The 72,089-nt window shown below is 37.7% G+C and overlaps 5 protein-coding genes and 1 pseudogene across 6 annotated transcripts in view; 1 reads left to right on the forward strand and 5 right to left on the reverse strand.

Moving 5' to 3' along the window:
- Window positions 1-4,559: 4,559 nt before the first annotated feature.
- On the reverse strand, window positions 4,560-17,301 carry LOC148957543 (uncharacterized). 2 transcript variants are annotated; one of them, XM_089114867.1, is made up of 2 exons: window positions 16,628-17,301; window positions 4,560-9,296 (listed from the first exon to the last, which is right to left on the reverse strand). In XM_089114867.1, exons 1-2 carry the CDS (start codon window positions 16,754-16,756, stop codon window positions 9,000-9,002), a joined length of 426 nt encoding a protein of 141 aa, XP_088970993.1. In that variant the 5' UTR covers window positions 16,757-17,301; the 3' UTR covers window positions 4,560-8,999. The 2 variants fall into 2 exon arrangements, with proteins under 2 accessions (XP_088970993.1, XP_088970994.1); XM_089114868.1 differs by lacking the exon at window positions 4,560-9,296 and adding an exon at window positions 9,328-9,464 and having other exon boundaries at window positions 16,628-16,756.
- Window positions 17,302-20,298: 2,997 nt separating this feature from the next.
- Window positions 20,299-32,205, reverse strand: LOC148957544 (uncharacterized; annotated as a pseudogene).
- A 2,483-nt stretch (window positions 32,206-34,688) lies between these two features.
- LOC148957545 (uncharacterized) lies at window positions 34,689-37,541 on the reverse strand. The gene has a single exon (XM_089115024.1). The coding sequence runs from the start codon at window positions 37,539-37,541 to the stop codon at window positions 34,689-34,691; it is 2,853 nt and encodes a 950-aa protein (XP_088971150.1).
- Window positions 37,542-41,638: 4,097 nt separating this feature from the next.
- LOC135684574 (uncharacterized) lies at window positions 41,639-44,034 on the reverse strand. Its single transcript, XM_065200197.2, has one exon. It carries the CDS (start codon window positions 43,714-43,716, stop codon window positions 42,673-42,675), a length of 1,044 nt encoding a protein of 347 aa, XP_065056269.1. The 5' UTR covers window positions 43,717-44,034; the 3' UTR covers window positions 41,639-42,672.
- A 2,237-nt stretch (window positions 44,035-46,271) lies between these two features.
- Window positions 46,272-55,306, forward strand: LOC148957546 (protein CFDP2-like). The gene is given in 1 exon segment (XM_089115161.1): window positions 46,272-55,306. A coding segment is annotated over 1 exon segment (1,287 nt). The 5' UTR covers window positions 46,272-47,349; the 3' UTR covers window positions 48,637-55,306.
- A 5,737-nt stretch (window positions 55,307-61,043) lies between these two features.
- The window catches only part of LOC135684266 (putative ATP-dependent RNA helicase Pl10), a 23,571-nt gene continuing 12,525 nt past the window's right edge, over window positions 61,044-72,089 (reverse strand). Inside the window, exons 9-17 of the mRNA XM_065199737.2 lie at window positions 71,695-71,774; window positions 70,875-70,973; window positions 69,861-70,021; window positions 69,582-69,726; window positions 68,739-68,883; window positions 68,030-68,211; window positions 67,591-67,708; window positions 66,860-67,019; window positions 61,044-62,624 (exon numbers count right to left, since the gene is read on the reverse strand). Coding sequence (XP_065055809.1) covers window positions 62,372-62,624; window positions 66,860-67,019; window positions 67,591-67,708; window positions 68,030-68,211; window positions 68,739-68,883; window positions 69,582-69,726; window positions 69,861-70,021; window positions 70,875-70,973; window positions 71,695-71,774 — 1,343 coding nt within the window. The 3' untranslated portion in view covers window positions 61,044-62,371. The remainder of the gene's footprint in view (window positions 62,625-66,859; window positions 67,020-67,590; window positions 67,709-68,029; window positions 68,212-68,738; window positions 68,884-69,581; window positions 69,727-69,860; window positions 70,022-70,874; window positions 70,974-71,694; window positions 71,775-72,089) is intronic.

A 72,089-nucleotide genomic window follows, 5' to 3' on the forward strand; every position in this document is an offset into this window, starting at 1 on the left:
TTTCGGAAAAAAGATTCGTGCCCTTTTTATTCGTTTTGGCCCCCCCCCCTGTTGAAACATGCGTCCGGCGGCCCTATGGTAGCGCCTTGCCCAAAATGTATTATTTGCTGGGTCAAAGATTTTCCGATGTTTTTCTCGCCATATAGGAGGGCAATATTAGCCTCTCCTAAAAAGAATGTAACGAAAAATGAGATACACCGATCAAGAAGCAAAATATGTTTTTGGATTTTTTTCTTTTTGAGCAAATCTTTATAGGGACAAATACATAGCAGTTCTCTCAACTGCACCATACATTTATTATAGTAAAATAATCTAATTTTATGCATATTTTTAAGCTTTCCTAGATGCTTTCTAACATGTTTTTGAGAATTCTGTAGACTTGCAGAAGCAGATGGGCTAGGCTGAAGCAACAAGTAGTTACGAATTTTTTTCCTTCTTTTCGTGACAGAGTAGGAAGTTTGAAGCAGCTAAAATAGTAGCATGACATCCGTTCTGATTACACTTGTACTTGTATTAGCCATCAGACAAAAAAAGAAATGGAAAGGATAATAGTAATTATACCATTTTGCCTACGCTCAATACTACTTCTTGAACGTCTAAAAAGCCTTGCCAACGTGAATGCTATGGCTAATGAAACTGCTGGGCGATTGCACTTGAAATAACTTGTTAGATTGAAGATACTGAAATGAAAAAAGTATTTAGAGAGAAACTTTATCTGGACATTTTCATAAGTAGGCAAGACATTGTTAAGTAAAAGTTTAATTACGTTAAAACGTTTTTAAACATCTTCAAATCAAAATTATTCACAGTACACTAATATTGGTGCATGGTCCACTGATATCAATCATGAAATCTACGTCAATTTTTAAGATTTGCAAGAGATTTTGTAACCTTTTCAGTAGTGTACTCGTGTTTTGCTTTGCAAATGGTCATTGCTCGGAGAAGTTTCAGATGAAAAGCTTCAATGTGTTCTAAATTTGTTTGTTTTTTAAAATATATTTGTTTAATGGTATAAGAAAGCTATCTTTATTGCAATAAATATTCTGAAAAATTGAGAAATATAGCTCACTTTCTATTAATTTTAGTGCATTTCCTTCGTTGACACAGCAGCTCTACATCAGGATTTCGAGCATGACCATATACAGCATTTCGTTTTCATCCAAAATTTTTCGATTTGAGATTTGCACCTGAGAAATCAATAATGAAACTTCTATATTGCATAATTTTGATACTATGCACAAAAAATATTGTCTTTTTCAACAAACTTCAAATATGTTTTAACATAGAAAGTCGTTGTTACTTTGATCAATTCTGCTTTGAAAACTGCTATGCTTTATGTAAATTATACACTGCTTTGAAAACATAGCATGTAATTTTATATTACATCCATGGGTAGATTTTAGATGCAAGGAATGGGGAGGGGGGGGTGTTGTATAATGATTGGCTTTTGGTGCCACGCCCTTCAGGTGCTTCAAAAATGATAAAAACGCCCATTTTAAATTTCATTTTCAAACTAAAATGTCCTTACCTCTTTGCATTTCAAACAAAAATTTCCAACGGCCACTAGTTAAACTAAATTGGCGTCATTTTGTTACTATTGACTACCAAAAAAGCTTTTTACCGAATAAAAACAAAATTTAACCAATAGCACAAAAACATTCCCGTAAATCCGTTCCAGATTACGTTGTAAGCTATGTGTCGTAAGAATGTACAAACCTCTTGTGAAAGAAACCAATAGTTGTTTTCATGTAACTTATGTGTTTTGCCAAATTGTAGCTGTCCTGTTATGCGAAGAACGCATTCTGCAAAAAGTGGGTCTAGCTCATCCTCATTCCCCTTGGCATTCAATCGCTTGTAGAATGATCTATTTTCCTTCACATAAAACCGATTTTTAAGCTTCACTTTGGCATACGAGTAGTTCAACTCTTGCATTTCATCCTGCAGTAATAATAGATATAGCCCTTTCTTACACCAAAAAAAATGAAAACAAAAACAAAAAATGGTGAAGAAAGTTATTCTTCCTTAGAATTACTGTGATAAATTTTTGTTGAACAAAAGTGTTGTTTTACCATGAGAATACAATAATGGCAAAACTCATTATTTATAACAAACAAAGGTCGATCCAGTTTCTTAACGATGCTGCAATATTCAGCATGCGTTTCTCAATTCTCATGTCATTGGCTCTAAGACTTTGTTCCTTTGTGTAATTTTTCATTCTTGGTAAAAGTTTCTTGTGTGTAGTATATGCCAACTATTGTTGCTCCATTTTTGGCAACGTGTACCAAGTTTCTTACTATACTAAAGTTCAGTTCTAGCTTCTTGTAGCACGTTTAAAAAAAATTTTGAATATTGAATGTACACCAAGACGTAATGGAAGCACGAGTTAAAATTTCTGTTACAAGAGCCGGTTATAGTCAAAGGCTATATTTAACTTAACATTTCTAGCCACACTCCATTTAACCAGGGTAAAATATTAACTTATCTGGTATGTTATGACAATGTAAAAATTCAGTCGTGGTTACCAAATGGTTACGTACACACTTTTTCATTTGAACCTGTAAATTTAAGTTCAGGCTGATTATTTTTTGGATTGTTTTTAATTTGTTCATAAATCAAAAGGGTGTAAGCAGTGCGATTGCTAGCTTTTTCACTCTAGAGAGGTGTTCAGGTCTCGTTTGTCAACAAAGTGAGTACGTTTGTCAACAGTAGCTCAGCCTCACCTTGTTCTTAATTTGTTCTTAACTTTTGACCAATTTTGAGTCTCGTTTTGGTATAAAACTGTTCTTATAAAAAAAGAGTGTAATATTTTTATTTTATCTATCTTTTAGTACTATGCTTTGCAAGTATTCAAGAATTATGTGATGATAATTGCATAATGTAACTAATGTAGAATGACTTTACCGTGTCAGTATCGTCCATCAAGATATCTACATCTGTAATTTGGAAGTTTGCCATCTCTCGCGACGAGACTTGACCACCTTTTTCTGTTAGGATTCGAGAGCAGACTAAAGATAATTGGCAGGGTGTGCTCTTTTATAGCTGTCAAAAGTAACACAGTCAGGGGGGAGGGTAGTAAAGATAAGTTGAATTAAGGCTGGTTGTTCTGATTTGTTTCGAAATATTCTAAATGTAATCTTAAATTATTAGAATGTCAGTATAAAATTTCTCAAAGGGCTTTTCACAAGATTGCTCGAAATTGCAATTTACAGTAGCTCAGCCTCAGCTTGCTCTTAATTTTTGACCAATTCTGAGGCTTGTGTTCTTATAAAATTGTACTGATAGAAAAGAAGTGAACTTGGGGATGTGCTGCAAGCAAGCGTATACTTTTTCGGACTTCTAGTTTAGCAAGGGTATTTTTTTGCTATTTTGGTCAAGCCAAAGTGTAGCCAATGGCATCATATTTGCCCCTATTGGTCTAGGGACCAGCTTTTGGAAATAGGAATTTTGTCCAAGCATTCCATTTTTATTGATATAATTGAAACAAATCCACCTTTGACAATTCCGAGAGATCTGCAAACTTGAATTTGACAACTTTTAGAAATCTGCTAACTTGAATTGCTAAAAAATGAATCTAAAAGAGGGTTTCCCTTTTCAATATTAAACTATACCAAGGATAATATTTTTGTATAATTTGGTTGAGCCAGTCTAAATTGCTCTTGACCAGTGTCCTCTTCTGAGTTCGAAAACAAGAAAAGGTATTTGTTTTTTTTGGGTCTTGCCAAAATGTTTTAGCTGATAACTGCAAATGAACCCCAACCCCCCTGCATCTCTGAATGTATATAAGATGTCATGGTGACTCCCAGGGGCACCAACGACACTGTGGCAAAAAGGGTGTATCAGTTTATCCATGCAGCGGAGATCATTTTATAAAAATAGGATTTACAAAGATTTTGGGGAGATTTTGCCCAAGAGGATTTTCATTGCCCAATGCGACAAAGAACAATAAGATGCGAAAAACTGCTTCAATTCATCATAACTAAACATCATAGTCAGCTCTGGATCAAACTATGAAATTAAGTTAACACTATTCAATGTTTGGTCCCTGTTATACTTGATGTCAGGATGAAATTTTCCTTTTAAAATAAAAAAGAGTCATTGCGAAATATCTTTAAACTATGTCAATATATTAATTTAGTAGCGAGTACCTTGGTTTTGGGGTATGATATCCGCAAGTGTCAAAAAATAGGTTTTTGCTGGCAAGATTTCTCGTCATTCTAATTTGTGATTATGTTTTATCGGGAGAAAGTTTAATGGTCAATTTTTTTTCGATTTCCTGTTTGGAACCGTGAAAATATCCAAATAAATGGTCAGTGTTTTCCAACAATGGCTAGAAATTGATAAGTGGTGGTTCCAATGCTCTTAAACATATTTAGTTAGCTAAAACCGTGAATCTTATGTAACTCATCAGCTTCTTAATGTCTTTTCATTTGCTTGCGGCATAGCTGCTAGTTACCGTAAATCCTCAAATTAGCCCCCTGGGTGCTTTCTTTATTTTTGATATTTTTGAATGAGGGCTAGTTCGAGGGGGGGAGGGTTGACGAGGGGGGCTTTTAAAATTGTTGTACATATTAAGAGGACCTTATTGAAAGACCTTGTTTATTTTGTAGATATTTCTTCATGAGCATTTAATTAATTATTACCAAATGTATGAATTTGTTATGGTAGCATTAACGGTAGCATTGAGGGCCTATTCGAGGGGGCATATTGACAATTTTTAGTTCTAGAGTGGGGGCTTATTCGAGGGTGGGGGCTCTTTTCAAGAGGGGTGGCAGGGCTGGCGGAGATGGGACTGTTAGTCATTCATGTTTGTTTTACAATGGTTTTATACTTTTTAACAGTGAAAAGGATATGGAAGATTTTGTTTTTTGCAAATGTTTGCAGGCGTCCTTTATGAAATGTTTGCAGAAATGTGGCAGGGCTGGCGGAGATGGGACTGTTAGTCATTCATGTTTGTTTTACAATGGTTTTATACTTTTTAACAGTGAAAAGGATATGGAAGATTTTGTTTTTTGCAAATGTTTGCAGGCGTCCTTTACTTCTGTCAAGCTTTCCCAAGTCTTCAGGAAATATATTTCAAAGAGGCCCTGAGAATGCTGGCTGTAAATGTTATGATATATGTGCAAAAACATGTATGTGTCAATCAGATGATTGTAGTAAAAATACATTTGATTTTCTGACTGCAAAAGATATCAATGCAAATACTGAGTTGGCTAAGAAGCGTTCTGTAACAGATGAAGAGAGAGATTTGGTAGAAAGCAAAATGTTGGAATACAAGGAGTCACTGCAGCATGCCATTGTTCTCAATCTGAAAACAGTTTCATACCCAAATTTTTTATTCCTGTTTACTGACTTTCAAGTCAGACAGGTACGTAGCTCATCGTAATTTATTTTCATAGGAGAAGATGTAAATATGCATATTGAAATATGGAGGAAAGAGGATTGTTTAAAGATATTGAAAGTGGTAAAATAGGTGTTTGAAGACATAAATGAACCACTTTCAGGAAGTGCTATAGAAGCATCACTACTTGATGATACAGATAACAGAGAAGAAAGAAGTCTTGTGTTGGATGAAGACTGGTTGGAAATTCAGGTTGACTCAGAAATCAACATTTCAGATTTCATCAATTTATCAGAAATAGAAGAAGATGCAAGTGTGTTTCATGACTCATTGGACAATCTCTGCAAAAGCTTAGACAATTACATGAGTATTTCTGGAATTAAACCACAGTTGCTTTATGATTCTGTTGTAGATGACAACTCTTTTGCATGAACTTTAGGTTTAAAATAATAATTGAAAATTAACTATATATACCGTATCTCCCTGTTTTAACATGACAGTGTTTATAAAATTTTGGATGCAGCTTTAATGGAGGGAGGTGTTTATTAGAGAGAGGCATTTATATCTGTGTAGATGCTTCATTACTTATTAATAGAGGTAATATATGGTACTGGGTGTCCCAGAAAAAAGTATACAGGTTTAGCAAACTCCTAGGATGTGAATGTAGTTAACTGATGGCTAATTGCTCTGCAAAATGTTACTCAACAGTAAAAATGCAAAATGCCAAATCTCTGGTTTGGAGGTTAATGAAATTTGACAATTAACATGTCTGCTCTAAGAGAGGTGAAACCAACAAAAAGTTTTGAGACTAATTGAAGCCATAATCACATCACAGTATACCTAATTTCTTGCATCTCTGCACTTGAGCATGAAAGTGCAGATTTACATTGCAGTGTATTGCTTTCGCCACTGTATACTTAATTCTTAGTCCTAGAGGAAAAAAAGGCAATTTTTGCCTGACAGACTTTGGCCTAGCAGAAATATCTGAATTGTTAAAATTTCCAAAATTTTGAAGGAAAACTATAATTTTTCAGTTAACGTTTCTAAAATATTTTGTATTATAAACAAAGCATTTTGCACTTGACAGTAACATCTGTAACATGCAAAGTAAAGATTGTCAACTAACATGCATTGGGTGGACCAGCAACATCACAAAGCAATTTTTGACTGTCAAAATGAAACAACTCTTTAACCCTATCCAGACTAGGCTTTTTGAAACTTTCGGGAAACTAGGGGGGGGGGCACAAAGTGCCTCCCTCCTCAATTTCTTTGTCCCTCTAGCTAGGACAATGAACTTTGTTTGGATGGTACTCTTATCTATTCTCCACATTTTAGTACTTTTCTTCAATTTTAAAGTCACGTGGTTTAACGATGATGTCATCATAATGGTGGCCGGATGGAGCAAAAATTTAGAAAACTTTAGAAAATCTTAAAATATTCATAAAATCCAAAGCATCGGACTAAGATTTTAAAATAAGCAAATTTGATGCATTTTCTAATAGAAACAATCAGAACGACACAATTTTAATATCATTTCTCAAAATTATTAACGTTCCAACACAAGAACTCAACATATTTTGTATTTGGCTATAGTTCTTTCTATATAACTAAATGATCGATACAACCAAATGTCATGTTTAAGTTTATTTTTAATGCCTTAGCAGGCAAATTAATCTAAAATTGCAGTTTAATTAATGTAAAACCTATAAATATGTCAACACATGTGTGCGCATGCGCAGCAGAAAAATCATAGAAAAGGATGTTGAATTTATATTTTCTGGTCAGAATCACGAAGAGAGGACAAATTAATGCCTAGATACTAATTTTCATCAATATATCTACTTTTGTTGCGAATCCGTGGCAGATTAAACTTTTTTTACTTGACTAGTTTTGAAAACGCCCCTACACAACCCCCAGATTAACAAAAAAAAAATTTATTTTTATATGAACATGTGTCAGACAGGTTAAAACTAAAAGTCAGGAGGTCTGAGGGGTATTGCTTTGAAACTCCTGGAGTTATCTAAGAAAATCCAACTTTGTGCCCCCCCCCCTCCCCCTAGTCTGGATAGGGTTAAAACTAATAACTGACAACACAAACACAAACACAAAATCTTCTATGTTATTAAGCAAAGAAACAAAATTGTTCCCCATTTTTACAATCTGATCTCTATCATACTTCCTTTAATATTTTGGTTGCATTTTAAGAAAGTTAATATCTGCAGCTACACAATTATGCTTTGTGATGCCTTCAAAGTCATCTTCTTGCCCTGTTCATCATTATCTTCTTTTTGTGCTGCATTCATTATCCAAGCATACATACCATGCAAATCAAAGTCTTCTAGAAGAGATTCTTGCATTCCATCAATACCTTGTATGTTCTACCACTTGTCATAATTTTTTGAGCAATTTTCTTCAAGTCCTTCTTTGCTGATGTTTCAGTGTGCTTACCTGACTACACAACCCCCAGATTAACAAAAAAAAAATTTATCTTTATATGAACATGTGTCAGACAGGTTAGAACTAAAAGTCAGGAGGTCTGAGGGGTATTGCTTTGAAACTCCTGGAGTTATCTAAGAAAATCCAACTTTGTGCCCCCCTCCCCCTAGTCTGGATAGGGTTAAAACTAATAACTGACAACACAAACACAAACACAAAATCTTCTATGTTATTAAGCAAAGAAACAAAATTGTTCCCCATTTTTACAATCTGATCTCTATCATACTTCCTTTAATATTTTGGTTGCATTTTAAGAAAGTTATATTTCTGCAGCTACACAATTATGCTTTGTGATGCATTCAAAGTCATCTTCTTGCCCTGTTCATCATTATCTTCTTTTTGTGCTGCATTCATTATCCAAGCATACATACCATGCAAATCAAAGTCTTCTAGAAGAGATTCTTGCATTCCATCAAATACCTTGTATGTTCTACCACTTCTCATAATTTTTTGAGCAATTTTCTTCAAGTCCTTCTTTGCTGATGTTTCAGTGTGCTTACCTGACCCTTTATAGATATCACACCTACGGTCAAGTTGTCCACTAATTTTTTTGTTACTGTCACAGCTTTTGCAATCCGATCAACTGCTTTTTTATTTGTGCTGTTTGGTCCCAGGGACCTTATTGCATTCTTCATGAAATTCTTGTTGTGCTCTATCATCATATCCATGGGTATATTGCTACCACAACTCTCTATGGATTTTTGGAATCTATTCCAGATCAATCTATGAGCATCCTTCTGGGAAAGAAAAGCCTAATCTTGAATAATGAGGTAAAGTGCTTCAAGAGCATACTTTCGACTCCTCGGACCATCAGCTTTCAAATATGGGAGCATAAATTTCCAGCACCTTACAAGTCGTGCACCATCTCTCTCTGAAATGGCATCGTAGAAGTTTAGAACAATAGCACCATAATCCAAAAGTGATCTTTGGTAGTTAAACATAGCATCAATATCACTGTTCTTTTTTTCAATTTCATTTCTTCCTTTATGTAGGCAATGTGATTTTTCATTATCCAATCTTGCCTTGCCGTCAAAAGTAAAAGCCTTGTACAACCCACTTCTCTACAAGCAAAGCGGCCATCTTGTGTTTTGGGATTCACTGATTTGAGCCAATTTATGCTTGTTTTTGCAAGAGATCTCCATTTTTATCGGCATTCAATACATATTCATCTACAACCCTGATGCATAATCCATGGAAATATTCTCTCTTTTTTGAATTTGCTACAAATATATTTTGGTAAGATCCCCTCTGATGGTTGCTCTTCTATATCATTTATGCCAAGAATCACTAAAAATGCAGCAACAATCCTTGCATGGACTTCAAGCAAAAAAAACTTCTTATTTGCATCAAAGCGCTTTGACACATCAGTGACAGCATTTCGGCGGTTTACAAGAGTTCTATCACTAAAGATTGTGCACTTGTCCATCACTGATTTTGCATTATAGAATTGGTCATATCCAAACTGAAAATAAACGTGAACATACGTTTAGCAAATTTGATGTAATCTGCAGTATTTCGTAAAGTGCGGGAGAATCTAGTTGTAAGTTTCTGTTTCTCCCTCTCCATATGGTATATATACATATAATACTCTAGGTATTATTTGTGTGTCACTCTGGTTGTGTTTCATATTCTAGAAAAATTAAAACAAAGAGGTGTTGATCACATGATTCTAAGAACACATGATTCTAAGTGTGACAGACAAAGAACACTGTGAGTTATTAGTTAGTAAAACAAAATTGATCGACTGGAAGGGCTACTTGAACTAAGGGCTACAAGGGAAGTATTAAGGGATATTGAGACTGAGGATGGAAGTTCCTTTCTTTGGAAGTTCTCCCCTAAGTTCAACTGCTTTCAACTGAGCTTGCCTAAGTATATAGAAGAGCACCAAGTTCATTGTGTAGAAATGAGTGAATAATTGTTGTAATTTGCTTAAATGTCTCCTGACATAATTACATTGGTTGATACATACTTGCATATGAAGAGAATGTGTATTTTATATTGATATTTCTACCTTTTGCTATTTATTTTTAGTTAAATCGATGCTTTTCAACGTGTTTTGCGTATTTGCTCCCGTCACTACGGAGGAGACACGCATCAAGCTAACGTAGAAGAAAAACATTATCATTTATTCTGTTAAAATTGCCGTAGTTGAATTAAATAAGCATCTAAAAGGTAGATTGAGGCATGCCGAATCCGATTCTGAGGTTTGTTTCGAGATATCTGTCCAATTTTTGGAGTTATTAACGATTTCCCTATATGACCCCGATTTCCCTATTTGACCCCGTTCCCTATTTGACCCCGAGCGCTACCAACATGATTGTTTAAGGGACCGATTTGCACAAAGGCAAATAATCCTAAACTCGCACATGGAAGCTCTTATGAACCTCCCAACTGTATTTTCGGTAAGGGACGTGGCGACCCTCAGAAAATTAGTTGATGAAATCGATATTAGCGTCAGAAGCTTGAAATCCTCGACGTTGCTAAAACGTGGAACAAGCGGAACAACCCAGTAACAACCCAGTAACAAGCGGAACAACCCAGGAACAAGCAGAGAACCCAGAAACAAGCGGAAATGTGCCGAGATCACAACTTTTTTAACACATCTCCTCCACAACTACCGTATTGATGAAGCACTTTTCGAATATCTTACACCTAACACGAAGGTTCGAACACCGGTATTCTATTTGTTACCAAAAATTCACAAGGAGGGCATCCCAGGGAGGCCTATACTGTCGGGTTGCGGCTTCCCTACGGAGAAACTCTCGTCATATCTTGATCACTATCTTAGACCGATAGTCGAGGAAAGTGCCTCGTATATAAAAGACACCACTCATTTTTTACAACAAATATTCGAAATACACACTAGTTAATAGAGAGTGCGGAAAATAACCGACCCGAGCGAGGCTCGAACTCACGACCCCTGACTTTCCCGCACTCTCTATTAATTATCTTCGAAATCCTGTTGTCTGTAAATACACACTAGCATTCCTCCAAACTCGTGGCTGGTCACGCTAGACGTCAAATCTCTATACACCGACGACGTTGCTAAAACGAACAACCTAGTAACAAGCGGAACAACCCAGTAACAACCCAGTAACAAGCGGAACAACCCAGGAACAAGCAGAAGAACCCAGTAACAAGCGGAAACGTGAATTAATTCTTTAGTAAAAAACACATGAGGGCGTTTATAATCCAACTCTCTGAAGTTCGTGTGGGCTAGAACTATCAAGAGGCCGTCAATCATGTCTTCGTCTGTTTCGGAGGCTTTGTGATTTTGCCAACGGACAGAGAGAATCTATCGACCCCGGATCGGGACGAAAAATAAATAGTAAAGCATGCCTATACATTCGATCACAACAGACACACTGTTGCAAATAGATGTGCATGCCAAAGTGTAAATCTGTACATGTAGCCCTGTTGCAATCACATTTTTCAAACATTTCAAACATTTCTTATCAGAAAACCCGTACGCAAAATTTACCGACTACATCTGTTTTTGTAAACAACGGCAACAAGGTTACATGCAGTTTCTGTAAGAGGTCGCATTTTTCAGCAAAATGTAGCATAGTGACGGATAAATCGCAGCGAAAAACAATTCTTAGAAAACAAGGACGTTGTTTTGTTTGCCTGAAAAGGGGTCATATTTCCAAGGATTGTAAGAGCAACATTTCTTGCCACATTTGTAAACAACGCCATCATGCTAGCATTTGCGAAATCGCCACCTTCACACTTGCAGTTACTGGGAGCCAACCTAGGGTGCTTGCTAATCCCGTACAGTGGCAGAGTAATCCATCTCACTCATCAACCCCTGTAAATAGCGAATTTCGATCAAATACGTCTGGGTCAAATTCTACCATGACCATGCATGTTGGTACGAAGGATTCGGTATTGCTGCAAACAGCAAAAGCTCACATTTCAGCGGCTCAGGGCCCCTGTAAGACAGCCGTTGCGCGTTTCATTTTTGATTCGGGGAGTAAACACTCGTACATATCTGAAGCATTGAAAGAAACACTCTCGCTTCCAATCGTAGGGAAAGAAACATTAACGATTAAGACATTTGGTGATACGGAGGGCACTGTGCGTACTTGCGAGGTCGTTCAGTTTTGCGTGCGCAGTCCTTACAATGAATTGTCTACCTACGTTAATGCTTATGTAATTCTTGTCGTATGCGCGCCTATCAGTAATCAGGCTATCAATTTTGCTGCGAATAACTACCCAAATCTTGGTGGCCTTTGGTATGCCGACTATCCAGCCGAACACAAAGATGAATTGAATTGTGAAATCTTGATTGGATCAAACTTCTATTGGCATTTCATGTCAGGGAGAGCAATAAGAGGAAGGCCAGGACCAGTCGCTTTGGAATCTAGCCTTGGCTGGGTATTGTCAGGCCAAGTGCATAATTCTCTCCCAGACGATTCGACTCAAGCCAACCTAGCTGATACACATGTTCTACGACTAACCACGGACATCGTTTCTGAAAAAGCGAACACAGAAAGGCAGGTAATGAAATTCTGGGATCTGGAGTCCATTGGCATCTTAAAGGATGAGTCGAACTTGTTCCATACCTTTGAAGATGAAGTTCAATTTCTTGAGGGCAGGTACAAAGTGAAGTTGCCATGGAAACAAGATCACCCACTGCTACCAGACAACTACTCTTTGAGCAAAAAACGGCTACAAACAACGATATCGAAACTAATGTCGAATCCACTACTTCTGAATGAATACAGGAATATTATCAAAGAGCAAGAGGCACTTGGAATCATAGAAAGGGTCGATCCAGACAAAAAAGTTCAAACTGGCCAGGTGACATATTTGCCTCATCACCCGGTAGTCCGCAAAGACAAGAAGACGACGAAGGTGCGTATCGTGTATGACGCATCAGCCAAAGATCGAAACGGCACGTCACTGAACAGTTGCCTATACACAGGACCTTGCCTCTTAAAGACGGTAGCCGAAATTGTCGCAAGATTTAGACTGTTCCCTGTAGCATTGACAGCAGACATAGAGAAAGGCATTTCTCATGATTTCTGTGTGGCCCCCAGACAGAAATGCATTACGGTTCTTATGGCTGGAAGACGTGAATGATCCATCATCACAAATGATTATTTATCGCTTCGCAAGAGTAGTTTTCGGAGTGTCAAGTAGCCCTTTCCTTCTGAATGCCACCTTAAAAGCACATAGAAGAATACTCTGATGAATACCCGGAGATATGTGAACGAGTCCTGAGTTCTCTATATGCCGATGATGTTAACACAGGAGGCTACAATGACGAAGAAGTTATGAAGCTCTACGAAGTCTCAAAGGGAATAATGAAACAGGGCGGATTCACCCTGAGAAAATGGCTGTCGAATTCTAAGCAAGTAATGAAGAATATAAATTCCATAGAGTCGCAACCATACATCAATCCTAAGAAACCGAACTCAATCGAAGATGACCAGTCTTTCGCAAAGGCATCCATGAAACAATGCGACATGATAGAGAGTGAAGAGCCAAAAGTACTTGGTCTCGTTTGGGACAGTGAGCGGGACTTGTTAAAGTTCAATTTAATCAAGTTATTGGAAGCTGCAGCTGATATGTCACCGACAAAACGAGCAATCCTCGGGCTCATAACAAAAATCTTCGATCCACTCGGCTTAATAACACCTGTAATTACTCCACTGAAAGTTGGTCGGTTCGTGGAAAACCTTGAATGGGACGAAGCACTCCCAGACATTTTATTAAATCAGTGGAACTTTCTTGTGTCTTAAATGAAAAAACTGGGAGACATATCTATTCCACGATACTACTTCGGAGACATAGATGAAAAACCAACAGAACTCGAACTATGTGGGTTTTGTGACAGCTCAGAGCAAGCATATGCTGCAGCTGTTTATACAAAAATAACCGTCAATGGACGTCCAAGGACTTGCTTGGTTATGTCAAAATCCAGAGTTGCACCATTGTCAAAGCTAACAATTCCACGACTTGAACTTCTCTCAGCATTGATCCTAGCACGTCTGATCAATACAGTAAAAGGAGCCTTAAGCTCTAATTTCACTACCAAAATTGTGAGGTGCTGGACAGACTCAATAACAACGATGTATTGGATCAAAGGACGTGACAAAGAATGGAAGCTGTTTGTAGAGAAAAGAGTGCAAGAAATCCTCAAACTTGTTCCTCAAGATCTCTGGGACCATTGTCCAGGAACTGAAAATCCCGCTGACATACCAACGAGAAACCTTGAGATTGCCAACTTTCAGAAAGAAGATCGATGGATGCGAGGTCCTGGATGGTTATCGCAAGACGAAACTTTCTGGCCTAAACGCTCGTTGCAACAAGAGCCATCTGAAGAATGTATCAAGGAAATGAAAGCTCGCCATGTCATGAGTATGTTCATCAATTCAGAAGAACACCACTTGATTTCCACAATTATCGATTGCAATAGATTCAGTTCCTACACAAAGCTACTTCGTGTAACTGCTTACGTTCTACGTTTTGTAAAAATTTGTCGCAACAGCGTGAAGGAAACAGAAGAGCTATCAGCGCAAAAGTTGGAAGAGGCAGAACAATGTTGGGTAGAAGATATGCAGTCAACCTTCAAAGAAGAAAAGCTCGCTGATTTGAAGAAGCACCTCGGAAACGATAAGGACACGAAGGGCATAATTCGTTGCTATGGTAGGCTTAACAACTCAAGTTTACCAATTGAATCAAGAAACCCAATTCTTCTACCTAAAGAGCACCACGTAACCCACCTTATAATACAGAACTGTCATCGTAACGTACTGCACAATGGAACAAAGGAAACCCTATAAGAGCTCAGATCGCGTTTCTGGGTAAATCAAGGAAGACAACTTGTCAAGAAAATCTTACGAGATTGCAAACTTTGCAAGAAATTACAAGGCCTAGCATATGGGTCACCAAAGGCTGGACAGTTGCCAGACTTCAGAGTTCGAGAAGAGTACGCATTTTTCTCGGTGGGAATAGATTTTGCCGGTCCACTTTACGTTCAAACTACAGCAAATGTTTCAAGAAAGGTTTATCTTGCATTATTTTCTTGCGCAACGTCGCCGGCTTTCAATTTAGAACTCGTACCGGACTTGTCGGCAAAAACATTTTTAAACTGCTTTCGCAGATTCGTTAGCCGCAGAGGAATACCACGAAATATCGTAACTGACAACGCGAAAACTTTCAAATCGTTTTCTAAAACACTTCTACAACTGTTGAATTCATCTAATGTAAAATCGTATCTTGCTGAAAAGCGCGTCACATGGAGTTTCAACCTTGCCAAGCCCCTTGGTGGGGTGGATTTTACGAACGTCTGATAAAGGGTGTGAAGAGCTGTTTGAAGAAGACAATCGGTACATCGAAACATTCGTACGACAAGCTACATACCGTAATCGTTGAGATAGAAGGCGTATTGAACTCGCGTCCACTGACATATTTGTACCCAAACGACCTTGAAGAGCCACTCACGCCATCGCATTTACTTGCAGGCCGTGGACTGCTTCAGTTACCAGTTGACACCGAAGCGAAGGAAGATTCCAATTACAACCAATGCGCTAAAACAACCCAACGTAGGGCCCGAGTTGTATCAATGCTGATTCACCATTACTGGAAGAGATGGAAGGGAGAATACCTCCTAAATCTACGCGAGTATCATCACATGACGTCGGGAAGGACGAGTTTGTTACCCGTCAACGTCGGAGATATAGTGACGATTCACGACGAGCAAATTAGAAATCGAATGTTCTGGAAACTAGGACGCGTAGAAAAACTTCTTAGAGGGAGCGGTAACGAGGTCAGAAGAGTAAGCTTACGTCTAGCAAACGGCAGCGTGATAGAGCAACCACTTCAAAAAGTATATCCGATAGAAGTCACCGCAGAAGAACTCGAATCCAAACCACACGCAGAAGAAAACAAAATCGCGGAAATCGATCGACCTAAGTGTATAGCCAAGACCGTAGCTAAAGAAAGACTGGCAATCATTGACCAGCTTGAAAACGAACCCTTTATAAGACAGAGTGCGCTGGTCAAGGGGGGAGTGTGGGAAAAAGTGGCCGCTAGCCCCTGACCCTTGCTTTCTTCTTGACCTTTCCTTTTTTATTTACAAGCTATCTTTTATTGAGTTGAATTTTTGTATAATTTTGATTGACGCTGATTGCTGCATGGCTTTTAAATCGACGTGATCCAAGAGTGGAATGGAAGTATAAAGAAATTTGAATACATTCAAGAAATCGAAGCAAGATAAGAAAGAACTCTGAGGTAAACTATGAACTCTTATTTACTAAACGATGAACACAACTATGAACCCTCAAGAGCGAACAAGGAAGAAATCGTGAATTTTATGCTTTAAATTACTTATGCTTTAAATTACTTTATCTTTTTGAGTTAATATATACAGTCCTCTTATATTTAATCTTTCCTTTTGTTTTATTGAATCTTTGGAACATTTTGAACCCATTGGTAATTCTAATCCTTCAGCCAGAGGGGCGTATCTAGTACCTCTAGCCCCGAAATTGAACCTACGAAGGATAATTTCTACACATATTGCTTGGCAATTTCCTTGTTGTGCTGTAAGTCGTCTACGTGTGCAAACAGACTTTTTTTGAACAGGGAATAACTGTCCGGGAGAGTTCCCTCTTTGAACAGCAACTTGACCTCATATCGGCCATCAATAAATTTAATTTCATCGTCACCTTTAATACCTATTGATTCATTATCCCAGAAATTCTTCAATTTATTTGCAATCTTAGAGTCATTTTTGTCAACGATTAATGTATCAACTCTCATAACATAAGAATAATTGTCACTTACCAGACCAGATGGACCAGACAACACCCATCCTAGTTTCGTTTGAAGCGTGACCGGTTCATCTGCCTCTCTGTATTCAACTTCACCGCTTACAAATCTCCAAAATTCATCCCAGCCTACCAACACTTGCATGGGTTTATCCGGGTTTTCTGCGTCATTGTGATCGATATCGGCCAAATCTAGACCTCCTAATTATGGGTACCTCTGTACGACTTCTGGAATTCGCTGGTTGCTTATGGCAGTGCAGATAAACGGTACAACATAGGCTGAAATCACCAATTCAGTTCCATCCTTGCACTTCACGCTGATCTTGACAATTTCGCACTCCCTAACCTTCAGTTTGGAATCTCCAAAAGTTTTTATTGAAAGTCTATCTTTTCCAATAACGGGTAACTGTAACAAACGCTTTAATTCTTTCGTAATGTAGCTCTTCTGGCTCCCCAAGTCAAATACGGACCGAACACTTTTTTCCGCTTCGTCGCTTCGCAATCCAGGAACCTTAACCTTTGCATGCGCCGTCTGCAACAATATAGTGTTCCTTGTGCTTACGTTCATGTTTGTGGTCACCCACCCATGGCAAATAATTCCACCTAGGAAGTTATACCTAGCCATCACAAATAACCATGTTAAGATTTTATACACAGAATTCTACCGATTCCATGTTTTTATAGAGAGATGGAAACCCCTTATATCCAACTGTCCATGGCAAATGGTGAACCGTTGGTGAACCGTTGGTGAAACGTTGGTGAATCGTTGGTGAAACGTTGGTGAAACGTTGGTAAATCGTTGGTGAATCGTTGGCGAATCGTTGGTGAATCGTTGGTGAATCGTTGAAAATTCTTGTTTTTGTCATTATTCACGTGACTTCCTACTTTTCGCTTCAAATTGAACATTGTGTTGCAAAGAAAACAATTAACAAACAAAGTAAATAGGCCGTTTGTTCGCTATCATTGTTGAGTTAAAGCAAGTGCAGAGTATACTCTCGGGTCTGGATCTTTCAGCCCCGCTTATCGATACCTTACTAAAAAATCCACCCAAGACATCCTAAATTTCGACCCCTGGTTTCACATTTTCGAGTCTTGTTAATGAAGAAACTTTATAATGCACTATTTAGAACTGAATTTTTTACTATATTTTCCTGTTAAAAATAATTTTGGTTCTATACTGAGCAAAAGCGTAAAAAAACTAGTGCCTCGCTCATGTTTATTCTGTTTCCTATTGAAAGGCGGTGGCTAATCATTCCCCCTAAATTAGAATCAGGGCAACTTTTTCACTCCCCCCTCTTTTTCCAAACCCGTCAGTTACTGAGATTTAGAAAGTTTTCCACCAACCTGTTCATTCCAGACCACCTCGTTTATTCTTGACTCAAGAGTAATTAAACAGAGGCAACTTAAGACCATAAAATACCTGATAGCCTAGTATCAGATACAAAAGGGCCTGTTACAAAATTCAGCATACTGTCGGGTGGACGTTTTTATAGCTCAGAGCAAAACGAAAAATGATTGCAATTGCTTTAAATTTGTTAAAGAGGATTGATAGTTGGGAATATAAGGTACTCGTGTCTTAAAAATTCTAAAATCTCGCGAGCAATCTTGACAAATTGTGACAACCATATCAGACACTCTTGACTAAAAATAGCTGAGACATTTGAACTCGCGTGCTATATCTTCATATTATATGCGCTGGTGACCTAAACCCCCTTCCCCCCGGGTCAATGTTGGTTAACATGATTATGGAATTAGTGTGGATTACTACATTGGTTATAAGCCCATAATTAGGCTCCTTAAGTAAGCCCCCATTCTTTAAGCAGTTTTTAAAATGAACCTCCATCCTTGAAAAAGCCACCAGGTTTATGTATTTCTTGTCCAAATCAAATAATGGTTTGTTTCTTTAAAACTCTTTCCTGTTTTTCTGCACCACATGATATTAAGAAGTTCAAATATAGTGCTGTAAAGATACTCATGTAGTATGGTAAGCATCAATAAAAACTAGCATACAAGATAAGGGATACTTTTTGGACACTTGTGGTATAAAGGTATGCAAAAAAACTTACTGATGAGGGAATTTTACATTTCTGTCCTTATTACACCAAAATCAGCCTAGATCATGGTAAAAGAAAGCTAGGGCTATTTGCATACTTTATTTCATCACAATAAACAAGAAGTTGACATAATTAGACCTTAACTTTGGAACAAAGTGAATACTAACATCATATATACATCATACATCATCAGAAAAAGCCTTTCAAAATGTGAAAATCAAGCTTATTTAGCCTTTTGATACTTTTAAACTCTTTTTGTTTTCCTTTATAATCACACATAGTTCGATGGACACGGAGCTCTCGTCACTGCAAGAAATTTCAACAGAAAGTAATTTCTAATTCAAATTGTTATATCTCTTCCAATAAAAAAATGTTTAGTTGCATTAATAGTCCTTATGACAAATCAAAACAAATATTTGAAAATTGGAGATTGGCGAGAAGAAAAATTTTGAAAGTGTAACATTAAAGGGACTGTCGGAAACTGCATCTTAAATTATTTCCACATCGATTGAGATTGAAGACAGGCAGCAAGGGGTGTAGTGCTATTTAGTGTTAGGGGGGCTCAGGGTGGCTGAAGCCCCTTGTTAATGCCAAAAACAGCCAATTTCTACTTTTGCTATTGTTTTTGGCAGCGTTTTGTGCAGGAGCTCCCCCTGTTATTTTGGCAGCACTACACCCCTGCTAGGCCGTATTCTTAAATCACTATGCCATAATGTTTAGATCGTATATTGGTTTGATAAAGGGTGCCACCGTGTTTGGTAGCAAGACAAATTTTACAAATATGACGTTCTTGAAACTCTAAAAACTCATCTAAAATAATAACAACATAGATTTAGAAAACAGAAAGATCCACGCAAATGCTGATTAATTTTCTTTATAATTACGCCAAAAATCGCAAGAATTCTAAAGGGTTTAGTGAAAGCCATCATGGTTCGTGGCAAGAAAAATTTGGAAAGTATAAGTTTCTAGGGATGACTGGAAATTCCACTCAAAATATATAAACATACGTAGCTTAAGCCCCAATAGATATTTAGAAAAATATTCATAAGCTTATTTTAATCATTATGTACCATAGCTTTATCTGTTTTGCATTTGAAAAGACAGCGACGTGAACAGTGGCGAAGCCAGCTCTGGAGAGTTGGTCATGCACTTGGGCAAAAAAAATAAACAGGGTTTTTGGCACCACAGCAAGGTACCCAATTTAAGTTAAGGTTAGATCAGTTCCCTTGAGAAAAGTGTTTTCTGCTATTGTGAAAATACCCAGAAAAGCCTTAGGTGGGCATAAAACTTTTAAAAATTTGCAAAAGAATAATTTTCAGAACTTTCTTGAGACATATTTTGAAGAAGCCTTGGCTTTAGGTGCTAAACATGTTTTTAAATTCTGAAATTAAAATTTTAACTTTTTTTTAATGTTAACTTGCTTTTAAACTCTGACATTCAATTTATTAACATTTAGTATTTCAAGAGCAGATTTATTCACCTGACTAAACTGTCAGATACTGAAGGAAGGCTTTTTTAGATAACATAACACAGTTAGATTTGATTCTCACAACATTATATAAAATGTCTAAATTGTTTTGCTTTGATAAATACACTGACAAAACAAAGATAAAGTAAATACACTTTTGCTCTGTCAAGATAAATACATTTTTGATGACCCTTCCCTAATTCCTAACTATTGTATCTACAAGTACAAATAGTGTAATTTTACAAATAAAAAAATTAATACCCCCTAGTCTATGTTCATGCTACAACTCATTTTTTTTTAATTCATTATTCTTAATTTATCAAAACAGATTATAATCAGAAAATGGAGAGTTCTCCTCTGAAACAATCCCAATACTCTCATCTCACAAACATCAATAACAAAAAAGGCCATTATATACTGAAATACTGATAAATACTGAAAAGGTTAAGACAACACTAATTTAATGCCTCGTTGTATCTCAAACTTGCATTGCATGTCTCTAAAGAGCAACAACAATGAAGCATTTTTGTTTCTTCTACTAACAACAAGTTCTAGAGACACTCATTCTGAATATTTCAATGAAAATTTAGCATGTAAGTCCACTAGCCATTCCATTATCAAAGCATGGAATACTTTGGGCTTGCCAATTATCTGCACAGCAATAAAATGATATTAAAACCAGGCAGTTTGTTTCATTGTTTTTCTTGCAATATGAGCGTTGCCTGCCTTATTATCAGGCGCCGTAGGCCTAGTTCGTGCATGTCATATCCTCGTTGACACAGGCCTAAATATGTGTTAGCAAACATTGTCCACAACAGGGCCAGGTCGAAAACGCGGAAAAAGCGAAACACGCGGAACACGCGGAAAAGTGAAATTTTGCTTGAAGCTTCTGGAATGGAAAGACATAAACAGAGCAACAAAGCTCTTTCAAGAATTGAGATATAAGAACTTATTTTTAAAGAAATGAGAATTCCGCGTTTTCCGCGTTTTCGATTTCTAACGAGGGTGAAAATCGAAAACGCGGAAAACGCGGAAATCTTTAATAACCAATTATATTTGCTAATTTGATGGCAAGACAGGTATATAATGAGTTATTAAGTCTTTGATAAAGTTTAGCACAGATTTTGTGGCTGCAAGAGCAACAACGCAGTTTGTCTTAAACATCTCCTACGTTGGCACATATCTTCCACCTTTTTCACCGGTTAGAACGGTGACCAGGTTTTCTTATCAAGCACAGACAAAATTATGTAGGAAAAATCCTCGGTAAATCGGCTGGGACCGATTTCCGCGTTTTCCGCGTTTTCGATTTCGAACGAGGGTGAGAATCGTTTGCAAGCGAGGGTTAAAGCAATTTGTTTTGCTGCTGTACCTCTTCCAAAATAGCCTGTTGCTGCTGCAGCTGTTGTCTTAAAATATTTATAATTTCACAATCTTTCTTCAGTCTTGCCTGCAATTCCCTCTCCCTCATAAGTTGTTCTCTCTCTTTTATTTCTTGCTCTTTCCTTCTCATCTTTATCTCTTCTTCCTGCATCTTTTCCTTTAACTCAAGCTCTCGCTTCTTCAACTCAACAGGCCTGGCCATGAGCATTTTAGCAGGCGCGCGGTACATCGCTCTCCTCGGTTAAGTGACGCGGGCGATTTTTAGTCTCTTGAAAATCGTCAATAAAAGTATATGAATAAACAACATTCTTTAACAGCTAAGTTTACAAAACAATATGGCGATTCTCCGACAAAATAAAATGATAGTTTCATATAATCGCAAATCAACAATATTCAAAATTCGTTCCATTGATGTAGGCTTCAACAGCCGCCTTTGCACTGCCTTTGCAAAGCCGGTTCAAAAAAATAGAAGCTTTATCTTTAGCGCAAAGTTTGCACCAAACAAACGTCACCATCTTCTTTCCATCTATCTCCTCGATTTTTCTTCCAAGAACAACCCCGTTTCGTATTTTTCGAAAGTTCCTAGCTCAACAGTCGATCCTTTCTGGTTACTCGCCATGTTGAAATAATTCGGGTTTAACATGTTAGGAATACTCAATTGGCCTTCGAAATAGCATTCTGGTTGAAATGAAACCATTCAAAGGATTTTCTTCCCCATTGCATTAAAAAATGCTTCGTATGTTTTTCGCGTGACTTGTTAAGTAGTTAACGAGTTTACAGGAGTGGATGACGTCCTGAGAGTTTAAAACGTTTTTTTTAATTCAAAACATAGGGGATCAAGTTCCTATCAATGTTTTAGTTTTACTTCAAAAGGTGTCGAGAAATGAAAGGAAGACCAAGGCGGGCGATTAACGTGCGAGGTGACATTGAGGCAAGCGATGAATAGCTGGCCTAGCTAACCCGAGGCGAGCGTGGAGGCGCGCGCGGGTGATCGCCCGCCTCAAACGGCCAGGGCTGACTCAAATTCTTTCTCACTCTTTTTGACTTCCTGCGCGCTCTTTTCCTTTAAATACTCCACTGTATCCCCCCAGACCTTTTCTTTATCCGCTCTCTTTCGACATTCTCCGTCTCCCTTGTCTCCCCCATTCTCTCCATTGCCCTAATCCTCGCTGTCTCTGCTGTTTCTTTTTCTTTCTCAATGTCATTTTTCTTCTTCACCTCTCCCCTCAACAAATTTTATTGCTGCTCCCTTGCAGTCTCTGTAATATCCTCAAGAGCCTGATACCACTGGCTCTTTCTCCGCTGGCCTTTTTCCTTTTAAAATCTTTTTCGAGTTTGGTGAAGCGATCTCTCACTGACCTCTGGTCAACAATGAAGTGAGGACGCTCTACCAAATTCAAATTATTGGCAATTAGCTCCCAGCATTGCCCTCGGTCATGGGTGCCATGCATAAATTGAAATGGCTGGACAACCAGCACTTCTCTACAAAGGAGCACATCATGCAGCTTGGTCCACGCATTTTATGCCTGTTTGAAAAGGTTTAAGAAGGGTTGAAGGCAAAAAAAACCTTTTCACTCAAAAATTATGTATGAAACATAAATGATTACAAATGTTCTAGATATAATTGTGTATATCCCAGTCTGCAGAGTGTGGCAGTTCTAAATAAAATCTCACATGCTCAAAGTCATTTCAGGTTGGTTTTCTGTGTGTAAACCTCATGGCAGTGAATGTTCTGTGTAGTTCCTGATATCAGCATACATTGACCTGGTGCATAAATCTGCCATGCTCTTCAGACTGGTGTATATCTTACAGGATACATTCAAAATTTTTACAAGAACACAACTGTTTATTGAAGAACGGAAAATGTAGAGAGCTGCATTTTGACATGCATAATAAGAATTCGGCAAAAAGTCTTTTAGACGAACAATCATTTTAAAAGAAACAAAGGTAAACATTTTGTAGCGAAGTGTCTTAGTGCTGCTGCATTTTTCAGCACTTGCTTTTGTCAACTTTCTAAATTTCATATCATTAATTCATAATTCAAATATTCAACTTATAACTGAAGGGGAACTGATTAACTTATAACTGAATATAAGTTGGCTTTGAAAAACAGGTAGGAGTTGGTGATAGCTTTTGTTACATGTCCTACTCTCAGCTTTCTTCAAGCTCTATTTGTTTCTTAACTTTTCTGAAATGCCCCAAGCACGTTTTTATAGCAAGTTTCTTGAATAATAGATAAATGTATAATGTTTTTGTGAAGGGCAAAAACTAGCTTGATTCTATCCATAGGACAAAGAATGAGTTCAGTTGATTAAACAGACATGGTAAAATCCCTTTACAGGGCCGCCGGAGCCAGGGGGCATGGGGGCACAGCCCCCCCCCTCTGTTTGCGAAAAGTATGAACAAGTGCCGCTTTTCGAATTGCGTTTTTTTTCACTGCCAGATATTCTGCCTTTAGAAACTAAGAAAACTAACATAACTTCGGACGTTGTTAGTGAACCATTCACTGAAAATTCCTGAAATTTTTACTTGGTCTTGATGCAAGAAGCGCAAGCTCCTGTGATGAACAATATCAACTGCGTAGGAGACTGCCAGTTTCGCGAGAAAATTTCCTTAGTATGTCTTCAGCAACAAAATCATTAGTGAAAGGTCCGATCAAGTTCCCGGTGGACACAGTCAGTTGGTCCAATGTATATCGTGTGTCTTCTTGCAACTGGACCCCTATCTCTGATTTTGGGTTGAGTAAAATGTGCCCTATTCTGTGCCTTTGCCAAAATTGTGTAACTCTTCTCACTGAGAATATTCAAGCTTGAGCAGAATTTTTTTTTAAATCAAATTTAGCGAACTTAGCTTTTCACTGAGCATGTTAGAGCCATTCTTTTTCTTAAACTTATGTCTAGGCAAGTTAAAAAGCAGAGTTCACTAAATTTGATTTAAACAACAATCCCTTATGGTTCTTGACATTTATATTAACAAAATCAGACGTCTGTAAAACTATAGCTGCGACATATTGCTTGCTTCACAACATTTTGTTCAATGTTTCTTATGAAGAAATGAAAAAGTTATGTCCCTGCAATGAGTACATGCTAACAAAGACTCAAACAAAGACCTAAATTTCTTACCTAGGATTAGAACAATATACAAGACTAGACGTACTGCAGAATATGTTGTTTTTCAATATGCCATTGATTTACCTTAAAAATTATCTGCAACATCATATCAGTAAATTCCTGCCCTTTTTGTGCTTCCTTTGTCTGATTAAGAATGCAACCCTATTTTCAAAATTTTATGTCCCAGAATTCTAGCTTTTTTCAAATTTCCGGAACTCACATGTTATACGTTTGACCAACTGACTGAGCCGCCCGGGATCAATTTTGATGAGAGTTTGTTTCGTTCATAAGACTGATGAGATAAACCTAATCAATGTTACAAATTGAATTTGCTATGGCAGTGAAAAATGTATCCACACCTTCAGCCGATTGTGTGAAGATGACTTAACCATAAAATTTGTAGCTTTTAAAAAATATTCCATGAAGGCGAACAAATTTGCGTTTAAGTGGGGATGGGAGGGTGCGAATACTAAGGGGGACTAAATTGTTTAAATATATAAGTAAGAAAACTAAAATCATTATTAGAATGGGGCTGAAACTTTGTTCAGAAAGAGATAGGGACTCGAACTCGCCTTGAAGTATATAGAGACTAAGAATTCAAAAATTCCATTTAGTTCATATTTTGGCACTTTCTAATGTTTCGGGGAAAAAATATTCGTGCCTTTTTCATTCGTTTTGGCCCCCCTGTTCAAACCGGCGTCCGGCTGCCCTGCTTTAATAATAAATATCTGAAAATGTTAGCTTCAAATGCGTTATGGAAGAATAGGTATTAGAAAACCATAATTTATAAGAAATATAAGACAGTGCTCAGTTAGTAGATGGCAACTACATTCTATGCGATATGACTACGAACACGGGTCGGCTTTCCATTTCTTTGGATAGTGGTTCTGTTGCCATTTTCCCTCTGAAACAGGGCGATTCGATAAGGCTGAAATGCAAAAGAAAGCTTGCTGAAATGAGCTGTTTTTACTTCGAAGAGACAAATTAATGTCTCGATGAATAAAAAAGATGTCAAATTTAAACTATTACATCGAAAACATTTAACTCTTACTTTAAAAATTCTGCGTTCTTCCTCCGACGTAAATTTTCGAACTTTGCGTCGTAGGCACACCCCTGTTTAAGTGCCCCGGCATATCCTGCCCCGGCGAATTCCCCGGTGAAATGATTTAAGCAAAATTCTGCCCCGGGCAAGGCAAGATCCTCCCCGGTACAAAATAACTGTCCCCGGGATAGATCGCTTCGATCAAATTCCTTGATCACAAGTCTTGCAAACCCCGGTACCAAAGCGCCTCAAAGTTTCCCCTGAAATCCAATTTTTAGCAAATTTTGGAATCCAACCGACAGTCATTTATGGCTGATGCATGCTTAAACTACCTTTTCAATTTATTGGTGCGAATTCACATCTCCTGCAATCTGACACTCCAGTAATTGAGACTATCACATGCCGACTATTACTGAAAAATCAGCAATGCAATGGTATTGCCATTGACTACAAGACTTGAGTTTCGGACCAAATTATTGAATAAGTATATAAGGTAGTATTTTTAAGAGCTTTAAACACCCCTTGTAGCCTGACGAGTACCAATTCCATGGACAGTTGATTTAGCTTAAAGTAGCCATGAAAGCAGGAAAGAGATAGCTTGTAAAGTACATTATAGATTAAGGTTGTAATAATTGTGTGTAGCACCTCTTGTGGCTGATTTTTAAAGGATGGAGCAGAAAACGCTTGTAATTTAATGGCTCGCAGAATTTTCTTCTGTAGTCGGAATAATTGTTTAGATATTCTTCGTGGGTAAGGCTCCATGCAACTGCCCTATATAGGCAGATGAGAGTAGGAAGAAGGAAATGATCAGGTAGTCCTGGAAAGCTTCTTGCAAAATTCAGTGATGTGGTAGTTCCACCACTGAATCTCATCCATCAGTTTCTCTAAAAAATTTGCATAATTTGCCCTTTGGATAGACTGTTCACCAATCTTTGTAGGAATTATTTGACTGTGACTCTGCAGGGAATTTACACGCAAAGAAGAAAAAGAAGAACAAAAAACGTTGAAATATAGCAGGAGGTCATTATGAAGTTTTGCTTGGTCTAGAACAGGCCAAAAATGACGCAATAGACACAACCACAGCAAGTCAGAAAAGGAAGAGATAGAAAAAAGCAAACCCTAACTAGAGGAGCTTATCAGTGACACTCTTTTGATATCAGTGCCTGACTGTCCTGGCACCCTCACTTGGATGGCATTTTCTACAGAAGCCAATGATTTATAGATTTTTTGTTGGTACTAAATCAAAATCAAGAGCCTTCTCTGGTAAAATTATACCATGTCAAAATTCTCTACATTTTTTCGGAAGACCGCGCTATTTCCAGGCCTCGCAAACATCCCCGCCGTAGCTGCGTCGGCGATCGGAAACTCTCTGTTAACTCTTGAGCAACATCTGGATATAAAAGAGAAGGGTAGACCCCACTCTAAAGTGGAGTGGCGATAAAGAATAGATCCTGTGAATCTGCTCATCAAACATATCCATGGTTGTGTGGAAATGAAGAAAACATTCTTTGTTGTTGTTGGCCTTGTTTAGTTTTTTGGTGACTTTTCAAAAGTAAGCCTTTTAGCGGCTCAAAACAGATAGGAAAAATATACTTGCCATGCGCAAAGTAACCACAGGGCACCGAGAGAAACAGGGACTTTGTTTATTGTGAAATCCGCCAAAAAGAAATGTTGCCGCCCTTATGACAACCTATATACGCAACAATGATACCATGAAAATTTTTATTATGTTAACTTTTGAACAAAGGTGGAAAAAAGGAAGAAGAAGTGTGGAAGAGTACAACAAACGAGATAATTTTTAGATAATTGTTAATAGTTTAAGGCAACGAAAAAGTTCGTACGTTTCTTCGCTTTGCTTGTTATCAGCTAATTTAAAAACATCAAATATTTAGGCAGTTCCTAAAAAAACACTAGCTTGAATATATATGCAGCTCAAAACTTAAAAAACGAAAGCGTTAATTCAAATTCTACATTTTGTCCAGTCTTTTCCCAGTTAAAAAAATTTCATCATTCCTTTGTCTGCACTGAAATCTTTCGGGTCCAACATGTTTTTATATCAACCATTAAGCTTTCAGCAATTTACAAACACAATAAAATGATATCATAAAATCCTGATTCAGCCTGAACATGCACTTTAGCGCTTCCGTTTGTTTTTTTGCACATGGATTATGAATGATAAACTGAAAGCGCGATCTCAACCAAGAGCTTGTAAAAAATGTAGGAATTTGATTGGAGAAAACTGTTTTTCAACTGTACTGTTGCTAGTTTTTGATAAAAGTCAGTATAATGGATAATGGAACATTAAAGGTTTCGTACATTTGGAGCAACAATGGGGTTTCCATCTGCAAAGTTAAGCGTCCCTGCAATAATACAATAATAATCATTAAAATAAACTATACCTAGTGGTGGATTAAACGAGGGCAACTAGGGGCAGGTCTGGCGCCCCTTTTTGGAAATTGTGCTTCCCTTTTAAAGAATTAGAATCAGGTGAAAATTTTTAAGAGAACTATCAATAAAATTACTTTCAGGATTACCTCAAAATTAAAATTGCCTTTATTTAAATTGAGGCAATGTGAAATTGAGCAAAGTTAGCACGGCGTTCTACGGCAAATACAAACTCAGTTTGCACAATTTAATTTTTCAATCCTCGTAAAAGATCAGTTGTAGCCTGGAAGGGAATATTTTCCCACTTAAAAGCATACAAGAATTGTTATCGTGAGCAATACATATTGCCTTAATTTAAATATATAAGCATTGCAGTTGAATTTAAAAGTGCTGTAGAACTCTGTGCTATCTTCCCACAATTTAGTTTTGCACTGTGTATGACAAAAATGTTATGGCTAGTGGATGTAAGTCTGGAACTATTTACGTCTCACCTTGTAAATTTCATTAACATTGTTCACAGAGTATTATTTTATTTCTGTTTACGGGCACTGACAGTTTCATCTTCGCCTCCCAGATTTTACTGGGCACGTGTCAGATATTGAAGAACCTGCAAATGTGCACATAAGCCCGCGATACTATGACCAGCGGCAGAATTGAAATGCGTCGAATAAAAGTGGCCTCATCTGTGCAGCCCCAGCCTTTATTTTGCAATAGAATTCGCAATGGATGACAATGATAGAATTTATAAAATTAATGTTCTGCCCGATTCTGCTCTGCCTGCTACTTGTGGTAACATATTAAATATCAAATAACGTTTAAAGAGGTCTTTCAATCAAGAAATTCCAAATAATTTTTTTTTCAGATGACGAAAGGATCTTTTCTTCAGGAAAACGGATATTGTTCAACGGAGGCAAATTTAGCCCATATTGCTAATCAGCCCGACAGTGATGGACTTAGCGGGGGAGTGTGGGGGTGCGACACCACCCACCCCCAATATTTTGTCTCATTCGGTAAATTTGGTTCCATTCGGTAAAAACCATTTTTTGGTAGTCAGCAGTAACAAATTAACGCCAAGATTTTACTTTATTTATCTCCTTGATATCAGTTTTTATCTTCTTCCCAGTTGTTGGGTAGTTGGTTGAGCATCCTTGTAAGGATACATGGAAGGTCCTGCGTCCTTAGTTTCCAACATTTACGACAATTGTAAATATTAAGTCCAGCTATAATGACTAAAAGATTGCCAGAAGACGATGATAATAAAACAAACAGTTACATTTTAGACTGTGATGATTTGTGAATGAATAAATGAAATACAGCGTTTCGTTGTGATAATGCGTTCGTTCGCGATGATTTCAGGCGACAACTCTCTTTAACAACTTTTAAAATAACACCTTATACAGAAAAAATAAGAAGGCCCTTACGTAGGCGCTTGTACATAGGGTGACCAACTAAACAAATTCAACACACTCCCCCCGATTGACGAAGTCAATCTTGGAATAATCTATTTACAAAAAAATGTACGTTAGTTGTTATTTAAATAATGTTTGCTATGTGTTCTCGAATGTCTTCATCCCGTACCATAGTAATCGATGGTTCATGTTCTTTTTGACCATTAAGGTGTTCATTTTCAGTTGAGTTTTCTTCGTTAGCATTAACTTCAAGTGGGTATAAACGTTGTATCGGTCTTTTGATATAGATGACTCGTCGCGACTTATCTAATGTTTTGATTTCTGCAGCTCTAACTAGTCCGTCTCTTCCAGTTAGAAGTTTAACGACTTTTCCCATCGCCCATGTATGTTTGGGAACCTTATCTCTGAAAATGTGTACGATGTCTCCGACTTGTATTACGCGTTTCGGGTTTTTCAAACAACGATGTCGTTCGTGTAACGATGGAATATATTCCTTTTTGAACCTTTGGCGAAAATGTTCAATGATTAATTCTAAATAACGAGCGCGTTTTGTTAATGAAGTTTTATCCGAGGACAACGATAGTGATTCCGACTGATCGAGGATTCGTCTTCCGATGACAAGACACGACGGCGTTAATGGTGGTTCCGATATCTCTTCACCAACGTATGTTAAGGGTCTAGAATTTATGATTCCTTCAGTTTCGATCAATGCTGTTTCCAGTTCTTCGTACGAAAGCTTTGCGTTTCCCAGCGTTTTTCTGAGACATTTTTTCGTTAATTTTACGCATATCTCCCACCAGCCACCCCACCAGCTGGCAGTAGGAACGTTGAATTTCCATCGAATGTTCATATTTTGCGCATACATTTGAACGTTTTTATCCAGAAATGTTTTTCCATTGTCTGAAACGATAAGTTTACTTAGTCCTCTCCGAGCTGTAAAACGTTTAAGCGCGCGAATGAATGTTTCTGCGAAAAGATCTGGAACTAACTCAAGGTGTATTGCTCGCGTATTTGCACAACTGAATAATGCAATGTAGCATTTATTCATACGATCAGTTTTGGTGTAGATATCCTTTACATATAAAGGACCTGCAAAATCGACTGCAACGTTGGTAAATGCTGCATCTTCTGATACGCGATATGCAGGTAACGGTGGCGCATTTGGTGTTTCGTATGGTTTTCCATGTATAGCTTTACATCTGGAACATTTCGCAATTAAGGATTTTACAATCTGACGACCTTTCGTAATCCAGTAATTGGATCGTACTTGCGCGAGTGTTTCATTGACTCCATTGTGTTTGACTGTTAAATGGCTATGCCAGATAACCAATTTTGTAAAATGATGCTGACGTGGCAATAATACGGGGTGTTTACTGTTATACGAAATCGATGCATTTTGAAGTCTACCCCCTACTCTGATTATTCCTTCTTTGTCGACAAAACATCCGAGGTTATTTCTAATTTCTTTATCATTTCCAGATAGATCAAAGACCTTTTGCACTTCTAAGTGCCACATGATTTTCGCTTCGTTGACTTTGGACAAAAAGTCGTCACTTATGTCTGTTTGTAAATTTTTAACCTTTCCTTTTAAAATTGCCACGAATTTCAATACGAGCGCAGTTACCCGTATTAAGCGAATGAAGCTACTGTAATTTACGCATGGAATGATTTTGTTCAGATTTAGCTGATCGTTATTTTCAGTTACGACAACGTTTGTATTAATTTCGATTTGCTGCGAGGGCGCGATTTCATTTACAGGCCAAAATTCCGAGTCGTTTTCCAAAAACTGTGGCCCGTTCCACCAAAACTCGTTTGATTGCATTTTAGAACAATCAATGCCTCTTGAAGCGACATCAGCTGGATTGTTAGACGTTGGACAATATCGCCAATTTTTCTTTTCGGTTAAATCGCAAATTTCATGCACTCGATTTCTTACAAATACTTGTTTGTGTTCTTTGTTACCTAAAACCCAGTGAAGGACAACCTGTGAATCTGTCCAACAAAAGATTGATTCTAAGTTAATTGTGCTAATCAAGGCATTGTGGACTGACTTTATAAGACGCGAAAGTGTTACTGCGGCCATTAGTTCAAGTCGCGGTATTGTTTCACCTTTCATAGGTGCTACTTTGGTTTTCGCACAAATTAATCGGCTTATTACTAGTTTAGATGATGATTCGACGCGAAGGTATACACAAGCCCCATATGCATATTGACTTGCATCAGAAAAGCCGTGTAGTTGAATCGAAATAGCGTCATTACTGATAATATCTCCCATTAGGCTTCGTGGAAATTCAATTGGTGTTGTGTTTGCAATGTTGTTTACGATTTTGAGCCAATTATTGCAAATGTCGTCAGGGAGTTTTTCATCCCAGGCTGTTTTCAATTTGCACAATTGCTGAAATATCATTTTAAGCGGAAGAATTACCGGCGAAAGTACTCCGAGCGGATCAAAGAACCGCGCGGTAGTTCTTAAAATATTGCGCCTGGTTACTTCAACATTACTGCTAGCGGCTTCGATAAACTCCGAAAAGTCAAACACAAATTTGTCGTTATTTCTGTTCCAAGGCATTCCTAGGATTTTAGATTCGGTACCATTGCATACTGTATTAGAGATCGATTTTGTGAAGGTTTCATCATCGTCGAAAATGACATTACTTTCCTTCGAATTTGCGGTTTTACTATGCATATTTTCAGCTAGTTCAATGCGTTCAATAAGCGAATCACTGTTAGAGGCCCATTTCCTCATATTAAACCCTCCAGAAGCAAAACAAAGTTTGAGTTTACGATAAAGTTCGAAACGTTCCTCCTCAATATCTAATGAAAACGCAAAATCGTCGATATACAGTGGCGAAGCCAAAGGTCGTGCCCGTCGTGCCCGGCACGACCATAAACTTCCAAAAGTAAGGTTTTCACATATTGGCAAAAAAATTTTTTTGCTCCGCGAAAAGTTTTCAAATATAGACAATAATTAGTCGTATAATCGACAAATCGATCAAGCTTATCCCGCAGACATAAGTGAATTCTACTCGAATCGCCCAGGGCCCCTGGAATTATTTCAGGAGCGGAGTAGAAATCCACAGGGTTTCATATTGGTCGTGCCCAAAATCTGGTACCTTGTGATTTGGTCGTGCCCAACAATAGAAGCTTCAATTGGACAGCCTATGTTTGGTCGTGCCCAACAATAGAGAAAAACAATGCTAGTCGTGCCCTCAGAAATGAGCACGACCTCGTCATAATAATAATAATAGTTGAGGTACGATTTCCAGCATTTGATTGGCTGAAGCTGGAGGAAATCAATCACGAGGTCGTGCCCGTTTCTGAAGGCAAGACTATCTGCACCCTGTTTCATTGGGGCCTACTTGTCAATACTGCAGGCGTTTGTGGATGTTGGTGTGATATCAGGGTGATTTGAATGGTGCATGTAAATGTTCCAGTCCAATAAACCGTTGTAATTTATCAGGAAACTGGTTAACGACTGTGGAGGGATTGTTTCATAGTTATTTTGACTCAGCCTATACGGAATCAATCCAATGGATCTCTTCGGTAGGCGAACAAGTTCTCATTCACCTAAACAGAATCAAGATCTTCAAATGTGCAAGATGCTATCTTATCTAGAAAATGGACAATAATTTGAATATCATCTGGATGTTTTTAACGTGATCAGAATGGAAAATATGGCAGTTTTTCGCTCGGATTTGTACCAGAGAGACGCACACTGAAAGGGATAAACTCAATTAATCAATCAATAAAATAATCAATATTTATTTCGACAACAGTATACTTAGATGTTCAAGACGAAAGTATTATGAACATTTGGGGCAAAATGTACATAAATATCTATTCATTTTACATTAGTTATGAGGTGTTTGATGTATTTTTGGACTAGAATCTTCCCAGTAAAAAGTTCTGAATTTTGAAAGTATTTATAGTAGAAAACCTCTTTGCAAATTAGCTCTACTGGAGTTTTACCCTCCTTAAAACACGTGAAAGGGAAAAATGAAATAGCATTGATCAACCTGTTGATGATTTTGTTTATGTTTCTGATGATATGTTTTCAAGCTCAGCCTAGTGATTTTCTGATTTTTTCCCTTGCTTTCCATGTAATTTGGTTGTGTGCAGTTTCCTTGGGTGTGCATATATTTTCCTTAATATAGGTAACTTTCTCCATGAATTAGTCAGTTTGTCTTTAATAAGCAGGGTGAAATAATCTTTAAGCTATTACACATACCCCCCTTAATTTTTTGCTCAAGAAACACTGTTGTCTGCAAATAACTCTCAGGCTCATGATTATTCTGTATTAAATTTGTGACCCCAGTCATCTGATCTCAGTATTTCCACCTAGCTGGACACTGAAGAAATTTATTGAACATTCTTCATTTGTGTATGCTGCCCTGTTTATTCATAAATTGTCATGATCTGTTTTTCAATGATTAATTTAATGCTGCTTTTCAATTGGAATTTTATTCAAACCTTATAATGGTTATTTCATCATATGCAACTTTCAAATACATGGTGTAGTTTATCATTATCTCATAAGGCATAACCTTAAATTAAGTATCTAATTGATTGGTGAATATCTGTGAGTGGTTTGGTTCAGCTTAACAAAGTGGCTACCTATAAATCTTTATGCAACAAACCTGATGAAAAAACAGGTCTCAAGGATTTTAAAGAAATATTGCCTTCATTCTGCCACTCACTATTTAGTGCTTTTTAACTGTGGCTAGATCAATAATGCTGCATGACAGTACTGTCTTCAGCAAATATTCTAATGTTTCTGTTTCATCTGTTTCATTTGTCATCTAATTCTTGATACATGTCTTGCACTTCACAGTCAAGTTTGCCTTTAAAGCCAAACTTTTGTCTATTTTTTGAATGAAATTCTAAATTTTATGTGTGCAAAACAAATAGTGCTTGCAATTATTATACATTTGAAATCTGAGTCCACAGGTGTGTATTTTGGTCCCATTGTTGCAATAATTTGATAAAATTTTAGAAAAAGTTTGTTGTTCAAGCTTTATTATCCTGTGAACTGATATTTGGGTAAATAATACCAAAAATAAAAAAAGTTTCCAGGAACCTCCATCACACTTTGGGAAGAAAATGAATTTTGAGTATCAGCTAGAGGCAGGGGAGACACAAAAGCAGCTTTTATACTTTTAATTTTAGTTTGTTTCTATCTTGTCAGAAAAGTAATGCAGTGCCATGCAATTGCTATATAAGCTCCTTAGATCACTGAAATATTTGTTTGATAATATTGCGGAGGCGCATTTCTGTCGCGCAGAGGCCAATGGGCACGACCATCCATGGGAGTCCAGCTTCGCCACTGTCGATATATAAAAATTTTTCGACGATTTGCACAAATTCGTTATCTGACTGTCGATAGTTTTCAAGGTGGTGACGTACAGTAGCATTAAGAACATACGGCGAACTCGTAAGTCCAAAAACTAAACGTGAAAACCTCAATGTTGCAAGCTCAGGATCTTTTTCAAAAACGTTATCGTACCACAAGAATCGGAGAAAATTCCTGTCGTTTTCTTGTATAATGATATTCAGAAATGCCTTTTCTAAGTCACCAATTAACGCTATTCGTTTAGCTCTGAGTCTTAAAAGTACATCAAAAATGAGAGGAACCAGATTTGGGCCTGGTTCTAAGCAATCGTTTAAACTTACTTCGCCGTTTTGTTTAGAGCTTGCGTCGTAAACGACTCGAAGTTTTGTAGTTTGCCGCTCTTCTCGAACTACTTCCCTGTGAGGATTATAATACACAGATCCAACAGGAGCCGAGCATAACTCCGTATCCTCTACCTTTTCTACAACACCGGAATTTAGTTGTTCAGAAATTACTTCGTTGTATTGATGCAAAACATCGGGTTTTGAATTTAAGCGTTTTAACAGGCTTTCGAGACGTTTACGTGCTACTTGATAATTGTCTGCAATTACAGGATGATCTTCCTTGAATGGGAGCGAAATCTCATACTTTCCGAGTTTTTGATTAAAATGAATTTTTCCCTCTAATGGATTTTCGCTACAAGTTAGTTCTTGCTCATTAGACTTGATACCCATAGATTCGATATCCCAGAATTTGTGAAGTTCGTTTATCAAATGTTTATCGCTATCAACGACAATATTGTCAGTTTTAAGGACATGTGAAATGATAATGTTCGATGAGTGTTCATTTGTTGATGGTATTTCTACAGGACCGTTAAGTACATACCCGAATCTGGTAAGTGTAGCTACGGGGCCATAACCATGCTCCCCCCGTACTACGTGATCTAACATGAACTGCCAAATGTAGTCCGCCCCAATCAATATGTCAACTTCAAATTCATCCATGCCGCTACCTTTATCAGCTAAAGGCAAATCTTTTATGTGGGGATATTTCAGTTTGGCTACGTCTATGGCTTGATTAGCAACCGGGCTACAAATATTGTCTACCACAAAAGCATTAATAAACACAGTTAGGTTATCTGCTCCTTCGATAGCAATTTGGATTGAATCGCACGTTTTTAATGTCCCACTAACGTTACCGAATTCTTTAATGATTACCTTTTCTGTGCTTATGGTGGGCAACTGTAACTTATCCCTTAGCCTGCGTGAAATATACGATTTCTGGGAGCAAGAGTCTAAAATAAGTCTTACAACGCATTCTTCTGTGTTACTGTCTACTCTTCTTACTTTAGCTCTTGCAGTTTGTAATAAGACAGCGGTATTTGTGGTGTTATTGCGAGACGCTAGCAAAGTACTTACCGATGGTTGTGTCGGCGGTGACTGAGGCGCGGCGACGGTTTCCTTGTACGCTGTTTCTCTTGCTTTTGCAAAACTTGTGGAACTGTCAGCTTTTGAGCCACAAATTGCGACATGGTGCTTTCCTTGGCATTTGAAACATCTAGTATTGCTTCTGCAGAATCTGCTAACATGTCCACCACGTAAACAAACAAAGCATCTCCGTTTCTCGCGTAATGTCTGCTTCCGCGCGTCAGGATTCGAAACCGTTGTGCAGCTCGAAGAAAAATGTTTCTGCCCGCAAAATAAACAAGATGGTATTCCATCGTTTGCACTCCTTTCTCGTTTCTGGTTGTTGATTAGCAGTGTAGCTGCTGTGGATTGCTGAAAGGATGGTTTTGATCCAACTGTTTTTGTATTGTTAGCACTACCAATAGGTGCATAAGCGCACTTTTCTCGAAGTGAAATTTCTTCACCGAACGCTAATAATAGTCCTTCTAAATCCCATTCATCCGATAGTTTCCTCGAGATAAGAAGTCTTAACTCTACCGGTATTTTTGACATTATGATAGGCGTCAAGATAGTTCCGTAGCTTTCTGCAGATACACCAATTCCATTTAAGCTGCGAACAGTGCTTTCAACTTTGTCGTACATTTGACGCAATTTCTTTAAATCCGCTCCGTTTTCAGTCCTTTGTAAATCCATTAAGGCTTCAATATGTTTTGAAATAATTATTTGACGATTTCCATATCGTTTTCGCAATAAGTCTAGAGCTATTTGATAATTTTCACTTGTGAGTGGAAGACCTGATATCGTTTTAGCGGCTTCGCCAAGCAGCGATTTCTGTAAGTATTTGAATTTGTCGATAGGAGCCAAGCCTTGAGATTCATCAATTGTTGAGGAAAAACTATCCCAAAATGATGGCCATTCTGTCGGGTCTCCATTAAACACCGTTAAAGGTAATTTTGGTAGCTTCACTTTTCCAGCTGTGGCAAAACCTTGTGATTCGAAGCTGCGATTAAGTTCATGTTGCGGGGCGATCGTGTCCTTTTTGCTAACTAGATCTATTTGACATATTATGTCTTCCGTTTCTTCTTCCAAATCGCTACGATCTACTATTTCTTTCTCGATATCGACTTCTTCCAAAAGATCCTCAATTTCTGTATCTAGTGTCGTGATAATCAATCGTTTTCGTTCCAGTGTGTTTTTGATTGATTCGAGTTTCGATTGTTGTTCCGGTGGAAGATTTTGACCGCGCGGAGGCAACAGCTCTCGGGCCTTCGCGACATTTTTGCGAACAACCAGGCGATGACCGTTTCGTGCCTGAATTTTCTTCTTTAATGTTTCTTTTTCAGACATTACAGCTCCCGGGTCACGGCACCAAAATGTTGGGTAGTTGGCTGAGCATCCTTGTAAGGATACACGGAAGGTCCTGCGTCCTTAGTTTCCAACATTTACGACAATTGTAAATATTAAGTCCAGCTATAATGACTAAAAGATTGCCAGAAGACGATGATAATAAAACAAACAGTTACATTTTAGACTGTGATGATTTGTGAATGAATAAATGAAATACAGCGTTTCGTTGTGATAATGCGTTCGTTCGCGATGATTTCAGGCGACAACTCTCTTTAACAACTTTTAAAATAACACCTTATACAGAAAAAATAAGAAGGCCCTTACGTAGGCGCTTGTACATAGGGTGACCAACTAAACAAATTCAACACCAGTAGCGTAGCGGGGGAGGCAAGGGGAGCGGCCGCTCAGAAAGTCGGTGTCTGAGATAAGGACAAATCTGCAATAGAATTATTACCATAAAGGGGGACTTTATATTTCAGACAATATTAAAACGTTTTTAAAAACTGCAAACGACTGTAAGAAATATTCTGAAATGTATTTCAAGCTTATCTGAAGGGCTTCGTCGCAAAAATTTTCTTCTCACTTCGCTCGCACAGGGACCCTCCTTTAAAACTCTACAGAATGTTCAACAATTTATCCCACGTTATAGGATTTAAATAGAAAAGCCTCTCACGTTCTTTAGGCAATCCCGATAAAAACGAAATTAAAATGCTAAAGCGCTTCAATCCTTAAAACTAGAGTACGTGCTGAGGTATCTTCATGGTAGGAGCACAGGGCTCTGATATGCGAAGAAAAACAATGGCAAAATTGACAATAGCAATACACTTTTACCAATCAAAACTTTTATTGCCACTATATCCGTTTCTTAAATCACATTATGCCACAAAGGATTGATCGTTTTCGCGAAAAGCCGTGCCAACTTCCCTTCTGGCAATGGTACAATGCTTCTTTGCATCGTTGACTTTGTAATAACGTTGAGTCAACATCATTTCGTGGTCGCAAGCAATAGAAATCGGTACCCTAATTACAGGGAAACGAGCATGCCTTGCATAACAAAAAAGTTACGGAAAAGCGTCTATAAATATATATATGTATGCGTTCCCCGCGACCCACTACATAGTGTACTCAATTCTTCGTACACAAAAATTGGATTCTGAAATGCTTGTCGGGGATCTTGCTCCAAGGAGAACGGAATTAGTTTAAAACATTTGAATCCTGTTTGTTATTTTAGATATTTGATTAAAACTGTGGAGAATCAGTTTTTACACGTAGTACTTCCTCGCCTTACACAATTCAGAATGCAAGCGTTAGATGAATTGTCAAGGAAATAGGCAGTTGTAGAATGGGGTCAGCTACAAAAAGCCAGATATGACGTTGTATAAAGCGAAATTGCCACGTAAAAAAGCCATAGCTTTTCCAAACGCTTTTGCAAAATGGGGTGTTTCCTAAATTCTTAAGGGTGTGGTCAGCAAAAATTTTCTCCTCTTTGCCCCTCCAATCTTCCAAACATGGCTACGCCACCGCTTCTTATCGTCTTTACCTTAAAGTCAAAAACGGAATTCTAAAAATGGGCTTTTCCATAATTTACCAGTGACCTGAAGGGTGTGGCACCAAAATTAGCGTCTAACACCCCCCAATCATTATTGCTTAGATCCGCCCCTGCAGCCCAAATTACCGTTTTTGTCATAGACGCTATTACCAACCCCATAACTCTGTGCACCGCCCCTGTCCCGAAGGTATTTTATAGATCAAAGATATCGATAGGAGGGACGCATTGTGCTGAAGAATAATTACAAGCAACCAGTGTGGTTTTGACATAATCTAAAAATATTAATGAGTATATAGAATCAAAAATTGGTTACTATATTTAAACTCTGTTATTAATTATGACCTTTTTCAGCTTTTTCTAGAGTTAGGTCTAGATATTTCAAAGCAGTTTCTGTAAACAAAGAAAGAAAAAGTAACTGAATCACATCTTTGTACAAATGTGTTAAGAAAATGATGCTTTGAGTGGCTAAACATTGTTGCTGGATCCGTTTTAAAACAGATCAATCATTATTTTCTGGAATTTCGACGAGACAGAAAACACAACAACAAGCACGGCGACCTTATAAATGCTTGGAATTTGCGAATGACGGCTTACTTTTCCAATATTAACATCAATTCATAAATTTAAATGCAATATCAGGCCATTCACCAAACTTCACATCGATATTCGAACGAGAAGTGAATGAAATCAATCCTTACTTTTACCAAATTTATAAGGGCTCAGTATGGAGCAGGTTCCTTTTTGCCACTATTCAAAATGGCGGAAGTAAACAAATTTGCCTCGCAGCGTACCTGTGAGTTAAGCCTGAAATACACGATCAGTTTTTAACTGACAGTTTTCAGTTTTTAGTCAAAAACTGATCGTGTATTTAGCAAAAACTGGTAAAAACTGATGCATTAATGACCTTCAGTTGTTGACTGAAAAAGTTGAACACGTCCAACTTTGTCAGTTTTTAACTGATGAGATTTCAATTTATTTATGTAGACTCCATTGACCATCAGCTTAATTGAAAAAGTTCATGGGCCATTCAATAGATTCTGAACTTTGAAATGGCATAAAACAAAAACAGATTAATATATTATGAAGTCTTCATTTGCTTTTGGTTTTAGATAAGCTTAAGCTTCCATAAGCAATCAAGAATTGATGATAGGATATCATAACAATTTTAACAAAGAGGGGAATTTTTTTCAAAAGTTTCAGAATTCAATAAGAACAAGCCTATTTATTGGTTTTCTCAGCCCAACAAGGTCCATGCCACCAGGCTCCTCCTCACCCCCCCCCCCCCACTTTTTGCGAAGCAAATAGTTTTAATACTGCAGTAAAAGGAGAAAGAGGCCTTTGCCTCCTACTTTTGCTAGCCTTGCCCCCCCCTACTTTCAAATCATGGCATAGGCCCTGCCCAATGCAACAGTCCAAGTATTTTATGCCCAACACTAGAGAAAGGTAATGCTGCTGCAAATTCCAGAATTTGTCTAACAATTAAACCTTCCTGGCATGCAATCTATTGCTCCACTACTACAAATATTTGAAACCTTATGGTTATGCATACCACTGTTCAAGGTAAAAAATTTCTACAAAAGAAACGTAAAGTGTCTTGTAGCTCAGAACAAAGCCAAAAAGAGGAGCCCTTAAACAAAGGGCGGGAAATTGTGTCATTTTCAGTATGACATAAAATTTGGTATAACCACAGATATCTTATAAACTGTGTAAAACATATTTCATATGAAGTTAGATAGTGTGAACATAACAGAGTGAAAAAGTGTCTAGAATATGTTGTTGCTTTATGTGAACTACAACCAGACAGTCAGCTGGGTAATTGTTGATATGGGACAGAAATTGAGATTTTTGCAATGCTTTACTTACTACAGTGGAACCTCCATCAACGGACACCTCTATACAACGGATACCTCCAAACAATGGACAGATTTTTGAGTCCCAAAACAAAAGTTATAAAAAGATGACACCTCCATACAGTGGACACCTCTCTACAACAGACAATAACATTGGTCCCACTGGTGTCCGTTATATGAAGGTTCCACTGTATTGTTTAGATAATAAAATTAGAACAGAAAAGTACCTTGATTTCTTTACTTTGGAGAAAAAAATAGTGTTTGGATCATTTTTAATAGCTGCAGATCAAAAACCTGCAGATTTACCCAAAAAGTGAAGTGCCAAGTGCTACATTTTCTGGTTATTCTGTTAACTCTCTTGACAATTCTCTCTTTGTTGATTGCAATGAAAGGAGCCAACTCTCTTGAAAAAAAGAATCGTATAGGAAAGAACTACAGCACAAACACTTTGAATACTGGGGCATTTATTACACGAAGTGAAGTCAATCCAACAGCATATCAGCTGAGAGATAAATGTATGATGAGGATGGTTGAATTGATTAAAAACTTAAAAAGTTTTATCATTGATGTGGAGAGACTGTTAACTCCATAATAACTCATGATTTCTTTAGAAAATTAAATGACCAGAAGCTTATTTATTCACCTTTCGCATTAATAAAATATTACTGATATAACAGAAAAATACTACAGTACCAAAATAACGTTAAAATGTTTTTCTACAGCATAAACTGATCTATCTACCGAAGTAAATAAAAGCAAGTTGCTCCTAAAACTTCCACTAAGAAGTCAGCTTACTAAAAAAAACCAATACAATATATAGTATCCATATGCTTCAAATTATACACCTCCAGAAAGCAACATGCCTTAAATATGCCTTATTGTATACATGTATTAAAAGAGAAGTTATGAAAATATTTGTATCATCTTTACACATACAAGCTAAATACCAAAATAACTGGTAAGGTCCCAAATTTTATTGGTATCTCTCAATGAATATTGATCTGCTTCTTGGGGTCATTCACATAGTATGTAGGCAAAATTTTTTATATCTTCAGTCACCCTTCCCCTTTGTACTCAGTTGTGATTCTTATGTGACCCTAAACCCCATTTGGTATGTACTTTCAGTTAAACCCTCCCCTTATCCACAATATAAAAACACTTTACCCACATCAATCTGCCAAATACATTGCACAAAGTACTATGAGAGGCAACACTGCAGAAAATATAATTTTGGAAAAAAACAGTGACAGAAAAGATAATCCTTAAATGTTAGTGCTGAAGTCTGTTGAGGCAAGGAACTTGTATCCAATTTAATGCCAAAGTTATGCAAATTAAATACTGCCACATTTGACCACTTTTGGAGAAACACTATCAACAAAATTTTGGGTACTTACTTCAACTCTATCAGCCCTTTTTCACCCCTACATACAAACATTTGCTTTTTGATGAAACCCCTCAATCTTTCTTGCATAATACTATATGAATGACGCGTGGCATAGTCTTGATTCTTTGCCTTTTTCAAAGCAAAAACAACAGCAACTTTGGCACAAGAACACCTGATCCTTGAGAGGTCTCCATTTTTCAGTAATGTACTGGAACACTGAGAAGCAGAGGTTTTATTCACATAATAGTATAAACTGTGTAGTCAGTAAAGAAATTCTCAGTGGTTTTGTTGTAAGCAGAAACCTAGTTATAATTGCATAATGCAATGCTGAATCTCTACAAATGTACCTCAGTTATGCTTGTTATGTGCAGGGTTTAGCTGCACATTTATGGCATACTTGTCGGCATCTTTTGTTTCTGCAAAAGTCTCTTTTTGGACGGGGGTGCCACTAGTCCTACCATAGATTTGTGGACTTCCCCTGACATCAACAGCAGTCTTTATATGACCATGAGTGTCTAAATGCTCTTCTGTTGGCTCATCCTTCCTTTCCTGTTTAACAGTTACATATCCTGGCAGCTGTTGTTGGGCATATTGGGGCAATGCTTGGGGTAAGTTTCCATTAAGACCAAAATAAGAAAATGCTTGAAAGGGGTTGCACATGAATGCAGGATAAGCACCTCTGACCATTGCAAGTTGAGTATCACCTGGAGATGCATTAGTACTCTCTTTTTCCTTTGTTTCTGCTTCTGTTGCTGACACACTGGTTGAGGTTGACTGAACAGCAGAAATTCCTGATGACGTCTGCCCATTGACATCAGTCATTGTTGGACTCATCATGGGGAAACCAAGACTAAAAAGTGGCCTATTACTCCCATCTCCATTCATGAAAGTTTGTAAAAACGACGACATTGGGTAACTAAAAACGTTGTTATTTGATACTGTTACCCCCGATAAACCTAATTTGGAAGGATCAAAAGATGGGATAGTGCCCCCCGGACTCATCAACAGCATTGTTCGTTCTGGTCGCTTATCGTTCGCCCTCATTACGGCTTTGTTCCTTCGGCGTGGTTTGTACTTGTAATCGGGATGCTCTCGCATATGATCGGCTCGAATTCTTTTCGCTTCTTCGACGAATGGTCTTTTCTGCTCTTCCGTTAGCTGTTTCCACTCTAGACCAAGACGCCTGCTTATCTCACTGTTATGCATTTTTGGGTTTTCCTGTGCGAGTTGCTGTCGTTTCATTCGAGACCACACCATAAATGAATTCATAGGACGTTTGACGTGCTCGCTTTCTTTCGCTGTCTTGACACCGTCATTTTCCAGATTTCCCTGAACGGTCGAGGCACTGGCTGCTGAATCGAGAATTTGCCCAGAATTGCCTGTTGATTCCATCTTGTTTTTGGATTAGCAAACGGTTACCAACATCGCAAAGAAATTGTTTCCTTTGTCTCTAAACAAGGGCCTAGCACAATGGTCTTTGTATGTTCAAACCCGTCCGTTTGTAACTAGGATTCAATGTTTAGTATACCGCCAATCAACCTATTTCATTCATAAAGTTTGAGGTTTCTTATGGCAGTTTTCGTGTGAATTAAACTTCAGCGATCACGCTTATTCAACAACGAAACCCTTGGAATGCTCCGACCGCTCTCCTGATCATGCCGAATTAACCAAGTAAAACTCTTCAACCGTCAATTCACATCCCATGTGACCTAAAATACCAACATGGCGGATTAATTGATCTCCTTCGTAGCAGTGCAGACTTTGTAGCAATTACAGTTACCGTATTTCCTCTAAAGAACACAGCGGCGTTTATTACAAAATCCAAATTTTGGATGCGGCATTCAATAAAGGGCGGCGTTTATCAGAGGGAGGCATTTTTTCCAAATGGTTAGCCGAAGGTGCCGTGTTCAATAGAGGGCGGCGTTCATTTGAGGAAATACGGTATCCTAACTGCTCCGACATTAAACTGATGACTTTCTACAGTGGCGTGCTGGCCAAGGGGGCAAGGGGGCAATTGCCCCACCCGCTAATCAAATATGAGGCGTGCCAAAATGAAATTTCCCCTTATGGGGGTGCCTTAGCCAGATAGTGAGCGGACGAAGACAAATGACGTTTACAATCCCAGGGCCGGTGAAACGTATTTGAATGCGGAGGGATCTAAAAATCTATTTTGAAATCTGAGCTATTTTGAAAGAGCTTAGGAAAGACCGCCACCGTGGTTTGCGGCAAGAAAATTTTTAGAAATATGGTATCTAAGAGATAGCCAGAAAGTGTACCCAAAATTGATTTTGAATGAAGGAAAATCCGAGGAAATATTTTCAAGCTTTCTTTTATCGCTGTTTCACATAGTTTCGTCTATTGTTTCCTTTTATCGCTGTTTCGCATGTTGAAATTGAAAAAGATAGGTCTTGCAAAATTTTAGAATAACATAATGTAACTCACAATCAAGCTTTTTTAGTTTTAAAATGGAACCAGAATAAGATAAAGGAAAAATAAATGAATCTCGGTTTAAAAAAAACATTTACGTTGAAATATCAGCAGAAGCACTGAAAATGAAAGATTATGCAACAAAAATGATTTGACCACTCTGGATTTAAAAACTTTCAAACTGGGCTCGTTCAAACTTGGCTAGAGTTTTGACAGAATTTATAATTACGTCTAGATATTTTCTTTCTTAGTAGGAATGGATTATTGATACAATCAAACTAGAAGCTTTTTCGATGATACTTTCAAAGAACAAATCTGCCGTATTAGAAAACACGAAAACTCTGCGGAGGACACGTCGTAAATAATGAGTATTGTTTAGTTTATTTCCGTGAGATATAGAGGGATTGAATCGAGGTTGGGGGACTTTTGATTGATAGGACTTGTTGGATTGCTTGAATGCAGATGGTTTTGATTATCGATTGGAATACGAACGCGTGTATGGGATAAAAATTGAATATGTTTCGAGAATATATGGATATTCGGTTAGGGTCTTTGTTACTTTTTAAAAAGTTGATTTTTCTCAAATATAAAATTTAAACTATTGACAAAATTTTGGCCTTTTTTGTTTCAAACTACAAACCGATGTCTAATGGCTTCACAAAAGTGCTTTGAATTTCATTGACTGTGATGCTCAGTAAGGGGATCAGAAAGGACCTAGGCATCCCGTGCCGTAGTGTAGAGGAGGGAATAGGCAATTATAAAGCCAAGTTATTTTAGAAAATACAATATTCCCATGTGATGGCTGGGTGATTTGTTTGCGCAAAATATCAGGTAACTTAAGTCTTAAAATGTTTCCTTGTTTAATTATTGAAAGCTTCGTAAGGAGTTAATTAGGGGGTAGGCATCTTTGGCGGTAGGGTCGAGGTGGAAAATAGGTGATGTTTCATTCAAGATATTTTACAAACCGTTTGTGTTTCTGCTTAGGGCTCCTAGATTTGTACCAAAAAATTACTCTAAAAATTAAGTTTGAAAAATCTTTTTTTTAAAAAAACGCGAATTTTTTTCCCGGGAAAAAGTATGGGGGTAGGTTTTTCTCCACAGCAACTGTGTTTTGGCTTAAAACATTGAAAAATCAAGCTCAAAATGGAGGCAGGTGATTGGCTAATGACATTTTGTAAACAAACCCGCTGATTGGTCTAGAACAAAATATGCTCTTGTTTCGTACGGGAACATTGCTCGGTTTAATTATTCCGGCAGAAATTGTTTATTTGGCAATGTTACCCATCATGCCGATTCTTCATTTCTCATATTCTAAAAAATTCTATTCTCGCAGTTTCTTTCCCATCAACAGCTGATTGCTCTCTTTTGTAACGTTTTTGAGAAATTATTGAAATCTATTTTGTTCTGCAGAAAAGTGGAGGGCACAAGCCCCCCTCCCCCCCCCCCCCCCCCCTCCCTCCCCCTCCCCCCCCGGTTCGCCGGCCCTGATTCCACGATAAATCCCTTCGATATATCAAGAATCACTTTACAAAATACCAGTTCTTCTTTAAACAAAGTAGATACTGGGGACATACCGAGGTACGGGGTGTCGGGCGTGGTGTTTTTTTCGAGGAACCCATATACAATTTTGGGCTTGTCGGTAAAAGTTCAATTAAACATTTTGGTTTGTCGGTATTACACCTTTTCAATTTACTGCGTCAAAGGGTAGAGATTTGGGGTGAAAGACAGCGCGTGTTGTGTGGTGATTTCTCGGGTTTGTGTTTTGCGGACGAGCAAAATTGTGATTCGTTTGCTTGAATTTATTCGAATCTTTGAAAATTCGTTAAAAAAGAAGCTCTTTCAAAAGCTAATCAAAGGATGCAACCTCAGAAGCTGACGTTGTGTCTGCCTTTTGCTGTCATTTACCACAGAAGTTTAATAAGAAAAGAAGGTATGGTGGATGGAAATTGTGCCGTAGGGGAGGGTGGGGCCTGTTGTCGCAGGTGTAAGTTGTTACACCCTGTTTTTTCACCTGAAAACGGTTGGTAATTTGAATAATTGTTATTTGCTATTCAAGTGCTTTATGTAAGCTTTCAGTTCACACGAGGCGACATTGTTTTCTTATCGCACGTGGAAAGTTATCCAGAAGGCTTGGTTGTTTGGTGATTGAACGCGATTTGATTACTCTTAAAGAAAGGTTAATTTATTGATGTGCTTTACTCATAGATTAAACTGTTCTAGTTTTAGTTCTATGAGTAAAGCACATGGTTCGGGAGATCCAGAGTTTTGGGGATAATGGAGTTACCTCTTAATTACCACTACTCTCAGGTCCACCCTGACCCGGGGTGGTAGCACCTGCAAGGGTCCCAGATATGGGTCAAATATCGTTCCTGGGGTATGAACTTAAACTACATCCGTGCGCCACCGACAGAGCAGGGTGGAGATGCTTTAGCAGAGATTTGGTCTTGCTAAATAAATGATGAAGTATCGTGCACTATGACTGCTGGCAGAAATATGGTACAGCCAGATGAATGGCGGCAATCAAACTCTAGTTAGTTGAGAACTGTAATCTGTAGAAAGCAACGGCAAACTACTACAGTATCCTGCCAAGAAAATGTTATGAAAATGCCAGTCTCAAGTAAAATAGCTATAGTGACTGAAGATGTGCCCCTCAGGTCGGATGGCACTCAACTTGCTACTGAGGAAGGGTGCAGCTCTGGATTGAGTAATTCTAGCAATAATGAAGCTGTTGTACTAAACCCATTAGGGCGTATGATAGCTGACACTGCAAAGGATGAAAAACCAAAGCAGTTCCGCAACAACATAAACCATACAATTGCGACCTGGAATGTTAGAACGATGAATCAAGGAAAGTTGGAAGTTGTAACAAATGAAATGGACAGAATAAACTTAGACATACTCGGAATAAGTGAAATGAAATGGACAGGGTGTGGGGATTTTAGATATGATGATCACACAGTGTACTACTCAGGACACCAACAATACAAGAGAAATTGATGATGAGATGATGATGTAATAGAACAGTTTTACACAGAGCTACAGGAAGTGCTAGATAATATACCAAAGAAAGATATGTTGTTTTTAATTGGAGACTGGAATGCAAAAGTGGGAAATATTGAAGAAAAAGGAGTCACTGGAAGATTTGGACTAGGGGAGCAAAATGCTGCAGGAGAACGATTAATAGAATTCTGCATTGAAAACGAATTGTTCATAGCCAACACTATGTTTTTCCAACACAAACGCAGACTATATACATGGACATCACCAGATGGTAAAAATAGGAATCAGATTGACTATGTCTTGGGCAGGAAGAGATGGAAAAGTGCGATACAGGCAGTCAAAACTCTTCCTGGAGCTGACTGTGGAACAGATCATGAGCTGCTTCACGCCACTATCAAAGTAAAGCTAAAAAAGAGAAGACAGCAACATGCGCAAGCTAGATATGATTTAACAAAGATACCGCCAAACTTTACAATCGAGCTATCGAATCGTTTCTCATGTCTAGAATCACAGGACACTAGTGTTGAGCAATTATGGCAGACAACAAAAGATATCATTGTTGACACTGCGGGAAAAAACATTACTAAGAAAGAGAGAAAAAGAAAATCACATTGGTTATCACAGAAAGCTATAGAGATTGCTGAAGAACAACGAAACGCTAAAAAACAAAAAGATTTATCCACATTTAATAACTTGAACAGAGTATTTCAAAATCAGGCAAAGAAAGATAAAGAAATATACTTGAATGATATTTGTAGGAATATGGAAGAAAATCAAGCAAAAGGAAAATCAAGAAATGTATTCCGCGCTATTAAACAGATCACAGGAAAGTTTACACCTCGCATGGCAACAGTGAAAGACCAAAATGGTGAAGTACTCACATAGGGGAAAGAGATAAAGGAGAGATGGAAACAATACACACAATGCTTGTACAGCAGGGATGCAGACATATCCAATGATTTCACAGAAGAAGAATTTACAGAAGAACCGGAACCAACTCTAGCAGAAATAGAACATGCCATTAAAGAACTTGCGTGTAATAAAGCTCCAGGTATTGACAACATCCCCATTGAACTGGTAAAAAATACTGGCAAAGAAACACTCAACATCATATGCAAGCTGTGTCAGCTAATCTGGAAAACCACTGAATGGCCAGTAGATTGGAAAAGATCTGTCTTCTTGTCGCTGCCAAAGAAAGGCGATATTAGAGAATGTTCAAATAATCGAACAATATCCTTAATTGTTCACATGAGCAAAATACTTCTGAAAATAATCCAGAAAAGACTAACACCCTATATTGACAGAGAAATATCAATTGAGCAAGCTGGATTTATTAAAGGAAGGGGAACTAGAGACCAAATTGCAAACATCAGATGGATATTGGAAAAGGTACGCGAAGTAAAGAAAGAAATTTATTTTTGTTCTTTTGATTACAGCAAAGCATTTGACTGTGTGGACCATAACACTATGTGGTTTGTGATGAGAAAGATGGGAATTCCAGAACATCTAATAATCTTGATTAAGAATCTTTACCATAAACAAGAAGCGCATGTACGAACAATGTATGGGCCAACAGATTGGTTTGAAATCAGCAATGGAGTGAGACAAGGCTGTATTCTATCTCCATACCTATTTAATTTATATGGTGAAATTATTATGAGAAACGCAGGACTATATGAAAACAACATCGGAATAAAAGTAAATGGTAGACTCATTAATAACTTGAGGTATGCAGATGACACGACCCTGATTGCCGAAACCAAAGAAGATCTGGAAGAACTTATCAGAAATGTTAAGAAAGCAAGCAAGGAAAAAGGGCTACTACTAAATTTAAAAAAAAACAAAAGTAATGACGACGGCAGAAATTACCAACTTTGAAGTAGATGGGGAATCCATCGAGGTAGTACAGGAATTCAATGTTTTTGGCTGTACATTAACCAGAACCTCTGATCACACAAAAGAAATTAGAAAGAGGCCAATGCTGGGTAGGAAGGCTATGACCAATTTGACAACGATAATGAAAGACAAAAACATCACACTAAATACCAAGATAAGAATAATCGAAGCATTAGTATTTCCTGTTGTTACATATGGAAGTGAGACATGGGTAATAAGAAAAGCAGAAATGAAAAAGATTGAAGCCTTTGAACTTTGGGTATGGAGAAGACTCCTAAGGGTGCCGTGGACATCTAGAAGAACGAATGAAAGGGTACTAGGCCAAATAAAAACAGAATGATCATTATTCAACACCATCAGAAAGAGGCAATTAACCTATTATGGCCACATAAATAGAGCAGACAACAGTTTAGAAAAACTGATAATGCAAGGAAAAATTGAAGGGAAAAGAGGAAGAGGAAGACCTGCAACAAAGTGGTTTGACAACATTAAGACGATGACAACAAGAAAAGTTTATCAGCTCAACAAAGACACTAAAAATAAAGCTGAATGGAGACGTCAGGTTCATAACATCACCAGGGGTCGAACGACCTGAAGGACAACTACTACTACTACAAGTGGAGCTTGTTGTCAGAAATTTGTGACAGTTTGCCCCATAGTTACATTTCATTTAGCAACTACTATTTACCAACCTTTAAAAACAATTTAGATATCTTTATCAAAGCCAACACTTTAAAATTTATTTTGCATTATCACAAGCATATCAGGGCCGCCGGACGCAGATTTGAGCAGGGGGGGCCAAAACGAATAAAAAAGGCACGAATATATTTTTCCGAAACATTAGTAAGTGCCAAAAATGGTACAGATTTCATGGTAATTTAGAAATTTATAAAAATAATGACACATGCTGGACATAGTGAGAACTATCTTCGCTGAAAGCAGACATGGCTATTTACTCCATTTAGGGACCACTCACTCTTGATCATAATTATTTGTATAGCTTCCCATCTCATGGCCTTCAAGTTTTTTTGAGAGTATAAATCTTTCTTCCATCTATGATTTATACCTCTATTACAATATACTGTACTTTTTTTTCTTATAATTTGCATTGTAGGTAAATTTTGCCCGGGGTAAGAAGCAGGCACACAATCTTCTTTCATACTTGTGGCAGGCGCATTATACTCAACAAATACCAACAAATCCAACCCAAATTATGAACTGAATGGAATTTTCGAATTTTTAGTCATACTTCAAAGCCAATTCCAGCCCCTCTTCCTTGCAAAGCAAAGTCTTCCAGTCTCTATGATTATCGAAAGCCCATTCCAATAAAGATTTTAATTTTCTTACTTTCACATACAATTTAGTCCCCCTTGGTATTCGTGCCTTCCCATCGCCACTTAAACACATAAATTTGTTCGCCTTCATGGAATATTTTTCAAAAGCTACAAATTTTTATGTTTGAGTAATCTTTACGCAATCGGCTGAAGGTGCGGGCACATTCTTCAAAGCCATAGAAAATTCAATTTGGAACATTGATTAGATTCATCTCATCAGTCTTATGAACGAAACTGTTTTCAACTGTCCTTAGACTTGATCCCGGCAGGCTCAGTCAGTTGGTCGAACGTATTACATGTGAATTCCGAAAAACTCTGAGAAAAGGTGGACTGAAAACTAGAATTCTGGGACATAGAATCTTGAAAATAGGATTGCTTTTTTAATCAATCAGAGGAAACATAAAAGGGCAGGAATTACATTGAAGTACAACAAATTTAGCATCTAGTCTTGTATGCTGTTCTAATCCTAGATAAGAAATTTAAGTCTTGGTTTAAAGATCCTCTACTGCTAGCATGTACACATTGCAGGGACGCAGCTTTTTCATGTCTTCATAAAACCATCTAACACAATGTTGTGAAGTAAGCAATATGTTGCAATTATAGTTTTACAGCTGTCTGGTTTTGTTAATACACATTAAAGGAGAACTGACACGCAAAAATAAGTTTGGCTAAAACGGTAGTTTGTGACAAGCAAATTCCAGGATCGATAAAATTTTTTAAATCACAGTTACCGTTTTTGAAATACAGGCGTTTTAAGTTGAGAAACGACAATTGTTCCGACAACTTGAGACTCGAGGCGAAAATCGTCACGAGTGGACGATCATCTTTGACGTCACAAGTGACATGTTCTCAGCACGTATTGTGTTTCTCTATAAAGAAACAAATGGAAAATTTCAGCCTTCTGAGTTTTTGCTACCAACCAGCGCTGCCGCTTGGGCAGACAGTTGTCCCATGGCTCAACATTGACGATGTTATGAACAAAAAACAGACTGGAAGTACAAACTGGTATGGAATTTTTATTAAAAACAATGCTATTGCTACAATCGAAATGAGATCAGGTATCCTAAAACTAGAATTTCATTTCAGATTGAGGCGTCTTTGGCCAGACTGCTTTGTCTGTATGGCCTAATTCGCTGAAATGCCTATGATGCCCTAAACGTAACTGCAAGTTATTCATTATCAATGTGACATTCTATTATTGTTTTTCAATGCTTCAAACGCATTAACTGTATCGTGATAATAAATAGTAAAGGTGGGTTAAAAGTCGACTTGTGCGGATTATATGCCATTTTCACCGGGCGTGAAGGGTTTCGGGAACTGATAAGTTACCTAGCAGTTGAAAAATCTGGAGTTACGAAATAGGCTCTTAGCTCTTAGTCAAAGAACTTGATTTCTTAGTCGAAGAAAATGCTGTTTAGCTGTCATAGGAATATCAACTGGCGCATTATGATAATGCGTAAATTGTTTGCAATATGATAAGTCAAAATTGTTTGCAAAAGAAGATAATGATTATCTTCTTTTGCAAACAATTTTGACTTGGCTGGGGGATGGTCTTTTTGCAAGACTGTGTTATTTCCTAGTATCTCAATCTATGTTAAAATAAAATTATCAAGTTCAGTGAAATTATTATTTAGTCACACTCGCAGCTCCCATCAACCAAGGTTTTTTCTTGAATTCATATTTCTGCACTTAAAGCAGGTTGCAGGATCGCTTTTACCGCTGTCCCCACTGGATTTCGTTTGTCTTTTGGCTATTGTTTCAACCCACCCCACCCCCATTTTGCGATTTTATTTGTAATTATAAAAATAAAAACTTTGAAGAAACGGTATCAGTTTTCAACCAAAGTCGACTCCTTTTTTCACAAGCTTAGAGGTTCTTTCAATGTTTCAAAGCATGCTGGTGCGAAGATATCATGGCATAAAAATAAATTTTATGTGGATATTAGCGTCCTAGCAGACATGTAGCTAGGATTTTCTAGCTTCTTTATACTTATAAATGAAATGTCTGACAATTTTTTGCCTTTCCACCGCGGACTATTTTCAATAAAACACGAAACTTCATTTGTACTTTCACCGTTGCGGTGAAAGCCTTTACAACGGCATTGTTAACATGTCACTTGTGACGTCAACCGAGAATTTTAACAACTCCTGGCGATAATCTTGTTTCCGCTTCGGGAAATTCCCGAGTCCTGGCTGTGACCTAATTGACGGATAAAAGTGTAAATATCAGAAAAACGGCGAATCTAAAGCCCCGGCAAAACGACTGGACATTTTCACTGAACATGCACTGGACAAATGTCCAGCGTAAATGTTGCGTCGTTTTGCCACCTTGTCCAGTCTTGTTCAGCGATGTTGAGTGTTGTTCAGTCGATTTTGAAGGTAGTCAAAAATGTTCAGTGGACAGGATTTAAATTTTTTTTGTTCGTAGATGTTGTAGAGAAATGTTCAGTCGTTTTGCCACTCTACTGAACATTGTCCAGTTCGCGCACGCGCAATGAATGTAATGGATAGGATTTGGCGCGAATTTATTTCCATTATTCAAATCTTTAACAAACTTTCCTAGTCAATACCGCGAACGAAATGGAAACAACGTGAAAATTCAATCCGACCAATAGCAGAAAAGGCATTTTATTAGTAACGACGAGTCTTCCGATCAGATTAGCTTTAGTTCCGATAAGGAAAGCGATGCCAGAGAGCAGGAGTACGGTGATTTTGATAAACCTAGCTGTCCTAGCCACTTGTCAATAATACACTCTAATTCATACGATAACACGGTTAGGGCTATGAAAAGTGTATTTTCAAAGGTAAAGAGATGCCCTGTTGCCAGTTTTCCCACCCGCATTCTTCAACAGGGAAAAAGTTCACTGGACAATGTTCAGTCGTTTTGCCACCACCAATATTTTTTTGATGTCCATACTCTAAACAAGTGAGCAATGTCCAGTGTGTGACCAGCGCAAATGTCCAGTCGTTTTGCCGGGGCTTAAGAAGAAAACTTTTTTCCAGATTTGAAGTCAGCGACAAATTCTGCATCGAATAAGCCAAAGTTATTTTTGCATGTCAGTTCTCCTTTAAGAACTATAATATAAGGGATTGTTGTTAAAATCAAATTTAGTGAACTCTGCTTTTTAACTTGCCGAGACATAAGTTTAAGAAAAGGAATGGTTCTAACAAGAATTGGTATAAAAAATTCCTGCTCAAGCTTGAATAATCTCAGTAAAAAGAGTTTCACAATTTTGGCAAAGTCACAGTATAGGTTACATTTTACTTAACCCAGATTCAGAGATAGGGGTCCAGTTTCTCCTTTTTGGGACACACACGATATACATTGCACCAACTGACTGTGTACGCCGGGGACTTGATGCCGAACTTTCACTAATGCGTATATGCGTATAATTTCACTAATCACTAATACTAAAGAACTTTTCTCGCGAAAATGGCAGTCACCTTTGCAGTTGATATTATTCATCACAGGAGCTTGATTTTTTGCATCAAGACCAAGTAAAGATTTAAGGAAATTCAGTGAATGATCCTCCAACAACGCCCAGAGTTATGTTATGTTACTTGGCTTTTTAAGGCAGAATATCTGGCATTGAAAAAAAAACGCAATTTGTTTATCAAAAAGGGGCAATTTTTATACTTTTTGCAAACAGGGGGGCCTGTGTCTCCGTGGCTCTCCTGGCTCCGGCGGCCCTGGCCTATTTGTTTTTTTATAAGATGGAGCGAAATTATCAGAAAAAGACAAACAGAGGACAAGTGCCAAAGATTGATGCAGCAATTCAGAAAGAAGGAAATGAGCATACGAAAGGCTGCATTAGCCCATGATAATAATTATCGTACTTTAGCTCGATACTTGCAAAAATGGGAGGAAAATAGCACTTCGGAGCAAGTTCATATTGGTTATAAGAAAGCTAGGCTGTGTTTTAGTAAAGAGATGGAAAGCGATCTTTCCAATTACATAAAAAAGCATCAGCAATTATTTACGGGATCACCATAGATGAGCTGCAGATATTGGCCTTTAAACTGGCTTTGCCAACAAACTTGAGAATATACCCCAGTCGTGGTTGCAAAATGAGAAAGCTGGAAAAGACTGGGCAAGTGGTTTTTTAGAAAGAAATAATGAAATTTCTCTTAGAACACCAGAAAGCACATCAATTCAAAGAATGGCCAATTTTAATGAAGCAACGTAGGGTTGTTCTTCAAGAACCTCGAGAAAATCCTCAGGCGAGATGGTGGGTTTGGTGGCGACCAGATATGGAATGTTGATGAAACTGGTGTAACAACAGTTCAAAGGCCATGCAAAATTCTGGCTAAAAAGAGAGTAAAGCAAGTGGGTTCTGCTGTTTCTCAAGAAAGGGGAACACTAGTTACAGTTTGCTGTGGAGTAAATGCTCTGGGAAACCATATTCCTCCTTTTTTTGTTTTTCCAAGAGTGAATTTTCAAGAAAACTGGATTCTCACTGCGCCCCCAAGTAGTGCAGCAAAATTTTTAATTGGACTGACGAAGAGACAAAGGTTCCATTTTTCTCACTTCTGCTATTGAATAATTGCCGCCAAAATTTCGTAATTGGATTGCGCACACAAACCCGCGCATTTTGGATCCATACGGATCCGATCCCGTGTAAACGCAAGTATTTTCATATCCGATCCCGTGTAAACACACCCTGAAAAATGAGATCGGATCCAAATGGATCCGATGCTGTTTGGATCCGGTCCCGTGTAAACAGGCCCTAAAAGACATGTTTAGAACGAGAATCCAGCTGGATTGAAATGTGATTCCTAAAGTTAGGAAAGTTATTTCTTTAAATCAAAAAAATTTTGTGTGCACCGAAAAATTGCTCGTTTCGCTCCGGGGGGGGCTAGGTTGCTCCGATTGGGGGCTCTAGCCCCCCTTAGCCTCCCCTGGCGCCACCCCTGAGATTTCCTTAAACCAGATTGGATGAAATTCAAAATTTCCTCAGAAACACATTTGTCATGTCTTCTACAGACCCCAAAGACTGGAATCTTTTGTATAAACCACCACCTTTGAAAAACACCTTTTCCCAATTGAATACCCAACCAAAGTTATTCCTTTAAAACAGGCCCCCTTGAATAATCCTAATAGAGGATTGAGTCGAATTCAGCAATAGACTTCTTATTGGAATTTTTTTCAGATGTATCGCAGTCGTCACTCAATCAATTTAATTTCGAAAAATATGACTGTTCTTACTGTTTTCAAGTCCTGACCAACATCAAATAAGCAGAAAAAGTTGTCTCGGTAGCATTTTGTGATGTTGCTAAATAGGCCTACTAGAGGGTGGAAGGGGAGCACCACCAGTAGAGCGGAGAATTTATGAGACCAATCTATTCTGGAGCAGTTTTTCGTGTAGATTCCGAATTCAGTTTTTCGATTGGCATTTTATGCTGCACTTTAAAGAGAATGCACTATTTACAAATCCACACTTACTACAATTACAGTTCACCCATTTTTATTTACAACGTCACAAAGTGAGTCAGATCAACGCTTATTTTAGGCCCTGGAATGTACGCATTGAATTTGTCTGTAAACAAAACACAGGATCATGTGTGATACTCCTCAGAATAAAAGCTAAACTAACCGCACTGTGAAAGCATTTATCGGGCATTTGCAGGTTCTAAATACCGAAAGTCCCCCACCCCCCACAACCCTATCCCCACCAAAAACAATTATACCCCCACCCCCAAAAAACAACCCTACCCCCTCCCCTCCGAGCAGTATCTCAGTAGACACCTCGTTCCCAAGATAGTTGTCGTGATCGAGGGTCAGTCCAGACGTTGATATCTATCATCGACCTGGTCTCTGCGACACATTGGCAGCAAGTTTTAGACGACATGCAAGTTTTATACCTAGAAAAAAGACAAGGAAAAAAGGAAAAAAGAGAGGTGATAGGCAATTTGCTTTGCTGTTGATTTGGTGGCCACCATTCGATCTACAGTTAGAGTACCGGACACTTTCAGGGAGCTTGCAACGAAGTTGCTGAATGAATTACGGGCACAATAGACAATACAATTGTTTATATATTGCGACACATGCCGATTGGTCCATCAAGAATGCAGAGAACCATTTCTTCATCAAATTGTCAAACATAATGATTCCTCGTAACTTCGTTGCGTTTCTGAGGAAAAGACACAATAAAGAGCGGTTGTTTGAGTTGGTTGAATAGGTCTGGGTCCGTCAAGGCAGTCGATTTCAGCATAGGCGTCAAATTTGATTGGCTGCGAAAGGAATCGCCAAAGCGGGAACCCCCATCGATTTGAACCAATCAAATTGCGAGAAATGACAAATTTTAGAATTTTGACCACCCCTTCTTCAAAAAAGTCCTGATGCTAGAATTCTTGGGGAAATTTTCTTTAATTTTGCAGAAGTGTCGAGGAGGCTTGTGGGCACATTTCCAGTGTTGGCTTTTTCGCGATCTTGTTTTTAAGAAAAGTTATGGCCATTAAAACATTAACATGATATTTTAAACATACCTCTGTCTATTTATAACAATCATTCAATCTAAAATGATCTTAAAACGCCATCTAAAAATGTTATTTAGCTATCACTGCAAAATAATTACTTAGGAAATATGCCAGGAAGGGTTCACTTTATAAAAAAGTCATTTTCCAGCATACTTTGATGTTCAGCTTCACGAAACTCGAAGAAGTGTTATCGGATGCATTTACGAGTTTTAAATCAATAATATAAACTTTAAAATTGAACCCAACAAAATTCAGCTTGGAAATACAATACTTACATATATAATCGCAAATAATTCCATAATAACATTTTATATTTACACCATGTCAGCTTCAGCACAACTAATTATTCGACGAATGTCACGTCAGGTGCTTATTTTCTGGCGGGAAAAATTCACTGGAGGCGCCTTTGTAACAATCGTTAAAGAAATTTGGGGCCCTTTATTTTTCACGTAACGTCGCAAAAGTAGGTTGTTTTACGAACTTCTGTGATAGTTGGTTGTTCTTTTAAGGGGTCGTTCTCGTATCACATCAACAGGAAAGGGGAGAGCGGAAAATGTAATAAGCTACTTTCCTGACATTTTTGAAGGGGGTAAAATTAATTGTACTCTCACCTGGTGTCATAAAAAGACATTTTAAACATTAAAGTTTTATCTTAATTGAATTTTTGGAAACATTTTTCAAGGGGTCAAAAATCACAGACCTCTCTTTGCAACGACCATGCAAAAACAACCTTTTAAGATACATCAAGCGTTCAAATTACATTGCACATATGTGCAGACAAGCCTCTCAACCAATGGTAGAGCAACAAGGCTCAAGTACACACGGATGGAAAGATAACTTTTCTAATTCTGTCTAATGAATTTTTGAGCAAATTCCAGATGATGTTTTGAAACTACTAGTGGAGGTTGACGACCTTGTAGAAGCGGAAGACTTAAGAAGAGGCATTGATATGTTTGAGGATAAGGATGGAGATGAATAATGTTTTTGGCAGACTTGATAGTATTTTAAATATATTGTAACAGAAATGTTTTTTTGGAAAATTGTAGTTTTTTACACCTCCCTTGAGCCCCTAATTTCTAAATATAGAAAAAACTTTCAAATATCAGCCAACAATTATAGATATAGTCAAAGAACATATCTATTTTTACCTTATTGAAATTTATTGAGGAAAACAAATTTGTAGCAATTAGCCCTGAAATTTGTCTTTAGACCCCCGATATCTCGGAAAAGCCCCCTTAAACTGTTGATCAGCACCCAAATTCGAAATCTACGCAAAAAACTGATCCAGAAGTAATTGATCTCATAAATTCTCCGCTTGGGTGGTGGAACTCCCTTTCCACCCTTTGGTCTATACTACATTTTGCATTCCCTCACCTTTCACAAATAATCGATTATGTAGCCTGCGTGCAAACTTTACTTTCCGTTGCGAAGAGCAAGTGAGGTAAAACGGTAGAGGTTTTTTACTTGGCAATTTCGCTTTATACAACAACATATCTGGCTTTTTGTAGCTGACCCCATTCTACAACTGCCTATTTCCTTGACAATTCATCAAACGCTTGCATTCTGAATTGTGTAAGGCGAGGAAGCACTACGTGTACAAACTGATTCTCCACAGTTTTAATCAAATATCTAAAAATAACAAACAGGATTCAAATGTTTTAAACTAATTCCGTTCTCCTTGAAGCAAAATCCCCGACAAGCATTTCAGAATCTAACTTTTTTAAGGATTGAAGCGCTTTAGCATTTTAGTTTCGTTTTTATCGGGATTGTCTAAAAAACGTGAAAGGCTTTTCTATTTAAATCCTATAACGTGGAATAAATTGTTGAACATTCTGTAGAGTTTTAAAGGAGAACATTCTGTGCGAGCGAAGTGAGAAGAAAATTTTTGCGACGAAGCCCTTCAGATAAGCTTGAAATACATTTAAGAATATTTCTTACAGTCGTTTGCAGTCTTTAAAAACGTTTTAATATTGTCCGAAATATAAAGTCCCCCTTTAAGGTACTAATTCTATTGCAAACTTGCACTTTTCTCAGACACCGACTTTCTGAGCGGCTGCTCCCCTAGCCTGTGCTCCAGACCCCTAACTTGAAAGTAGAAAGGCCCCGTTTACACGAGAGAAAAAGGAACGAATCCAAAAGATCCGGACCTTTTAGGTACGATATGGGTTCGATCCACAAGCGTTTACACGAGATCGGATCCTAAACTATAAAGCGTTTACACGGGAACGGACCAAAGTCGAATCGCTTTTTCTAAGCATGTGCAAAGACAAGGTAATTGTTAATTTTCATTTTGGCGGGAGATCATCTAAGATGGCGTCATTTGCAAGCAACGATAAGCGCTCATTTTTTACATTGACGGACGAGGAGACAGCTTTGTTGATGAAAGTAGTTATGGATTACAATGCTGCTAAAATGCAAAATGGACAACACTTGGGGACTGTTATGTCGAAATACGAAGACATTCTACTAAAATTTATCGAGACCTATCCAGAAACAGCAATTTAGGACTTTCAAAATAGCTAGGATAAAGAAAAAATTAAAAAAAAGGTGAAAAGAAAATAAACAAGATGAAGACAGGGTTCAGAAAGGCTGTCGACTGTGGAAAAGAGTGGGGGTGGGAGAGAAGTTTCTTTGTTAAATGATGAGTGCTGCGTACAATTGAAATAGCCTCCATTGACCCCAGCAGCAGTCTAGTTTTACTGCCGTGCTTTTGCGGATCCGTTTCTTCCCGTTTACACGGCGCCGATGAAGGTACGGATCCAAATGGATTCGCTTTCGTATCGTACCCAGAAAGATACGGATCTCTCCCAGAAAAGATAGGGATCCTACCGTGCCCTTGTAAATGCAAGGCCTATTGTAGCCAGTTTGGGTACGGATCTATGCGGATCCGTTTCCGTGTAAACGGGGCCTAAAGCAATACAAAAATTAGCAAATATACCCCGCTGTGTGAAAACTACGATGTATACGTTGAAAGCATCACAGCAGCACATGAATCACAAAGATTTATAAGATCCTAAAACTTTTTATATTTGACATATTACACAAGGCTTAGAGATCGCTCTAACTAGATTAGATTTCTAACGTTTAACTAGAATATGACAGTCTGCAAGACTTTGGGATTGCTCTGTCTGCCTCGATACACTCCCTTTGGATTCCTCAGAAAACTTTGCATAACATGGGTACCCTTAGAACCACGAGAAAAGATCCCCCCAACTAAATTGCCGTATCTAGAAAAAGTTGATACAAATATTACCGTGCAGAATAGAAAGGTAATCCTTTATAACAATTCGGAAAAGAAATTGAAATGTCTGTTAGCATCTAGACCATGATGTTTTCTGTCATTAAAACAGTTGTAACCATGGATGCTGCATTCTACAAAAGTACTCAAAATTCACCAACAGTTCGTTATTATGATATTGCAGGACAGGAGTACTAGGTGAAAACATTTGACAACTATAAATCAAATGGCCGATATCCTGAAACTCGCTACAATGTCGGATACCATATCCTCTTTAGAAAACAAACAAAATTGAGCTGTAAGTCGAGGAAACTCAAGAGAAACTTGACAATGCAGAAAATTGAAAACTTTCTCGCAAATGTTTTCATCTATCGAAGTTCTAAGGCCGGTATCTGTTTTGCGGCTTAGTTAATCTTTCCATTTAATAATCAATGCATCATTAAGGGCTTATTTTATCAACAAATTTGCCAGCATTACTATTGGAGATAAATTAGAACTTAATCAAACGTTTCATATTCTTGAGTTACAAATGAAAGTGATATCAGTGGGCCAGAAAAAGCAACACATCTTAAAGAAGATAGTTGCTGGCAAATTTAGTCTTTCTAGACGAGAGAAATTCAAATAATTCTAGTCACTGTCATTTCTTTTCGGCTACAAATGATTATTAATCCAGGTTCATAAATTACCTTATTTTCAGATTTCAAAAACACTAGTCAAATGAATAATTTCAAAAACCTGACTTAAGCATTTGTTTTTTACGTGCGTCACAATATAGAGACTCAATGAAAATAAAATGAAACCACAAGCTATATTCTGAATGTTGGATTTTCAAAGGGCCCTAGTAGGTTTCCAAACTTCTATTCCTTGTGTCTTAGGATGTAGACGCTGTTTTAATACATTTTTCTGACATCAACTTTAATTCCGACAATGGTAAAAAAGAGCCCCATACTGAGTTAAGCTACTTGTGATACATTAGCCACAGCACTTAATTTCAAAATATAGCTACTAAAATCTTCTGACACACTTTACGGAATACAACACGAAACAGCCAAATAATGGCACATTTCTTACCAGCTCTCAAATTGCAAAACATGATACCCTAGATACGAGCTATGTAATAACAGATATCAACCATTTAATGATAGTTGGACCTCTCCGTTGTAAGGTCCCAAGAAGAACATTACATATTTACTAAGGTAAAAAGATTTCGGAGGGAAAGGCTGACTGGATATGCAGTCACGCAGAAAAAAGATAAAGTGAAAAGTATCCAGAGATTTGGCGAATCGTTGCTTTTTAGGTGAGTTTTTTCTTTCCGGCAGAATGCGCCACGTGGATTTGGATTAAGGTGAATGGTCATTCCACCGAACCGCCAAACTATATTGATACAAGAGATGCATGAAAATGCACAAGTCAGGATGTAATTACTGTGGAATAACAAGCATAGTCACCAGGCAGTGATAAGCAACAATTGGTTTCGTCTGATCTCTGGATAAACATGCATTTTTAATTCAACCTCAATCTTGATAGCGACAAGTACTCCGTGCATTAGCAAAGCTCGCATATAGATGTCTCTTTTATCCCCCGATTTACCAACAAAAACTGACTGAACAAGGCATAGTACGCTAATAATGAAAATACAAACACTGCTGCACGTTCTGGTCTTTGGCAGTCAAGCCTTAGTTGTCAAACCAATCGTCGGCTGCAGGACGTGCGTTTGGAGGAGGCCCACGGCTAAAATGATGGTTCTGTTGGACAAAGTTGTTGAAGCCACCGCCGCCGCCACCACCACCACCACCAAAGCCAAAGCCAGCGCGACTGCCGCCGTAACCCTGACTACCATCGTGGCCTGACCTGTAGCCACCTTGGTTTTGATTGCCGCGATTCTGATACTGACGGTAATCCCTGCTCCCAAAACCACCCGCTCCGTACCTTCATATAAGAAGAGAAGAACACGGTTACTTAAGTAATCCTAACATTTTGACAATCAGTGACATTTTGATACTGACAAATATAATTCTAGATTAGTGAAAAATCAGGTATTGCTTTTGGAATAGCTAACAATATACTAATTATATCTGAGAGGAAACGCACATCTCGGTATATTAAATAATAAATACTTGGTTATGCAAATGCGTTACGATATGACGAACAATTGCATCAAAGACTTGAATGCGCAAAAGCAAATTTAAAACTTTATATTGCTTTATAAACTACGTACACTAAGGAAATCTGGGTCTTTGAGAAAGAAGACATAAAACTTCCTATTGATTTTTTCAGGTTTAACGACCATATCTTAAAAATACATGACAAACGATCTAGTCTGCACATGAGCTTTTCGAGCCATGCATCAAAAGGCGCCAAAACACACAGTCAAAACAAAACTTGTCTTGGAGCAACATATCTTAAAAAGGAATGAAGTGAAGGCCGAACGAGGTATATTTGGGGGCGACGACGAAGTCATGCCGTTAATCAAAATATGGGCGGACAAAGGCATTCAGCAACGTATCCTATATTTGAAAGTATCCTATATTTGAAAAGATTGCAAGAAGACTGCAGAGGGAGGGAAATACATTCGTTCATTTGTTCAAGTTAGGGAGAAAATTAAAGTCAAGGACAATAATAATAAATCTGAAAGCAATCGGAAGAGCTTCAAATACTATGAAAGCATCAGGTCAGAAAAGTTTCAGGTCCGGCGATGTTGACGATGAAGATCATGGCTGAGCTTCATCATGTTTGCCAAAGCTTCATCCATATTTGGGAACTACCCAGCAACCAACTATAGCCAAATGCAGCAAAGCTAAAACTACACCAGAGTAGGTATAACATGTTCTGTAGTTCAGAAAAATAAGAGGAAAATTTTGTTTATAGTAATGACTTTAAAAATATTGATTATTTTTGCATTGACTGTTATTTGTAGATGCTAATCAAAGAGTTTACTGAACACTGATAAAGTACACTTTAGCCATAGCGCATTCCATGTTTTTCTCTCCACCAGACATTCCCGCCAGGCATTTGGACATGGCAGGATTCCACCCCAAGACCATTTTGAGATGTGCTCTTCAGGGACCAACTTATGTACGCGACCAACTTAATCCATGTTTTGAGACAAATCCATGAAAACTCTCAATTTTCTCATGCTTTCTGAAATTCTTTGACATATGTGAATGAATCACAAATTTACTTTTCATGGTAATTTCTATTCTAGTTAGGTTTTATTGCTTTTCTCTATGTTTTTGGTTGTTTGATCCAAAGATATTTGAAGAGTGAGGCGTAGAGTAAACGTTGTTTTCTCGCTGTTCAGCAAAGAACAGACTGCAGCAAGTAAAATTCAGCTAAACATCTCTATAAAGATACATCACAGAGTTAAAAAAACCTATTGTACCTAATATCTGCGCAATGAATAATACTATCGATTTTCCTTATCCATTGATTTTGCCACGCCAAGTTCTTTCTTTCATTTCCTCAGAAGCTAAGTTGGTGTCTCATAGAGTTGAAAGGGCTAGAATTCAATTTTGAAGGGGTTTATTACGGTTGTTAGGCACAGTTAATTTGATTCCCTTTTTCTAGTTGGAGATATATATTTTTGAGCATTGTTGATAAGAAATCTCAACTTTCAGTTCGCAGTTACTAATATTCTCAAATTTAAAACTTTTAAAGCTTCATGATCTTTTTCAGCTAAAACTTCTAAGCGTGTTTATATGTTCATAAAATATCCCCTATTTGTTTCCATAACTTCAATATATCTGTGGCATCTATTCATTATTATGGTATTGTACATAGGCAGGCTGGCAATGATGATATTTTGTTAACTCAGACTGACACTAATGAATATGGTGTCAGATCAATGAAATACTATGGAACAACGAGCTGGAATGATATCACTATCAATATAACATTGCCATTTTTTGTAAAAGACTCGGAGACTACCTTTTGAAGAAGATCATTAAAGTAGATTACAGATTGTCTATTTGCCAATAACTTTCCTGATTATATATATTTAATAATTTAGATTTCCAAAAAAATGTGGCGTTGAGAGGGGCCGCTCCATAAATATTTCCCTTCATACAAATTCTCTAATCATGGCTATGTTATTAATTATGGCTTAATCTGTATGCTTGTATTTATCATTTGTAACCTCTTGCATTTACAATTGTTGTAAATAATCTGATCTCTTCAGTATTTGTTTGTAGATAAAACATATCGAAACTATCTATTTTGACAAGGTAATTTATTAGCAAAGTTTTGCACTATTTTCACTTATTTTGAATTTCACATTACTTAAAAGTAGCTTGAATAAAATCAAAGCATGGGAAAGCTTCAAAAACTTTGTCTAGAAATGTTAACATAAGTACAATAGGACACAAACACCAAGGGCATTATGAAACCTTCATAAACTCCGAGCACTAAAGTTTTACAATTTGAGAACATTTCTGTACTATCAAAAATTCTTAGCCTTTTCTAAAAAAATAAATACCAAGGAAGTTGCTTTAAACAGATGTTAAGTATGTAAAGTGTGTTTTTTAAGATTTATTAGTACAGCCAATGTTTCTCAAATGGCATAAAATAAACAAGTTTGGTTTGTTCTTTGCTATATATCTGTATCCTGGCGATACTGCACCAAGAACTTCTTAGAAGCATTCCTTACTTCGTCTGCATTTCTTAATCTGGTAATTACTTGCAAGGTGCCTGCATGCCGTATTTGGTCAACCAGTGGTTACAGGTCCGGGTCAGACTCTTTATGGTATGGGTACGGGAAACATTTCATATATGTTATGCAAAATGCAGCATATAGCAACAACACTTTTCATTGTTTCAATGACCCCCTCGTTCTGTTTTAGAAGACAAAGCCATTTTCCCTTAAGCCTACCAAGGGCATTCTCAAGCACCGTTCTTGCTCTACTCAACCGGTAATTAAAGTGCAACTTTTCACGCGATAAATGACCATGATCAGGAAAGGGCTTTTGAAGCCAATAAAACAATGGATGAGCTACATCGGCAAGTATCACGACTGGAATTTTCACCCCATTTATCTCATTGGCTTTGGCTTCAGAATAATTTGCCAGCTTCTCCTTTCTTGAAAATAGCTGAGTTGGCAAAAACTCGAGCATCATGAACTTCCTAGGCCAACCAACATTGATGTCAATATAATCGACTTATTCTTTTAAAATTATGGAATACCATCATTTACGATTGTAATAACCAACATGAAATGAAGCTGGGGCTTTAATCGGTATGTCTGAGCCATCCACAGCTCCTGCACATTGTGGAAAGTCCCATTTCTGCTCAACAGTTTAAACTATCTTGTCGAGATCATCAAAATTTGGTATCCGTGTGTAGCTGGATAGCATAATCTCAGCCATGAATGTGCAGAACTCATTGCATGTCGAAATCGAGTGTCTTGTCTCGCAAAATAATCTCCTACGACTCATTCTAAAGTTACTTATCCAGTCGTTTTTTTCAAAACCTCCTTCAACAATAACATCCCACCAGCTTCCACTCCTCTGCCTGCTCCAGACTGATCTCACAACTGATCTTGCTCGGGACAACTCCGAAATTAGGCTCTGAAACATTATCTGATTCCTTCTTGACCTCAACCTTGAATATGTTTCTACTCGATTTGCAGTTTCCCGGTACCATCTCTCCCGTCGTCTTCTTCGTCGTACATTGCTCAACTTTAGAATTTGGTAATACAACATGGTGATGATCTTCAGCATAAAAACCTGCCTTGAAAAGTGCATTCCTAACATTCTCATCTAGCGCCATTCACAACGAAGCGCATGCGTGGCATCACTAACTCAGGGTCAACCCACCTTTGCGTTTACAAACTTTATGGTCAATGTAGTGTCAACGACGAAAGTGGGTTCAACCTGGGTTCAACCCAGCTTAGCGTTAATCCAGGTTAAAAGTTGTAGTGAAAACAGCGCTATAGACACGTTCTTCCTTACAACCAAAATTCTGTGCTGGAGAAAACTAACAAACGGATAAAATAATATTCTAAAGTTTAAGATAAAAACGAATTTCCAGCGAGTTTAGCCGGGATAATTAGGCCAATCAAATTTCCAAAAATAAACATATTACTTATTAATTCGTAGCTATAACCCAGTAAACAAAAAGTGGCACGTTGCTTGCATTGTAAAAATGTCAACAGCCTGTGTAACACTAACCTGCCTCTTTGCTGAGCCCTCTTGGCAGCTTGGTGTTGTTGTGCTTGGTAGGCCATAGACTCAAGCCAGTTAGGCACTTCTTGCTTTGCTTCCGTCAGTAGGTCCATCAAATCTCGCGCAACGTTGCGGTTCTTCTCGTTAAAGAAAGACGTTGCTAATCCTGTTTGAAAAAGGTCTTTCAATGAAGCAATCAAGAATGATACGACTTGACTGGTAACAGAGTGGCAATGGCCAATGTTAAATCACATAAGTTTTTTATCCGTCGTCTGTTTCCCGTCCAATTAGAGTTACAAGGCCTTTGAAGTACTCGAAATCAGTCTATTTTAATCTTTTAAGAAAAAAATCGATACTTCGTCTTAGATTTCAATGAAAGATAGTAACATAATTTGTAGCTATTTGTAACTTTTTTGGGAGGAAGGAAAACACTTTCTAGGCTTCTGCACATTGAGACTGCCACGGTGATAAAAGTTTCAGCAATGTGAAATATACTGATGATGCCCTATTAAAGCTAGCGGGTACATAAATATAATAAGATCATATTGCAAGACTTAAATAAAAGGCACAGAAAAGCCAATGCATATGCGTACTAAGGTTGTGCATTACAGAACCCCTGCCTAGATCAAAAGGATTGAACTAACAAGGGCAGCTTTACACAAATAATTCTGTGGAACAGGATATGAATGATACATAAGTTGATGAATGCAAATAACATTGTACACCGCTTATCTCACCAGTGTGTCCCACTCTTCCGGTTCTTCCAATTCTGTGTACGTATTCTTCAATATCTGTTGGCATGTCAAAGTTGATCACATGCTTCACGTTTGGAATGTCAAGACCCCTAGCAGCCACCTGCGTTTAAAGTAAGTATATGATCGAAACCAGTGTAAGAAATGTTCTTTTCAAACTGGGGCTAAATCTTTAATTTGGTAAATTCAACATAGATTATTGATACGAGGTTTAGTTATCTGCGCATCTAAAAAAACAAATAGACCAAGAATTTTGAAAAATAAACAACAGGTCTCAAAAAATAAAATATTATACTATGGAAATGCTATATGCTTCTGTTGATATGTGAGATTTGATAATTAGCTTTATCGCACATATCCTTTGCATATATCGTTAAGGTGGAGAAAAAACGAAAGCTAATACAAAGATTAAAGATGAACGTACTGCAGTTGCAACGAGGATTGGAGTTCTTCCATTTCTGAAAGAGGCTAAGGCAACCTCTCTTTCATATTGTGATTTGTCTCCATGAATGGATGTTGCATTGTATTCTTCTCTATACAAATAATCTTCAAGGGCATCAGCTCCTCTTTTTGTCTCCACGAAAACAAGGGTCAAAGAATCAGGACCTTAAAGAGGAAAGCAACTTCGAAAATGTGCATTTTACAAGAAGGGGCCCTCCAACTGCCTCTTAATGTTATCACCATTTCAGAATTGATTTTCAAATTACAATTTGTTTCTAAGGCCACTGTACAAAAATTTTGAATGGCATTTCAGTAGCAAGGTTGATCATATGGTAAAATCTGCTGTTTTGGTACCATAGGAGAAACGATTTAAACTTCCATCTAAGGCAGGACAGTAGCTGGGCGATTAAGTTTATTCGCATCACCCTGAGCCAATAATATCTTAACCTGTCTATCAATTCAATAAGCTAAACTGAATCAGAAAAATCTTCACGAACAGTGTTTGTTTTGGAAGTTTTAAACACAAGACCTTAACGAGGATTGATGTATTAACAGTTCATGTCTTTTTTTAAATATATGGCTTTGTCTTATGGCCTAGGTGACACTTATTTTATTCTCAGCTTCACATTAAAACAATTATTTGGCAGCTTCAAAGTGTTATATTGTAACCATTGAAGGCGAATAAGGTTTACCTGAGGCGTTCAGCAGGTCAAGTAGAAATGAACGCTTGTCCATTTCCTCTACCCACACAACCTTTTGGGTGATATTTTCGCTTGTAGATCCAACTCGGCCGACTGCTAAAAATATGTAATTGTCCAGGAAATCTCGGGCAAGCATCTGGTAAAAGAAAAATGTTTCATAGTCATAAGTATCTTTAGGTTTTCATGGCAACCGATCGATCTGGACAGAAAGGCGAATTGACAACCGCACACAAGGAGCTGTGCAAGCCTCATTATTGAAGGTGCATAATTGCTAGGCACAACACAACTTCGAATAATGAAACCAAAGGCCAGTGCCTTTTATAGCAGAGTACGGCATGATTTGTTAAAAAGGACCAGAATCCGAAGCGATTCTACAATACTTGTCGGTGGAAATCTTGCGGTAAGGTCTCAGTTTTACAAATTAATCAGTGTTGGTTTATCAATTGTCATGCTGGTATCAAAAAATGCAAACTATTCTCTAAGGGCCTTGACTATTGGAGATGAAGCAATTAGAAACAATTTTCTATGATTTTATTTCATATAGTTCTCTACTTAGAGCAACTTTGCACACAAGTTCGTAAAATTCGTTTTTTCGAAACTGTCCCCTAAAAAATGGAAAAAGGCCTGGCAACAAATGCATAAATTGGTAACTCCATTGGTGACAAACACCATCTGCCTGGAACAAAATTTTTCGAAACAGATGCTTTAGGAATAAACGATATCATACATTAAATATTGCAACAGCATTACCATATTCACAAAACAAAACTGAACATACTTCTTTTCACTAAAAAAGTACAAAATTCTCCCTTATAAACAGCTATGTCTACCAACCTGGATCTCTTTAGGGAAAGTGGCACTGAACATTAAGGTCTCTCTTTGACCAGGTGGGGGCATGTCACATTTCTCCACAATTTCGCGAATCTGTTGCTCAAAACCCATATCCAGCATTCGGTCAGCTTCATCAAGCACCATAAATCTAGGTGAGAAACCACAATCAGCACATTAGGATAGAGGTAATGCCTTTTTTTTGCTTTTGCTAGATTAGCTGCTGCGTATGTCCCTTAAAAACACTAGAATAAATCACCAGAAAGCAAGGGCAAACTTACAAACCTGATTGACTCAAGTCCAATTTTTCCTCTTTGTATCATATCCACGAGACGACCAGGAGTGGCAACGAGCAAATGACAGCCACGCTCCAAGTCTCTCATTTGGGCACCAACATCGGCACCACCATATACAACACAGGGACGTAGCATTGACCGATACGCGAACTAGAACGAGACAAAATCGCCAAAATCATATTTTTACAGAAATTCTAGTTAGAGTATAATTCATACAGAATGACATAGTCACCTTGTATACAAATTTAAGACACACCAATAAATGCGAATTTGTTTATGTTTCTCGCATTTTATCTTAAAATTCAATAACGACTGCTTCCCCTTTAAAGCAGTTTGCAGATTCTGGCATGCTACAGTTTGAACGATTCACGTCGTTCCTAATAGATTGTGTCGATTAAACATTTCTGGCGCTAGATCTCTAGCCTGCAATCAGGAAGGCGAAGTCAACGACAACAAAACAGACAATGTGGCGAAATGTGTGGCGGACAGCATATGCAGATTTTACACTGGCGGATCTAACTGGGCATTGCAACAAATCAAACAGGCGTCTTTTATTTTTGGCATGTCTCACCACTAGAAAAGTGACCCTGTGATAATTTCTATTAGGCGTTTTTAACATACCGAGCAACTGAGCAATTACCTGCTACAAATGGGATGACGCTTTATCATGTCTTAGCCAGCAATATTGTTCTTGAAAAGGCATCCTTGTAGGTCAAACGACCAATATAATATGTTTCCTTCATCTAACTAGTGAATTTTGATGAGTTATAAATAACAGAAATTAAGTTTTGTTTTATCCAGGGAAGAACGAGACTTTCATTTTAGAACCATTTAGGAAGGTTGTTAACTTTGATCTTCAACTATACTTTTGTTTGTCTAGACATTTATCAAATACATGGAAAATCGTTTTAATTCATCCTAGACTCATCCATGATGACATCCAGTTGAACGTCCGTATTACAACCAAGCAACTCAATTAAAAACAGCATATAACAGAACTCACCTTTCTAGATTCATCATAGATTTGTGATGCCAACTCTCTTGTTGGAGCCAAAATCAAGCAGAAAGGAAACTGCTTTCTACGACCAGGTTTTCCTCCAGCCTACAAGGTAAGACAAATCAAAGAAATATAAACTAATGTTAAGAGAAATTTATCTGCAGGAGGAATTCCGAGCCTAAACTAACAAGAAAGAAATATTCAGAAAAAGATAAAATGTAAGAAAAATGCACCAGTGTTTTTTTAGCTGAGAATATTTTGAAAATCCCGGAAAAGAAATATCAGAAAGAGATTTGAGCTAAAACTAGAATAATAAACGGGTTCCAACGGCCGAATAAGTCTGGGACACGAATTATAAAGTTTAATTGACAGGTTGACAATAAAAGTAAACTGAGCGGGAATTTATATGCCAAGAATGATTTGATATTAACAATTCTAGACATCGATGAATGGGGAAATTTTGTAAGAGAGGGAATGAATTTCATGCTGCATAGAATGAGTTCAAATGAAAATGAAACAATTTCCATGCTATTTTGTTTGTCAAACTGGTCTTTCTATCGACTGGCCTTAAGAATTTTTTATGAACCCTCTTCTAAAAAGAATGCTGAAGGTCGTAGGGACAATAGAAATTTGCAGAAAGGTCAAATATGGCCAGCAAACCGCAAGTTGCTCAGGCCTGGTGTGAAGGAAATAGTACATTAATGACTAATTTCTCTGTGGATGAGCTAGGCTTTGACAAATTTCATTCACGAGAGTGCCATTAATTGACTACATGTTTCATGATCGACGTTGGGCTTAAAATAAGAATCATAAAAAATTGCCTTACCCCGTAATTCTGACCGTAAGGTCCTTCTTTGTAAATTCTATTCATAATCGGCAAAAGAAAGGCAGCAGTCTTTCCAGATCCTGTCAAAAAAGAAATCGCTTGTAGCCTGTCGAAATTTTTCAAAATAATTCACATGAAAGCACTTGCCGAGATTGCAGGAAAGACACAAAGCGACCAAAAACAGAGCGTGCCTTTAGTGAAAAGCGTCTTGCAGCATGGAAAACAATTATATTTGAATACATAAAGCTTCAAAGAAACTGCATTCAATTTTGCAATTCAGCTTTAGAATGTGAGCCTTGGATATCTTCGACTTTCTCCTTCACTAAAAGGATATTATTCTCAACAGAAGATTTGCGAAATTGACTTCTTGAATAAAACAAATTTCACATAATATT

The sequence above is a fragment of the Rhopilema esculentum genome, chromosome 21, assembly GCF_057945365.1.
Source record: "Rhopilema esculentum isolate cy_ngs chromosome 21, ASM5794536v1, whole genome shotgun sequence".
NCBI classification, from domain to species: domain Eukaryota; kingdom Metazoa; phylum Cnidaria; class Scyphozoa; order Rhizostomeae; family Rhizostomatidae; genus Rhopilema; species Rhopilema esculentum.

Coding starts and splice junctions, on each gene's coding strand:
- LOC135684574 (XM_065200197.2), bottom strand. CDS start 43,716: ATGGAATCAACAGGCAATTCTGGGCAAATTCTCGATTCAGCAGCCAGT.
- LOC148957545 (XM_089115024.1), bottom strand. CDS start 37,541: ATGTCTGAAAAAGAAACATTAAAGAAGAAAATTCAGGCACGAAACGGT.
- LOC148957543 (XM_089114867.1), bottom strand. CDS start 16,756: ATGCAAGTGTTGGTAGGCTGGGATGAATTTTGGAGATTTGTAAGCGGT. Junction 9,297..16,627: donor TGTCTGGTCCATCTGGTCTG/GTAAGTGACAAT, acceptor GTTTATTTTCAG/TTTGGATATGACCAATTCTA.